General features: G+C 38.4%; 1 long non-coding RNA gene across 4 annotated transcripts, besides 1 other annotated feature; it reads left to right on the top strand.

Moving 5' to 3' along the window:
- The first annotated feature begins 26,825 nt into the window (after positions 1-26,825).
- On the top strand, positions 26,826-60,063 carry LOC105374243 (uncharacterized). 4 transcript variants are annotated; one of them, XR_924757.2, is made up of 7 exons: positions 26,826-27,082; positions 28,715-28,819; positions 32,442-32,605; positions 33,711-33,874; positions 42,930-43,028; positions 52,126-52,295; positions 59,983-60,063. It is a non-coding gene; the product is annotated as an uncharacterized LOC105374243 (long non-coding RNA). The 4 variants fall into 4 exon arrangements; XR_924756.2 differs by lacking the exon at positions 42,930-43,028; XR_924758.2 differs by lacking the exon at positions 42,930-43,028 and having other exon boundaries at positions 26,826-27,086.
- Positions 69,005-69,804: an enhancer, noted in NCBI's record as "OCT4-NANOG hESC enhancer chr3:181857572-181858371 (GRCh37/hg19 assembly coordinates)". NCBI's record gives its function as "activates a minimal SCP1, AML or CMV promoter by ChIP-STARR-seq in naive and primed H9 embryonic stem cells {active_cell/tissue: H9 hESC(naive and primed)}" and the evidence as "EXISTENCE:reporter gene assay evidence [ECO:0000049][PMID:30033119]".

Here is a 72,089-nt window from a genome sequence, read left to right as displayed (position 1 = left end):
AGAGGAGGAGAAAAGCACTCTTCGGTCATGCTTTCTTCACAGCCATTGCTCTGCCATAACACCCAGCCAGCATTGTGCTGGTCAGGAGTTCCCACCACTGCTTCACTGGGCACTTATGCAAATGACTTAAACATTCTCACCTTATGATGTGAGGTGTTAAGTTGGATTATTAAACTAAATTTTCTGAGATCTAAGGCATCAAACAATCATCATTTAATATGAAGGACACCATTAATAGCTCTTTTACAAAATCAACTCCTACTCCTTTAAAAACAACAACAGGCCAGGTGCAGTGGCTCACGTCTGTACCCAGCATTTTGGGAGGCCAAGACAGCCAGATCATTTGAGGTCAGGAGTTCGAGAGCAGTCTGGCCAACATAGTGAAACCCCATCTCTACTAAAAATACAAAAATTAGCTGGATGTGGTGGCACACGCCTGTAGTCCCAGCTACTGGGGAGGCTGAGGCAGGAGAATTGCTTGAACCTGGGAGGGGAGGTTACAGTGAGCCGAGATCACACTACCGCACTCCAGCCTGGGTGACAAAGCGAGACTCTGTCTCAAAAATGACAACAACAACAACAACAACAAAATATGCCTAGTAAAAACAAAATAAGGGCACTTAAGTACTTTAGCAAGAAAAATTAACATTATTCGGATTTAACAATAGAAATAATAAATTCTACTCCCAAAGCCAGTTTTTACCTCAAAAATTTATCAGAAGGATGTTGTTTTATAAACAAGCTGTCTTCTAGTGATGTCAACCACTCTTATCTCTAACATGTATATGAAAATGTGTGTGCATCAATATATACAATATCACGAATCACTGACAGTACTATCTATGGGAGGTGTGAATATAGGATATCAGAGCCACCTATTGCTGTGTAGGCTGCTGGTCCACCATCATAGCCCCAGAGATCCCATGACGGGGCCTTACATTTTTATTTCAGTTTGTGTTGAGCCTAGGTCTTTCCTAGGGCCATGAGAGACGTGGAGGGTTCCAAGGCTGAGGGAGCGCCTCGTGACCCACCATGTGTGCCTGCCTGCACAGAGCAAAGTCCCTGACATGAACAGGCTTCTCTGGTAATGCCTGCCCAGCCCCTCCTAGCTCAGCTTATTTCCAGTATGGAATTTCTCCCCTCTTATTAGCATCCTCCCAAACTTGCCACTCTGCTCCATCTCCTGGCATCCATGTGTGTGTCCTATGGAGGCCACAAGCAGGGAAAGCGTAGCACTGGCCATGAGCCTTAGTTTGTTCCATTACAGGAAAGCCTCCTTCTTTTTCTGAGGAGTGAAAGGGAGTAAAAGAGTGAAGAGGAGTAATGGGTGGAGTGGAAAGTGTGAGGACTTTGCAGCCTGCAGAACTGGGTGTGGATTCTGCTTCTGTCCACAGCTTCTGTGTATCTTTAGGTATGTCCCTTAATGTCTGCTTTCTCATCTTAGAAAGAAGGATGTGAACCAGAGATAACGTCTGTAAAGTGCCTGGCACATGATGAGAGTTCGGGGGATGGCAGCTAGCACTGGCAGCTAAAGACACAGCTTCTTCCAGTATGAGGCCATGAGTACTATTATTTCTCTTTCTACAACTCTGACCACTCATTTGCCATAGATTAAGTAATAGCAGTTCTCAGTTAGGTACTTAGCATTTTATTTTCCTCTGGCTTCTTTCCCTTAATAGACTGGATCTGAGGATACTTTGAATGCCATGCAATTGTCTAGAAGAGATGCACATGGGGTGTGCCAGGTAATATTTATTTAATAAATGAATCAACCTCTAGAAGGCAATCCCACAGCACATGTACCTATGAATGCAGAAGTGTATATGTGTATGTGGGCATGCACATAGACTTAGATCTGTACTACTGTGCACACACACATCTGTGCTCAACAAACACATTGTTATGAAAAGCAATATAAGCATATTCATGACTCGGTTGGCGGGAGCTACAAGTCCTATGGATTTCAAATGGTTCTTTGCGCAACTTTAAATTAATTCTTTAAATGCGTGAATGAATGAAGACTGAATTGGTATGATTGTGCTAGAGAGCCTCTGAAATTGAATATTAAAGCTTCTACGAAACAGTGCCAAAGAACAGCTACATATATCCGTGAACAAATTTCCAACAATAAGTGGGCTTTTGAAGTTTTTAGGAAAACATTGTTTCCAGTGCTTACTTCAAACATAAAAGTGAAGATGTGCCAGATTCTGAAGTACTCTTCCTACTTCCATTCATGGAAATTCAATTCTGTCAAGATAATACTATTCTAATTGCTCACCAAAAATAATGGCCACATCATATTTATTATTAGTCCTTTTGAATTCTAAAGAATCCATTCTGAAACGTTAGGTTCATATTACTTTTCCCAGCATAGACCTGATCAGCATTTTTCTTCTTCAGTTTTAGAATGTTTTCTCTGGGTGTGACAAGTGTGTACACGTGAAGTATGCCTCCAACCAACCCCATATGTCCAGAAGCTTTAATACAAGAAGTGTAACATGAAAAGGCATGAATATAGAACTATGTGGTTAAAAAACAAAAACAAAACACTAGCTTTGCACCAAAACCTGGCTTTACATTTACAAACTGTGTAACCTTGGGAAAGCTACTTAACATCTGTCTTTGTTTCTTGTTGGTAAGCTGTGGGGGGAAGAAATTCACCTCACATGGGGTCTCTGAGCATTTTAAATGAGATGACTAACAGAAAATGTCTGGTGCGTAGTTGGAACAGAAGAACAACTAGTTACGAAAATGGATAATTAAGGACCCCAAAACAAGTGTATTAGGAAAGAGCCTTTCTTTCTTTGGAGGAATCTAAAACCATCTGCCATAGGTGTTGTGTCAAGGGTAACAGCTGCAGTGACCATTAACCTCCACAGTGTCCCTGTGTCCTGTAAGTCACCCAGGGATGAAAAGTCTGTTGGTGTCATCCATGACCACCTATCACTATGTAGAAACATGGTCTGCTCACGAGGAGCCCCCACTAAACATGGCATTTGCCAGGTTTCGACAAGCCAGAATTCCTGCATCAGTGGTGCCCTTGGTAGGGACTACAGACACAGCTACACTCTTACTGTCACAATAATAATTGTCATGGCACATCGGTTGCCTTCCATTATCTGGGTTTATCTAGGGCTCTTCCTGGGACAGAACAAGTCTTCACTAAAGATTTGTTGATGGAAAGAGAAAATGAAAGAATGAATAGATGTATCACAGTCTTGGTCTTCTCTTTGTGTAATTCTCCATGCTTAGTACTTCACCTATCCCTCCTGCTTTATTCAAATTATCAGTCCAGCATTTACTCATCTCTTGACAATAGTCACCTCCTCCGGGAAGCCTTCCCTACAATATCACACCCCCATCCCCAGCCCACAGAGTTCACTGTTTGCCTTTCCTTCAGAGCTCAGAGTATGGTGTTTGGATAATGCTTTTGCACTTGAGCTATCCCATGTTTTTATTTATTATGTCCCCATTAACCTTCCTGTAGGGCAGGAATTATCTTCAACATCTTGAAAAAGGTTTTTTAATGAGTTTTTTTCATATATTTTAATGGTTTTTTTCATATATTTTTAATGAGTTTTTTCATATATGTAGGCAGGGACCTATAATACAACAGGTTTTGTTTCTACAAAGTGAAATTAGACAATGGTTGTACCCTCAGAATGCTTTGTTTATACAAAGTGAAATTAGACAGTGGTCCTACCCTCAGAATGCTTACTTGGCAGGGAAGACAAGCTGTAAAGTAGAGAGTGAAGAGTGCTGAATGACTGATGTAAATAAAGGGGCGATAGGAGAAAGTGGAGGATGATTATATCTCCCAGATGGCTTCTTCAGGGCATATTGCTGGGGGAGGCACCATTTGAGTCAGGCCTAGAAATATGGTAGAGAAAAGTACTGCTGGCAGAAAACAAACACAAAGGCATAGAGGAGGGAGAGGGAGGTGTGTGTGGCAAACATTTACATCACACTTCACAGTTTTCATAGGGCCTTTGCACTCTCTCTCTCTCATTTATTTTGCACAACAGTCGGTTGAAGAGAACAAGGAGGATATTGAATGTTCCCAACACAAAGTAATGATCAATGTTTTAGATGATGTATATGCTAAGAACCCTGATCTGATCACTACACATTATATGCATGGAAACATCACTATGATACATACACCACTATGTATCACATTACGCATTAATATGTATAATTATTATGTGTCAATTTAAAAAATAAAATGTAAATTATAAAAAGAGGACAAGCCAGAGGTTTCCTGGCTGCTTCCATGGCGGTGTGGAGAGGTGAAGGGACTCACCAAGACTAGTGACTATTCCAGGACAGGATGTGACTGCTGGTAGAACTAAAGTCTGACTCCAAGTCCACTGGTAAAAACTCCCTCTTTGGATAGAGAAATGGCCCCATGGAAATCGGGCAGGGATTGCTTATTGATGACAAGTGGCTTGGATGGGGGGAAATGGTGAACTCCTTGCTTCTGAGAGGGCAACATTCCATGACAATCTGTGGGTACCTGGAAGGATCTTAAGAGCACTGGGTACCAAGAGTGAATTTGAAGTCACCAACTGCCTCTGATCCAACTCTTAATGATAGAGCACTGTGTAAGGTCAGTGACACCACAGGGCGGGATGGCCCACCAATAAGAAGGGTTAGCATCTGGGAGCCTGGCTCTGCTAGGCACTGTGCTCTGTATGTTGCAGGTGTCATCTCATTTGAGCCTCACAACAGATCTGTGAGGTGTAGACGCTCAGCAGCTACTTCCTGGGCCACTCAGCTGGTGAGGGCAGGATTCAGATGCAACCCTAACTGACTGCCCTTTAGCCTGTGGACCAGGGGATTTTAACTATTTGAGTGCCACAGACCCCTTTGGCTATCTGACAAAGCCCATGGATCCCTTCTCAGAAAAATGCTTTTAAATGTATAAAATAAAATATATAGGCTGAAAAAAGCCCAAATGTATTAAAATTTAATGACCAAATATTAAAAAGCAAATTTTTGTTATTATAATAGATGTGCTTCTTTGCTGATAAATAAAATAATAACAGCTGGTGGTAGGTCATGATTTGGAAGTTGTGATGAATGTAACACTATTTCAGCAATAACTGGAATTGGAAGTGAAAATATCTGTGACTTCTGTTGATGACAGAGTTATAGGTATGTGAATTCTACTGTTTTTTTCCATTCAAAATGGAAGAAAATGCCAAATTTCAGTGAAAAGTTCATGAAAATTAGAATGTCATTTCTATTCAAGTTTAAAAGCTACCTAACTTTCAAATTCTCTTTAGTAACCCTTGGTTAAGGATTCCTGGGCCAGGCTATGCTGTCCTGTGGCCAGGAACTTGGCTAGCAGGGTCTGTGAAGCCCAGTCCTCAGCATAGACCCAGGCTATCTTTATTTGGGAGCCAGCAGGTGGAGGGGGAGGAGTGGATGGCTAGGGCTTAGGAGAATAACTCTGTAGCAGGGAACTTCTCAGGTAGAGCCAGACCTGGGATCAGAGGGCTGAATGGATAAACCCAAGAGAGCAATGGGAGAATGGGGAGGGGGACCTCCCAATGAAGGCTTGATAGATGGTGCAGGGTTATGGAGGTAAGGGTCATGGGTTCCATCCCAGAACACCATTCACCATCAGTACCTGGTGCCCAGAGCAGGAAAGGCTGAGGGGAGGTGAGATGGAGAGGAAGTGGGGAGTGAGCAGCAGGAACATTCTTTTCCTCTACTGGGGAAAACATGAGGGAACAAGGAATGAGTGAGCCCAAATTGGCCAAATCCTGCCATGCTCCCTTCCCAGCCCTACGATTTAGGTAAATCTCATTGCCTTGCTGAGTCATTGTGGCCTCATCTGCTCAGGAAGAACCAAAACATCGAACTCACTGGTGATTTTTTTTTTTTTTTTTTTTTTTTGAGATGGAGTCTCACTCTGTAGCCCAGGCTGGAGTGCAGTGGCGCAATCTCAGCTCACTGCAAGCCCCGCCTCCCAGGTTTACGCCATTCTCCTGCCACAGCCTCCCAAGTAGCTGGAACTACAGATACCCGCCACCACACCTGGCTAAATTTTTTTGTATTTTTAGTAGAGATGGGGTTTCACTGTGTTAGCCAGGATGGTCTCGATCTCCTGATTTCGTGATCCGTCTGTCTCGGCCTCCCAAAGTGCTGGGATTATAGGTGTGAGCCACTGCGCCCGCCCTGAACTCACTGGTGATTTGAACGATTGAGTTACTGATGGACATTTGACAGAGTTCCTGGCATGTAGTTGGCTGCTTAATACCATTTAGGTCGAATTATATGCACTCGTTGTTTTTGTAGGTCAAAAATGGTTGAATGTGGGTAGTTTCATATGGCTCAAATTATAGTTCCTGGCAAACAGGGATTGCTGTTGTGAGCATATTTGACTCCATTTGGTGACTTCAGTTGTAACATGGGATTAAAGGAATCCAATCGCCTATCCTCCCCACTCCTCCTCCTTTGCTGCAGGGAGTGTTATTTGGAACTTCCTTGCCCTCTCCCTCCCCTCTGCCCCATGACCAGAGTGAATTCGGTAAAGGGATGCTCATGGCAGCATTCTCTTTGGCACTCCAGGGAATGAAAACTCACAAACCACAGTGTGGCATGAGAAGGACTCCTGTGACCTGTCCGTGGATGAAGAGGCAGAAGAAGGAAAAAGAAGCACTTTATATTCCTTGAACGAGCACTCCTATTTTTCTGGTATGAATAAAAAGTCCAGAGAGGTGAAACGGAAAAACCCATGGGCTAAACCCAGGCTCTAACCCATACTCTCTACTTAACACTTAACGACTTGCATGATGTTGGGTCCACCACAGCCACCCTGAATTCCAGTCTCCTTGTTTATAAGAGGGGGGTATTAGGCCAGAGCATCACCTAGATCCCATCCACAGGTAACTCTGACAATGGAGGTTTTGGTTTGACGCTCAGCTCTGCTGCCAAGATGCCAAAAGTTCTTTTGGAGCCTCAGTTTAGCCATCAGCTCAGCAGTGTAACAATAACTCAACCAGTATGATGGGCATAGGCAACCCAAACTAGGAGGTGCATTCATTGATCTGAAGCCTGCAGAACTGGACAGCTGTCTGAAGAGCTGCGGGAAAGGGCTCTGAGATGAAGCAAAGTGAGAGAAAATGGTTGGCGTCTGTGGTCAGTGGGGTGAGGTGGAGGAATAACTGTTCAGATTTGTTTTGAAGTGTAGTTTTTCTAGAAGCTCATTTCATATTAAATTATAAAAACCTCATGGAAAAGTGATTACAGGCTCTTTCTGTGGCAATAAAACAGCCCTCAGGGCAAAGAAGCACTAAGGCTTAATACATCTAAAAATATCTTATTTTTCTACGGCTTGATTGAAACTGGTGTAGGTGTGCTGGCATTTGACTTGGGGAGGTCGTACCTTTTCTTCTTCTTCTTATAATACTGTTTGGCAGCTTTTCACTCTATCTTACCACAGATCTTTGCCAAAACTTGAATTTACTTCCGTCAGATTAACTGTCTCCAAAAACAAACTGGCATTTCTTCTAAGGGCTCCGATTAAAAGGATAAGCCTGAGTGACACCCCCTAAATGGCTGGATGTTCTCACACAGCTAGAAAATCAGAACTGGAAAAGTGGCAGAGGCTGTGTTTAGTCACACGGCAGCACAGGCATTTGGACGGTGAGAGGGGTTGCTGTTTCCCTGTGCTCCGTTTAGAAACGACGGGTGAATTATGATTTTTGAAAACACATTCCTCAAAAACCTGTCAGAAGAAATTCCTTGAAATCTCTCAACCACTGTTTTGTTCTAGGTCCCAGCCTTTCTGCTTTTTGTTTGTTTTAAATATCACCTTCGATAATTTCACTGATCAAATTATGTTGGCTTCCCCAACGCTCCAAGGAAACAGAGGGCCTCTCCCAGTTGCACAGCTGAATGCATATGGAATTTGAATGAGCCAACTATGTATAGGCCAAAGAACTTCCTCTCTTTAACATTCCAGTAGATGGAGAGGAGAGTCCAAGAAAGGCGGAAAGTGAGAAAAGATGAGAGACACATTTGTCCAGTTCTTCCCTCGCTCTTATATCATTTAATCCCTCAAGAATAAGAGTTAGGGTCAAAATTATTTTCCAAACAAGTATTTTTCTTTGTGTTTGTTCATTTATTGATTTTCTTTTAAATGTCCCTATGTTGAAGAAGAAAATAAGGAGGGAATAGGGAAGAAAGAAGCAAGGTTGCTAATTTACTTAACAGGTTACAAATATGAATGCCTAACAGATACAAAACATTTAATGAGATAACACTTGAGGAGTCGAAATGTGGGTCCTGAATATTCTCTAGCTGTGAATTTCCCCTTCTCCCTCCTTCTCACAACAGTCTTTCTCACTCAGTGTAACAATACCTTGAATGCAGGGGCTCTGCGGCAAAGCTGGGGAAGAATTATGCTAAATTCTCTAATCCTGTATTGAAACCATCTAATAATGGAAGGCGAAACAACTATGATTGCTTTTTTTAAAAAACTTTTATTACTTGACCTGAGAAGATGTATGATCAATAAATGATATTTTTAATTCATCTGAGAAAAAAAATTTGCTATATAAATATATAAGCCGATCGCTATATTTACTTAAAGTCTTTCATTGCCAAAATCCAAATTTCTGTGAGTTAGACACGGATTGGGCTTATCTAAGCATTGTTACATTATATTTTTATTTTATATCACTTGTCACTTTCGTTACTAGAAATGAAATCATCGTCACTTCTCTGGATAAGTTATCTGGATGAGTCAGAAATCAACCAGCCTCAAGTCCATCAAGTTACCATGCCTCCTTCCGTTCTCTCTGTACTGGTGAAAAGTGGAGTTAGCCCGTGGATCACTGGCTACTCCTCTGGTGCCCTCAGATGTGATATAAATATCCTACCAAGAATGAGGTTGTTCATAAAGACTTGGTATAAACTGAAGTGAATTTAAAAATATCTCTTAGTTCTCACTGACAGTCACCTCAGTAGAAATTCCTTAGTGCGTTAGATTGACAACCACTGGTGACAAGTGCTATTCCTGGGACTTTATACATATTTTCAGATCCGGTCCTTGAAACCAGTGGTTGCCAAACTTCTTTGATCATACACCCCGACAGTTTCACAATTTGGACCATGTATCCACAAAATATGCATATCCATTGATTTATTATATATATTTTCTACACTACCACTATATTATATACATTATAAAATGTGCACAAAAACAGGGATTTCAAAAGAATCTGATAAATATAAAACAAATTTTATTTTACATAAATTAGAATATTTTGCTTATAATTATTTATATTTCGCCTTCAAAAATACAACTAATAGTATTTTAACAAGAACAATTGAGTATGCTTCATGTTTTATGAAAATCCTGACTAATCAGTTTATAATAGGATCTAGCTCTAAGTTCACTTTGTTTTTATGCTTGCTATTAATGATATCAAAGCTTAAACATATTGTCATTATCCTTAACTTAGTGTGGCTATTTTACTAGGAGACATGCTGGCTTTGCCATTGCCTTGTTCATTTGAATTTGCATTATTATTATGAATTTCTGTATGTGGTTTTACTATAGGGATCTTTTTAAGCCACTCATTCAATTTGTAAGTGATACTTTAGTTACACCAAATAATATAATCCACAATTCCTTTTAGCCGAACACAAGAAAACCATAATGCCTTATAATGTGCTGAAGGCAGCCTAACACATGAGGGTGCCCCGTCAGCCACCTGTGATGCGATCTGCCTTCACTCCCTTACTGTCCTTCCTGGACTGTGTGAAACACACGGTCATCTGACACACGCAACAAGCAATGGCCCCAGGTCAATCACTCCATGGAACATTGAAGTCAGCAGAGTTGTAGATACATAAATATATGTGTACACAAAATTATAATGCATAACACACACGTGTGTGTGTGTGTGTGTGTGGTGTTTCACCCACTAGCTTGAGCATACTTGATTTTGGGGGCCACTTCTCTAGACTACCTTATAAAACATGGATTGTCCTCTTCATTTCACTGACAAGGAAAAAGAAACTAAGTTTCTGAGAGTTACAATTAGTAACTCTCATTTTTGCAGTTGGTCTTTTCTCATAACTACCGCCAGAAAAAAATAAAATAAAGCAAAATAGTTTGATCACCAATGTTTTTGTTTTATTTTTTAATCTCATTCTTTAAAATTGTTGTTATAGGGTGGAAAAACATTTTCATTTAGTGGGATATGGAGACAAAAAACTTACGAACCAATTACTAATAATGATTATTAAAAATCATTGATAAGATCTGTGGGGACTAAATTAACATCAGTCAATAGGACCCCTATATTAAATAGAGTACTCTTCCATTACTCCTGTTATCTGATTGTTCTAACCATTCCCTCTCTTTTTATTTCTTCCCACACACAATTGCTTTGTATCCAGATGATCCTTACCAGCACACCTACCAACTGGGGATAAGCTTTCTTATTGGCACAAACTGAATTTTCATGCCTGGATGTAAAATAACTCCAGTGAAATGGAAGAATGCTTTTAAACATCACTTGAAAATATGACTAAACTCACACATTTCAGTTTGAATGAAGCGTTTTATGTTATGAAAATAACATATACTTGTTCTATACAAAATTTGGAAAATACAGAGAAAAGTGAAGAAAGATCACTCGTAACTCTGTCACCCAACATGATCACTGTTAACATTTTGATATATTACCTTCTATTATTTTTCTTTTACATAGTTGTAATCATGTTGCATATGTAATTTTGTACCTTACTTTTTTGCCTGAACATAAATAAAATAAACATGTTTCATGTTTATAAATTCTTAATATAAATACTTCCTAAGCCTATGTTTCTGTGACTGCACAATAATCCATCAAGTGGATGGTAGCACACTTTTACATATACAAAACTTCTTTTTTTTTTCTGAGATGGAGTCTTGCTCTGTCACCCAGGCTGGAGTGCAGTGGCATGATCATAGTTCAATGCAACTTTGAACTCCTGGGTTCTAGTGATCCTCCTGCCTCAGGCTCTCAAGTAGCTGAGACTACTTGGGACTCCTAAGTACTACTTGGAGTCCTACTTGGGGAGTCTGGAATAGTACTTAGTAGTTGTTGGCATGTGCCACCAGGTCTGGCTAATTTTTTTTTTTTTTTTTTGTAGAGACGAGGTCTCACTATGTTGTCCAGGCTGGTCTTGAACTACTGGCCTCAAGAGATTCTTCTGCCTCAGCCTTGCAAAGTGTGGGATTACAGGTGTGAGTCACCTTGCCAGGCCTACAAAAGTCTTGAGGTTGGAAAGATAAATGCAAGATTATGTAAGCAAGTATAGTCAACTCTAATGGAAATATGAACAGACTGGATAATTGGAAATAAAATTTATTTTCCTTTAGAATGAATTCATTTCTTTTGGTGGCTAATTTATCTTCTGAATTTTGCTTAGACTGGATGAAAGACGTTTTGTATTTCTCAAACACTTACCTTCATATAGGAAAGGGAAAGTGACCCTAGAATATAATACCTGGAAGAGGAAAACCAACTTTTAAAAAATTACAGATAAGTAAATATTACCAATGGTTTGTATTGTATTATTAAATAAAAATTACAATAAATTACATGTACTATATTTTCATAACTCATTTTAAAATTCCGGGTCCTTATTGCTTTTAACAAGATTATTAGTGTTGATTTCTGGTATGAAAGGCTGGCCACTATTTTTTAAATAAGTTTCTGTACTTGTGAAGAATATCTTTAAAAAAAAAAAAGGTGGGGGATGGGTCGGGAGCAGTGGCTCACGCCTGTAATCCCAGCACTTTGGGAGGCCGAGGTGGGCGGATCACCTGAGGTCAGGAGTTCGAGACCAGCCTGACCAACATGGAGAAACCCCCGTCTCTACTAAAAGTACAAAATTAGCCAGGCATGGTGGCGCATGCCTGTAATCCCAGCTACTTGGGAGACTGAGGCTGGAGAATCGCTTGAATCCGGGAAGCGGAGATTGCGGTGATCTGATATTGCCCCATTGCACTCCAGCCTGGGCAACAGGAGAGAAACACCATCTCAAAAGAAAAAAAGAAAAAGGGTTGGGGGTAGCTTTTACATGAAAATTTCCATTCCTTAAATAAGGAAGTAATACATATAATGAAAGAAGAAATATAGAAAAGATCGTGGGACTATTTTTGAATGCATGTTGTTTTATAGATAATGACCATGTAAAAAAATGGAGTGATAATCAGCTATGGAAGAAGTATTGCTGAAATCATTCCTGTTTTCTTATATGTACCATTGTCAATCAAGGTAAGGTAATAATTATTTGAAATCAAATAAACAGACAAAATTTAAGAAGTGTTTCTATATAATTATATATATAATGTGTATATATAGTGAATGAGTTTATACACACACACATATACAAACTATCTTGTGTGTTTAATATATATGAACCAAATGGATTACCTATATATGTGAAGATAGAAATATTTTTAAAAACTCTAAAAGTTTAGTAAACTGACTATATGGTACTATTTAAATTAAAAAGTTTGGATAATTCTACGGCATTTGTTTTAATTTTCCAGCAAAGAAAGATTACAAATGATCCTGGCTTTTGAATAAAACCAGTCCCTCTTCAAGAACAGAACATTTTAAGATCTAAGATTCTGTGTGGCTGCTAAAGTGTTTAAGCCATTTCAAGCTGTGATCTCTACAGTACCACTGCAAGCAGTTGGGAAAAGTGAAAAATTTTATCAGCCTGGTGTTAATTTGATGCTTTTCTTTCCTTTTTCTGTCCCCCCCCTTTTTTTTGCCTCTTTCCTTACTTCTTCCCTTTCTTTCTCTCTCCTTTCCTTCCTTTACTTTTATTTTTAATTGAATGCATGAAATTTCTTGAATGTTCCAGGGTCCTGTAATCAGAGTATTGACAATCTAAATTGTTCATCACTTTGTCTTCTGCAAATTTCTGAAAGCGTGCTTAACAGAGATTCCAAGACAAGCCATTTGAATACTCCTCACTGAATTGGTAACAAAACAATCACTTCCTGGTAAAAATAACTTCTGAATTTCCAAAATGAGCAGTGGCTTTGCTCCAGAATTAAAGAGAAATGAATCAGTTCTCAGGTGCTTTGGTGTCTGACAAATGTGTTATATGTAATCTTGGGTTAACTTTACTGAGCCTCAGTGTCCCCATTTGTAAAGTGGAAATGCTAGTAATACTTCCCTCAGAGGATTGATGCAAAGATAAAATGAAACAGCATTTGGATAGCCCTTGGCAGAGTTCCTGGCATATAATAAGTGCTCAAGAAATAATAGCTGATGATCTTAGAATATATTATTAATTAATTAAATAAAATTAATATACCATTTCCTTGTACGTGCAGTACAAACAGTACTAACTCATACTACATGGAGTGATTGCTCAAATGCTCAGTTATGTCACTAGGTAGCCAACAGACCATTATAGAACTCAGGGCAAATACAGTGTTATTTAATTCACAGATGGCATTATTGATTTTAGTCATTATACATAAATTGCAGAAATAGGAAGACAAGCAATTATACCTGAAAAACTAGAACTTACAATAAAGACTTACTGTATTTTGAAACTTTCTTTGAAAATTTGAAGTTTTATGAAACACATTTTATTTGTTAAATATGCTCAAGAATTAAAAAAGAAACACTAAAAAAGAATCAATGAGCTATGAAAAACAAACCCACACAAACATTCACAAAACACTTTACCAAATACTCAGGGCCCTTGCATGAAAGCATTTCAGATGTTTAATATGCTTTGAAGGCATTTTACTACCTAACAGAATTTCACTTAAGTCCTTTTAAAAAAGTAAGTGTAGGCCAGGTAAAAAAGTAAGTGTTGGCCAGGTGCAGGTGCAGTGGCTCATGTCTGTAATCCCAGCACTTTGGGAGGCCAAGGCGGGTGGATCACCTTTACCTGAGATCAGGAGTTCGAGACCAGCCTGGCCAACATGGTGAAAACCTGTCTCTACTAAAAATACAAAAAGAAAAAAAAATAGCTGTCCATGGTCGCGTGTGACTGTAATTTCAGCTACTTGGGAGGCTGAGGCAGGAGAATCATTTGAACCCAGGAGGCAGAGGTCGCAGTGAGCTGAGCTCGCGCCACTGCACTTCAGCCTGGGCAGCAAGAGCGAAAACTCCATCTCAAAAAAAAAAAAAAAAAAAAGTAAGTGTAACACCTGGTATATATAACCACTTTTGAAAATCAGTTAAAAGAGCCTCATGCAAATAGATAACAGATAGTGGAATGGTTCTGTAGTATAACTAAAGGTATAATGAGTAAAAAAAAAAAGCTGGTGAAACTATAAGGGTATTTCACCTATCTTTCTAACTGACATAGGGGAAAAAAAAAAAAAAAAGGCCTTCCATTGTACAACTCCAAAGGGTTATACCATGAAATGCCAAGTTTATCTGACAACTTTGGGTGGCGTGGAATCTGTCAACAAAATTCACTAAAATACGAGTCAGGGACAGTTGGAAAACGAAGGAAGAATTGGTGCTTCATAAATGAAAGTCTAGATTAATGTGATTATAGTTTCTTTAGAGCCATTCAAAAACATAAACAATCTTATTGAAAAAGAAAATCTATTAGTCTGCATTTCATAAGGAGGAACTATTCCCTCAGCCTACATAATTTTCCTACCTTTTGTTTTATGGCAGAGCTTCATGTTTTAATATAGTAAATAAAGATGTGATTGGGGGTGAGGGAAGGTCAAGGCACACAGCTCTCTCTTTCCTTAAAGATCTTTTGGGGTTTCCAACCAATTCAGTGAAGGGCGAAATGAATTAATTAGTTGAAAGTGATATTTCAGATAAAACAATTAGCACTTTAATCCAATTTTGTAGGGGTGAGGACTTCACCAAGTCTCCTGCCTTTTGTTGAAATGAATTCCATTTCAAAGTTAATTTTAAAAATTAAAAGCACAACCTTGAACTTCAACAGAAATATTTAACTATTTGCAGCATGTGCATTTTTAATCTACCCCTGCTGAGTGAATAAGAGAGGTTATACAGATTTCCCCTTCCAGTTTATTAAGGAGAAGTAAAGGAAACAAACAAATAAACAAAGGTGGTGGTGGCAGGGGGATAGCCCACCTTCCTGCAGTGCTTAAAGGCATTTGGGAAAACCTCCTTGGCATTCTATAAGAAACACATAGATTAGAATATGCAGGATCAAAATGAGAAATTATGGTAAATGGTTAATCTAAGAGGAAAACAGCAGTCACTTTTTGTATGCCATATTGGGCATAAACATTCTAACTTTATGTTAAACATTTTTGAAATTATATGCAGAATAAACAATTCTATACATTGAATCAAAGAGCATGAATAAAAACGTAGTTATTTATGCAATGATTCTGAAGTTCTGGGAGGTTTTTAATCCTAATCCATTAAAAAGTAGATACAAAATTAGTCCTCTAAGAAGTTCTTTTTTTTTTTTAAAGAGGAGAAATGAAACCTTTTTTTTTTTTTAAGTTCATTATTTCTTAGGGTAAAAATCACTGCATCTTTGGCGTCTGGGAAAGCTGGGCACCACTGAAATTTTAACATATATAGTGTAATTTAGCAGAGCCCTTAAAAAGTGTTGAAAGAAGTTTAATGGAGGGCGTCCATTGGGTGTTATTGATCTGTCAAAGAAAATGAGTGCTGCGCACATAAACCAAACTGCACAGCAAGTAACAACTACAAGTTTAAAACTGAGTCTCCCAGCGTTAAACCTAATGAGCACCTGCTAAGAGAGAGCTGCGGGAAGACTGAGACATTTAGATAGGAGAGGGGCAAATGTGTTCTGGTTTAAGTCTGATTGGTACTCGTATCTTAGGCAGCCATCTTCAACCTTGCTTCCACTTGGGAATAAATCTGTTGCACCTAAACCTAAGTAATACTCCTCCACCTCCTCCCACACAATAATAAGAAATGAGTAAAAGGCAGAACAACTTTCCAGTGAATTGAAACTTTCTTACTTCAGAGATATTTCTAACACTGCTGGCCCTAGACAGTCCTGATGAACAACTTAGGTAAGAGCACTTTTTTCAGCCACATCACTAATTGGCTTACTCTTACTTTTCACTTTAATTTAAAACCAAAGGGGAGAAAAATGATTTCCAAGGCACCTGCAATCTGACATGTATGAGCAGAACTGAAAGTATTTTTTTCAAAATTGGATTAATTAGCATTATCAGAAAAACAAAGGGAACAAAGCCACCAGTAAGTAGTGCATTAATCATATTGCTAGTAATTAGTGCCACAATAGAAATACAAGAAAAAACAAAGAAGTTGGAAATAGTTCTGAAACTAGTCATATTTTGTAGGTATCACTCGCTAAGAAATAGACATACTTGGATGTGCAGAGAAGACAAGAGTAAAATAGAATCTCAAAAATCACAGAAAGTTAAAAGACTCAACTGCATAAATCCTGAACCCCAGAGAAATGGAGAAATTGATATATTTTTAATGTCTAAAACCCACAGTTAAAAAACAGACAGGGAGGGAGGGGACAGGGGGAGGATAGTAAAGAATTAGAGGAACAGAATGTATTTCCATTTTTAAAAGAGAGAGTTTATACTATTGTAACAAAGCTAATGCCAGGTCTAGCCAAACCTCAGATGTGCAGGATTGTTTTGAAACACAGAAATGGTGGCTAGGCGCGGTGCCTCCTGCCTGCAATCACAGCACTTTGGGAGGCTGAGATGGGAGGACTGCTTGAGGTCAGGAGTTCAAGATCAGCCTGGTTAACATAACGAGACCCCATCTCTAAATAAACAAACAAACAAACAAACAAACAAACCCTACAGAAATGGCGAGAATTCTCTTTGCTTTAAATATATGATTGGATAATGTCAAGGAATTTAAAACTTTCTTTAGAGTGATAAAAACATTAAATTAATTAAGATCTTTAAAGAAAGGAATAAGACATCGGATTCATTTCTTACCCCTTAATTTTCAGGGACTATTCTAAGAATTGTTTTATAAAAGTATTTTAGATGACAATGCTGATTTGTGTTGATTCATTCTACAACTAAGATTGAGCCCAGTGAGGTCCAAAAGAATATGAAGAGGAAAACTAAAATTTTTCTTCTAGTTCCGAAAAACCCATATCAAGTCATCTATTTTTCTATGCTCCAATTTTTCTTACCCAGCAAAATTAAAATTGACAGAATAAAGATTTAATCTGACTGTTACCTCCTTGAAGATGTCTGTATTAGACCATTCTTGCATTGCTATAAAGAAACACCTGAGACTGGGTAATTTATAAGAAAGGAGGTTTAATTGACTCACAGTTCTGCAGGCTGTACAGGAAGCACAGTGCCAGCATCTGCTTCTGGGGAGGCCTCAGGAAGCTTTTCCTCACTGCAGAAGGTGGGTGAAACAGAAGCAGGCACTTCACATGGTGAGAAAGGAACAAGGAGGGAGAAGGGTGCTACACCCTTTTAAATGACCAGATCTTAGGAGAACTCACTCACTATGGCAAAGACAGTACCAAGCCACGAGGAGTCTGCCTCCACGACCCAAACACCTCCCACCAGGCCCCATACCCAACATTAGAGATTACAATTCGACATGAGATTTGGGTGGGGACAAATGTCCAAACTATATCAATGTCCTCATGGGGGCATATGAGATGAAGAATTTTGTTTCTTTTGTTAAAATAAATAAACAAAAGAGTTGTGCATTTGGAGGTGGTAGCAGATAATGCTGACTAGAAGTTGATTTTCACCTGGGCCCACAGAATGGTACAGATAGAAGGAAGGGACATCTTAGAAATGAATTGAAAGGGAGGTATTCTACTGGAGCTTCCCCTTCCACAGTTCTTTCAGATCTATTACTCTTTTTCAAGTTTCATGAAATATCTTCTTCTGTCTTTGAACCTTTCCTTTTTTATTTTTATTTTTATTTTTTTTAGAGTCAGAGTCTTGCTCTGTCACCCAGGCTGGGGTTCAGTGGAACCATCATAGCTCACTGCAGCCTCAAACTCCTAGGCACAAGCAATCCTTCCACTTAGTCCCCCTAGTAGCTGAGATCACAGGCATGAAGCACCATGCCTGGCTTATTTTCTTTATTTTTTTAATAGATGGGGTCTCACTATGCTGCCCAGGTTGGCCTCTAGTGATCTTCCCGCCTTGGCCTCCCAAAGTTCTGGGATTACAGGCATGAGCTACTGCACCTGGACTCATTTTTCAGTACTCCTTTCTCTCACTCTTACTGGGCCTCCCTTCCTTGTTGGATTATCTCCTTTTATTCCTCAGTTATTCTTCTCATATTTCTCTTCATAAGTCTTTCCTTCTTTCACATTTTACTTTCATGCCTTTAGCACCTGAGTCTGGAGGTCAGTCACCCACCTAGCTCCCTATTCCTCTCACTTTGATCAAGTTATTTTTTAACTCAATGTATTTTAATTTCTGTATTTATATCATTATAATAGTAGAACTTTCATTTTATTAGTGTCCTCAACCTTTCAGATAAAAGAAAATATATTATTCAAAATCCATTCTTAATTTGGCTAATTAAGTAGCTAATATATTATTCGAATAGCCTTTGCAACGTTAAGGAGAACAGCTTTAGAAATATATCTTCACAGAAACTCCATGTGTAAAGTATAAATTTGATATCAGATATCTAGCAATACAGAGGAAAGGCTGATAACTCTGACACATGAAAGTAATAAATTTATGTATAGACAAAGAAAAAGTTAAAATATAACAACTTACTAGGAAGAAATTTGTCCTATATATATGCCAGAGAAAGGGCCAATGTAATAAGTATACAAACTGCTTGTCTTAGTTTGCACTGAAATAACAAAATATCATAAACTGGGAGGCTTATAAATAACAGAAATTGAATTTTCACAGTTCTGGAAGTTGGAAGTTCAAGATCCAGTTACCGGTAGATTTGGTATCTAGTGAAGGACTACTTTCTGGTTGTGCGTTCCACATGGTGGAAGGGGCAAATGGAGCTCTTTGGGGTGTCTTTCATAAGGGTGCAAATCCCATTCATGAATGTTCTAATCTTGAGACTTAACCTGCTCCCAAAGGTGCCACTTCCAAATAACATCACTTCGGGGATTAGACTTCAACATATAAATCTGATGAAGACACAACATTCAGTCTATGGTATAACCCTTACAGAATCAATAAGAAAAGACAAATCACTGCACAGAAAATAGACAAAGGGCACAAATAGTTTTTAGAAAATAAAATATAAATGGCTAGTGAATAAGCAGAAAACTAAAAAGAGTGTTCGACTTACTGGAAATTTTAAAAGTGCGAATGAAAGCAACAATGTACCACTTTTATCTACCAGATAAGGACTCCTAAAGTCCAACAATGTCAATCATTGACAAGAACATGGAGAAGTGGGTGCTCATTCATATGCACATTAAACAGGTGTTTACTGAGTTCTACTCTAAAATACTTGTGATGGAATAGCAAATTGTTGCAATCTTTAAGAAGGGCAACTTAGAAATATCTAACAAAATTTTAAATGCACATATTTTTCAGTATCTATGCTTCCAAGAATTTATGTTAACAAAGATGTATCTACAAAATGAATGTATTGCTGCAATGCTTATAACAGCAAAAAATTGAACACAATCTAAATGTTCTCCAGTGGGCGACATTACTTAACTATAACATGGTATTTTTATACATTTCATATGTGTATGATGTACAACATTATACAGGTGATAAAAGAAATGCAATGGACTATATAAACTGATGCAAAAAGCTATCTAAGATATATCAAGTTAAAAGAAAGTAGACAGATACAGAATATAGATACACATTTATGTATGATCCCATTTCATAAAACTAAGAAACATATTTATATTTATTTCTATAAGCATGTTTATACATAAAAATTTCTGAAAGGACACAGAAGAAACTGTTTTCAGTTGTTACCCCTGGAGAATGATAAGAATTAAGGAGAAAAGGGCATTTCACTTTTTCACTTTATATTCTTCTGTTCTATTGAATTTTTGTCTTTGCAAGACTATATACCTTACAATTATAATTTTAAAACTGGTTTCCAAAATACGCCATAAAAATGAGCTTGAAGTCATTATAAAAATTCATTTCAAAATGACATAAGGAAATTTACTGGTATACTTAGTTTTTGAAAAAAGAAATCCATGAATGAAGCCAAAAAACATATTCCCATAATTTTACCCTATATATTATACATAGATATGAATACTATGGATATAACTAAACAAATGTGAATGGATATTCATCTAGTTTGCCTGGGAGAAGACTTTTTGTTTGTATGTCTGAATTTGTGAAATCAGGATCAAAGCTAATAGTAATAATCTTCTCAAATAAGTATAGGAAAAGAATAGTAGATTCCTAGTCTTAGTAAAGCTGAGCAATGTGGACTTCACATCATTCTTTGTAATGTACCTTACAACTTTAACAACAAAGACTATCTTTAAAAATTGCTTTAAATAAGACCCCAAGGTTGTATAATAGTAAACCAAGAGCAGGTGACTACTGCATCCTCAGAACCCTCAGGAAGAGTCAAGTGACTTAGAAATAGCATGGGCCATGGATGCAGGCCTGGGTTCCATTGAGGCGGGGCTTCTAAGGCCAAACACTTCATCTCTCTGAGACTTGTTTTTTAAATACGTAAAACACAGATAATAATACCCACTGCAGGAGCTATATTTAGGAGTCAGAATTTGAAGGCAGCATTACACTGTGTAAAGGATGCTCATTTTGGAGTCAGTTCTGATTTTCAATCTTCACTCCACTACTTCCACTACTTATCAGTTATGTGAACTTGGGTAAGCTAACCTATCTTCTCAATGCTTCAGTTTTCTCATTTGAAAATTATATACATATATACACACACAAATATATATATACACATAAAATATATATCTATACACACATATATATGAGATATATAGGAGATATATATATGCGAGATATATATATATGCGAGATATATATAGAGATATATATATATGCTATGGAAGGTAGTTTCAAAGATTTAAGAGGTAAGTGACACAAAACATTGAGCATATCATGGCACATAGTTAATGCAAAGTAAATGTTTGTCCCTAATTCACATGAAGTATCATAAAAAGAACACTAATGATTACAGCCAGCTGAGATGGAGCTCTCTCTTTAATCTCCTTGGTCTACAAAGAGAGTAAAAGAGAGAAGAAAGAAGGAAGCTGTGACTTATCCATATCTGGATTTATCAGGATCTGTCTAGAGATAGTGTGATTCCTCAAAGCTTCCTTTGCACTTTTGTTTCTAGCTAAGATAGACTAACAAGAACCAGACTTACCTTTCCACCTGAAAGAACTTAAAAACAGATAAAATGTACTTTAAAATCCCAGTTTTTGAGACACTGGCCTTAGGTAATGAGGGGCAGTGATCCTGATGAGATGGAAAACAAATGGTGTAAACCCTATGGCTGTGGTCTGAATGTTTGTGTCCCCCTCAAAATTCATGAGCTAAAACCTGCTCTCTAATGTGGTATTCAGATGTGGGGCTTTTTGGAGGTGATTGGGTCCTGAGGATGGAGCCCTCATGAATGAGATAAGTGCCCTCATAAAAGAGGTTGAAAAAACTTGTTCACCCTTCCACATGTGACAGCAAAGCTAGAAGGGGCCATCTATGAGGAACGTGACCTCACTGGATCCAGATCTGCTGATACCTTGATCTTGGACTTCCCTGTCTCCACAACTGGGAGCAATACATTTGTACTGTTTATAAGTTACCCAGTCTAAGGTATTTTGTTATAGAAGCCTGACCACATTAAGAAACCTACCCATCTTACTGCCTTGAGAGAGTTTCTAGGCTATGATGCAGGGAGAGAGAATATAGGTGGAGTCCATTACATTCCCTGAATGGAGGAAGCAGTGCTTAAAGGCTGGGATGACCAAGGTGGCTAGAATTCACAGGATGAAGTACCAGAGAGGAGAAGGCTGGATATCTCCAGAGGCTCTGCCTCACATATCCAGCAGAATACTGATCAAGACATGCATGTGAGGAGGCTGTCAGAGGCCTGAGAAGGAAACACCAGAAAGGATTAGCGGTAACAGTGTCCAGTACTGTCATGGGTTAGGTGTGCATGTTGGAGTCTGTCCTAGGTTAGTGCCTGTTCCAACAACCAGACTGGAAAACCACATAATTTATAGGGCATTGGGCAGAATACACTCTCCCTGTGATTTTTGACTTTCCTTTTGACCATGTGTAACTGAATAAGAAACTTTTCCATGTAAATCTGCTCGTTATACATTAATCGTCTATTGATAAATAAATACTATGCCCTCATGTTTTCTACAGGTAAATACAGATTGGGAAATTGGGCCAACCAGTCTCCATTTCTTTCTCTCACTTCCTCCCATCCTTCCTTCCTTCCTTCTCCCTTCCTTCTTCTTTCTTTTTTTCTCTTTATGAAGCCAAATAGGGTGTAAAACTAAAAAAGACCAACAGACCAGACTTGGAAATGTAAAAATCACCAAATGTCATTGCAAAGAAAAGAGATCAGGAGCTGCCCTTTCTTTAAAAGTGCTGCTCACTTGACCAAGACCCTTCCTTCTTCCAATTCCAGGCAAGAAAATCGGGCCACAAAAAGAAGGACTGCAAATAGAGGAAATTTGTATTCAGATAAACTAGTTCATGAAAAAACAATACACACAAAAAAACAGAACCTTATTTGGGGAGGCTTCCTTCAGTCCTTGCTCATCTCTTATCCTACCTCCCACTCTCTGAAGATTTTTTTTTTTTAAAGGAAAGTTCTTTGGGTATATACCCAGTAATGGGATTGCTGGGTCAAATGGTATTTCTAGTTTTAGATCCTTGAGGAATCACCACACTGTCTTCCACAATGGTTGAACTAATTTACACTCCCACCAACAGTATAAAAGCATTCCTACTTGCCCACATGCTCTCCAGCATCTGTTGTTTCCTGACTTCTTAATGATCACCATTCTAACTGGTGTGAGATGGTATCTCATTGTGGTTTTGATTTGCATTTCTCTAATGACTGGCGATGATGAGCTTTTTTCATATGTTTGTTGGCTGCATAAATGTCTTCTTTTGAGAAGTGTGGCACATATACACCATGGTATACTATGCAGCCATAAAAAAGGATGAGTTCATGTCCTTTGCAAGGACATGGATGAAGCTGGAAATCATAATTCTCAGCAAACTAATACAAGAACAGAAAACTAAACACCGCATGTTCTCACTCATAAGTGGGAGTTGAACAATGAGAACACATGGACACAGGGAGGGGAACATCACACACAAGGACCTGTTGTGAGGTAGGGAGCTAGGGGAGGGATAGCATTAGGAGATACACCTAATGTAGATGACCGATTGATGGGTGCAGCAAACCACTATGGCACGTGTATACCCATGTAACAAACCTGCACGTTCTGCACATGTACCCCAGAACTTTAATAAAAGAAATAAAAATAAATGAATGAATAAATAAATAAAGTTCTGCCTGGACATGAATGAGGGGCTTCACTGCTTGTTTCAGGTCTTGGAACCTGCAGGAAACTCTCACGCTTGAACTCACTGAAGCTCCAATTAAAAATAAAGTGTGGGTGAATCATTTTGCTGCTATGAGTTGCCCACTAAGAGCTGGGAAAAGCTGTCTCAAAGCTGTCCTTCCACTCCACAAAGTCTTTACAAGGCCTCGGAAAGATTTCATTTATTTTAAGACCCAAAGGCCTTGCAGGTAAGCCAATGAGCCAAATCTCGACAACTGTAATATTCCTAAAAATGGGTGTATTCTACCTTGCAAAATGAAGTTGAATGCTCAATATTTTTTAATACAACAAAAATAAGTACTTAGTGGATATTTTTCTAAAAGTATAGCTAAGATCTTACTTATTGAATGTGTAGATTTAATTGGAACATTGGAAGCAACCTCAGTCTCACAAAACATCCAGGCTGTTGCTCTAGCCACAAGAAAAATTTTGCAATAGTTGTTGCAAGTGAGTCCCCTCTTCTAATCTCATGCAAATCCAGTTTCTTTTGTGTTGGAAAAGTGTTTCATGTAGAATGAAAGAGAACTGCATTCTAACTTTTCAGGGAAGCACTTTGGACTATAGCATGTTCAAAAGACAAAAGTTTCACCATTAACAATAACAATCCAAAGACGTAGTGGGCAGTATGGTGTGGTTCAAAGAACCCTCACTGGCTTGTGTGAGCTGGGTTTCAGCTCTGATTCTGAAGCATATAACCTTCAGGAAGTTGTGCCCCTCTCCAAACCTCAGTATTTTCACCCATAAAATGAAATTATTGAGTCCAAGATCATTATTGAGTCCAAGATCAACACTGTAATAAATAAAGAAATGTTTATGTCAATATGCTTCAAAAAGACATTTTATCCTGCCATTTATACTCCTTTACCAGGATGGGGCAGAACCGGGGGTGGGCTGGGAGTCGCGGGTGGAGCACTAACAAAATTTTGGACACAAGCGTGTCTTAATTTAGAATGTGGCTGATTTTACTTTTGCAATGTGTCGTTGATCTCTTAGACCCAAATAGGAGAAAGCATTTACTAAAGCAACACAGCATTTGGAAGAATTAATGCATAACCTCAAAATGGGAGTTGGCGCACTTCTTACCAGTAGAAGCAGCCTCCTTATAATAGCATAAGTAAAATAGGTGGTTCCAAACCTATGCTTCCTTAAGCAGCTTTCTGAAGAACAAGTCTTTCTGGAGATTGTAGAGTCAGTTATTGAATTTCTGTAGCATAAGCTAGAGTATCATTGGACCCATTTAAAACCCAGGTTAATTTTACAGTTTCTCTTCAGATTAAAACATTTTTAGTGTGTTCACCTTTTGTACCTTAACACTGTATTACTTATTGATGTTACCACCTTGTCTTATCTTATCTCACTCCATCTTACCTTTCCTTACCTTATCTCATCCTCTGAAGTCATTACGCTAATATTAAGACACCTTGATAACAAAAGGCTTTTGTTCTCAACAGGACCTTTCTAAGTCCTTTTTTCGCCTCTCCCCTGACATAAAGCATGTACCTTGGTTTTCTTTTCTTTATTAGTTAAGCATTTAGATGGAAGAAAAAAATAAAAAAAGAAACCAAGTAAATATTTTAATGAACACAGACAGATACACATGCACACATGCATTCAACCCCAAACTGACTAGAAGAGCATGCCACTGTAATAATGTGGAAGGCCAGGAGAACTCATGCCTTTTGTTTAAGCAGGTGCTTGGGAACAAGGAGACATCACCCGGATTCAGGGCATCGTGTGAAGATCTGGCTTCACTCATCACTTATTGTTGAGCAATGGGAGCAAAAATGTAGCAAATAATGCAAAGAAAATCCTTCTAAGGGATCTGAGCCCGGAAACTAATCCAGGCAAGTATGACTCGTGTCTCTGTAGTTTATAAGGGCAGATTTCTTTGGTATTTAATTAGTGAATGAGTGGAATCTGTGCATTGAATTTAAGAAGAAAACAGTTTACTTTTTCGTCTCTGAGAAGTCTTGAGCAGTCCAGGAAAGATAGCTAATTGCTCATGGCAATTGCTCACAGCAATCACAACAGCCTCTATGGCATTTCTTGAGTACTACCATGCATCACAATGCACCCAAACTGAGCATGGCATCTGGATAAGAGTCTTCTACTTGCAAATAAGAGTGAGAATTAAAAATAGATTAGGAAAGCATAGTCATCCCAAGTCCTCTGTGGGGGTTATCCATCTAACAGGTGGGCGGCAGGAATAAAAGGGAAGGAGCTGTGGCTTAGCTTCAAGATTTATTTTAACTGGCATAGGGTGCACTTCCACTACAATAGTGATCATATTAAAAATCTAGATGAGTCTACTTGTGAGTACTCAGTCCTTGTGGCCACACTGGGGAGGAAGGAAGGAAGGAAGGAAGGAAGGAAGGAAGGAAGGAAGGAAGGAAGGAAGGAAGTCAGGAGTTTGAGACCAGCCTGGCCAACATGGTGAAACCCCATCTATACTAAAAATACAAAATTAGCTGGGCATGGTGGCAGGGGCCTGTAATCCCAGGTACTCGGGAGGCTGAGGCCAGAAAATTGATTGAACCCAGGAGGCAGAGGTTGCAGTGAGGTGAGATTGCACCATTGCACACTAGCCTGGGCAACAAGAGTGAAACTCCATCTCAAAACAAAAACAAAAATGAAAAACAAACAAACAAACAAACAAACTTTACTTAGTGTAGTGGTTAAAAGCACGGGTCCTAGAGCCAGCCCACCTGGGTTTAAATCCAGACTGCAACATACTAGCAGTGTGACCTTGAGCAACTTGACCTCTCTGTGCCTCATTTCCCGTTCTATAAAAATAGAGTTTTTCTGAGAATTCGAGGAGGTGCTATGAGGAAATTTGTGGTATGATACCTGGCATATGAGAAAAGCTTGTTATGTTTTAACTATTTTTATGCATAGTATCCTACTTTGCAGGTTCTCTATAGTCAATCTTGGAGAAATAATCATGAGCACTTACTTTTTCTCAAATGCTACTTTCTTGGTAACTAGTTAAGGGATATTTCTTTTCCTTTCTCATTATTACTTGCCATGGTTGGTTCTTTCTCAGGTTGCAAAGACATCATAATAGTTTAGATAGTAGAATAATAATAGTTTCCTGAATTTATACACTAGTTTCTCTGGCTTTGTAGATCAGGTGAAGCACCTCTGAATGACAGCCAGCAGCATGTGGTGACTGTGGCTAGGTTATTATTATCTATGGTTCATGTGAGAGGACTATGACTCACAGAGGGCTTGTGTGATGGCATGCCCATGGCTGTAGAGGACATTGGGGGTGCTCTGATTCTCAGGCCCCGGCTTGCTCACCACCCAACTCATACCCGCCTCATCGGCTGTTCACACGTGCACTTCCTGAACTACCACATTCTACAGTGATAATAATGACTGAGTTCTGTCTTATTCGGTAAAGCTCTTGGGTACAGTGGTGATCATGTTACACACATATCAAGTGGTGTGGGAAAAAAGCATCCAGAAGGCAATTTCAAGCATGCAAAATGGGATCACTGACATGGAAAATCAGTGACATCTGATTCCCATTGTGCCAGCCTTCTGTAAATATGTAAGTAAGTGGAATTTTGTCAAAAGGTTCTTAGCTATTATGAATTACCATTGCATTTTAAAGATCAAAATTTCTAAGAGAGTTTTAGGAAAGCCTTGCACATTCATAGTTGTGTTTTTTAGCTCATACTGCTTCTTGAAACCCAAGCATTTTGAAACTTTTGGGATGCTCCTGGGTATGTAGCTTAAAATTGTTAATAAAATTTATAGTATTTGAATGCAAGTAATACATGGTAAAATCTAGAATTATAAGATGTTAGTCTTGCAAGATATATTGAAAGTAATATAGTTTGGTGACCACTCTACTCACCCATTTTATATATGAGGAAACTGAGGATGAGAGATTATTTACTCGTTTATATTGATTATTAGTTTTTATAATAACTATTATTCTCTAATTAGGTTGCCAGATTCCAAATCCACTAATCTTTCCACTTCACCATCCTAAGTTTATGAAACCAAGTAAATTCGGCTGGGCGCGGTGGTTCATGGCTGTAATCCCAGCACTTTAGGAGGCCGAGGTGGGCGGATCACGAGGTCATGAGATCCAGACCATCCTGGCTAACACGGTGAAACCCCGTCTCTACTAAAAATACAAAAAATTAGCCGGGCATGGTGGCGGGCACCTGTAGTCCCAGCTACTCGGGAGGCTGAGGCAGGAGAATGGCGTGAACCCGGGAGGTGGAGTTTGCAGTGAGCAGAGATCGCGCCACTGCACTCCAGCCTGAGCGACAGAACGAGATTCCGTCTCAAAAAAAAAAAAAAAAAAAAAAAAAACAAGTAAATTCAAAATTCAATGTATGTGATGGTGCTAACACAGCATCACTTAGGAAAGCTATAATTTTTTTTTTTTTTTTTTTTTTTTGCTTATGGCTCAGGTTTGGGTCCATATGCAATTTTTTAAAATTCTGCATGCTCTGAAACCTAAATTTCAGAGACAGGAATTTTTTTTGTTTGTTTGTTTCTACCAGTGTGAACCTCCTTAGACCTCGGGAATTGTCCTTCCCTCTACATTTATACCAGTTAGATCCTTTCTTTCCGCTACACCTGTTGGAAAAATGTTACTAACCTCTACCAACTTACATGCCTTTTTTCCCCCTTTCAGCTAGGCTTTTTCTCAGAGAAGTTTTTTCATTCATCCACCTGTTTTGTCAGGTGATTTCTTTAGAAACTATTTTTTTTAAAAGCATGTCCTTTGCTTCTAAGAAAAATTTGATTTTTAAAGATAATAAGTATAGGCAAATAAGGAGCCGTCAAAGGGAAATGGTGGTCACATGTCACACATTCTTGTGTGACCACATTGATGAAACCTGCTCCAGCTCTGCTCACCCGACTCACACTGAAGCGTTAGTGTGGATCATGTTTTAATATTTACTTGTGTGCGTGTGTTTTGCAACATTTTCACTCTCCCGACACAGGTTAAAAGAAACAATTATTTGTTTATTTTTTTTTCCAGTTTGAACATTACTTGATTTTTTGAACCACATTTTTCATTTGAGTGCCATGTTCACTCTGATAACAGATCATTCTCCTGTTTTCATATCTCACTGCCAAAAGGGACTCGCCCGTTATCTCTGATTGAGGCAATTCGAACTTTAAGTAAGCCTGTCTTTATCAACTACTGTTTTAACAGCTGATTAATTAGTGCTGCAGAGATCTAGGGGAGGCCTTTATCTGAAGAGCAGTTCAACCATTAGCAAAGGAAACTTCCTTGTGCACCAGCGGCTCAGATAACAAGGTAAGATAATAGTTCACAATCCTTTGGCTAATGCAAACAGGAGCACTCCCTCTTATCCCAACACAGGGGCCAGAGAGAAATGCTCAGCCAAATTCTCAAAATACCATGATCTTCAGTGGTAAAAACTCTGGTCATTTTGTAAGTGCTTTTTAGAATAGCACCTTGCGATTACATAGGACAGCAGGCATTTGGAAGCTCAAATAATATTCAATAGCTATTGGCTATTTGCAGGAAGAAATCAAGCCCTAGTAAGATTCAGCAATGAGAATGGTTGGGTTTATATCTTATCAATTAAGAGTGACTATGTGAGCTAACTGAAGCAGTTAGCCATGTACTCTTGGACAAGCCATTTACTAACTCATTTGCCCTCTCTGTAAAATGGAGCTAATCAGAGTACCTACCTCCTGACATTATTGTGAGAATTAAGTGAGCCAATGCTTCCAATGTTCTTAGAATTACGTCTGACACATGGAAAATGCTCGACAGATGTTAGTGTCATTACTAAGTTAGGGAAGATGCAAGTAATTTAGGTTCTTCAAATTCTAATAGAATTAGCCAGAGGTTAATTAAATATAAACAGAAAGGATCTGGGTCTGTGGTTGGGCACAGACTGTTATAACTATCACTCCCCACCAGCGCTATCATGACTTCTACCAGCAGCAACTATCTAATCATTGTAATAAGAATTCACAATATTCTTAGCATTTCACATATATGAATATGTTTAATCTTCACAACGTATGAGGAAGATCCTATTTTTATTTCCATCTTACAGCTGATGGAATTGAAGCCCAGAGAGCTGAAATGACCTGCCCAAGGTCACAGAACATAAAATGCTGAAAGAGATTTGACCCCCAGCAGTCTGGTCAGGAACCACAGACTGCCCGCTCTTAAGCACTCACTACTGCAATCACATTATTAATATTACTGCATGCTGAGTGTTTGCTGTGTCAAGCACTTCCCCATGCTCAGAGGTGAAGCAACTTACCTGAAACCTGAGACTAATACATACATCAGCCAAAATTCAAAGCCAGATTTTCCCCAACTCTTTTTTTTTATGCTTTGATGCCTCTTCAGTGTGGAGGTTTAGGGATGTTTAGGGTTAAGGAGAGAAAAGTGACCAGGGACCCAGGAATGAATCATTTGACTTTCTACCCCTTGGGATTCCTTCAGAGGGTCTGGCCCTCATTCTGGATCATCATTTTCCTTGTTGGGAAGGAAGGGCTGGGAGCCTGCAGGGTTGGATTTTCTGCAGGTAGGAGTTGTAGCTCACTCTACATTCTCCTAAAAATGTATTAAATGTAGAAGCATGTATGTGCGGAAATCTAATTTGTTGACCTAATCGTTTTTATTGTACTGAGTGGTATTCGCTTTTTATTTTCAGTGAATGATGCAAACTTGTCTGGCTTTAAAACATTAGTTTACAAAAGGCTGAGTAAGCCCTCTCAGTTACCCAGAAAGAACTAAAGTGGGTTTATTAAGACCATCTAGGACAGAGGCTGTCCCACCAGGTGTTGGCCTACTGACCTGTCTTTCCCATTACTTTGAAAATTTCCTGAAAGAAGGAGGGGCCTTGCTTCATTCACGATTGCACTCCAGCTTCTGCCATAAGCCTTGCACACAGAGGGAAGCATATAGCATAGTAGGAGACCAGTACAGGGGAAGGCAATTTTGTTAATCAGTACAGAGTATTCATGAGAGTTGATTTTTTAAAATTATTATTATTCCTAAGAGATAGGATGTGATTTAACACTTTTAACAGCCTCAGGCAACTCAGAATATTTCAAGGCTGAAGTAGGGAAAAGCCCAAGGCACCCTTATGAGAGCAGAATAAGCCAAACAAATGTTTATAAATGGAGTTTCATCACATTTAAGGAGAGGCAGTACATCATTTGTGCTTAAGATGTTTTTTTTCCAGGTCGGGGGGCGGGGAGGGATAGCATTAGGAGATATACCTAATGCTAGATGACGAGTTGGTGGGTGCAGCGCATCAACATGGCACATGTATACATATGTAACTAACCTGCACATTGTGCACATGTACCTTAAAACTTAAAGTATAATAATAATAAATAAATAAATAAATTAATTAATTGATTAAAAAAAGATTTTTTTTTTTTCCTTTTATATGACATTGAATGGTCTATAGAAGTCTATCAATGCTTTTTGGTTAACAGTGCTTTGCAGAATATAAAAAGTGTAATTAATTTTGAGTGTAAAACATGAAGTCATTTCTCAAGAGTGTAAACTATAAACTTCAGCATCTTAATTCTTCTAGACCTACCCGGGAAATCCTAAACCACTTTTCCTGCTAAATTTCTTAAAGAACCACCTCTGCTCACCTGGTGGTAGATGCATCAAAGGAACTAATTGACCCCCTCAGGACACATCTCCAAACTTCAATCCCTCAACTGTGAAGGAAATGTCACATCAATTATGGAAGAAAGGTGGCAGGGATGGGAATTAGGACTAGGCTACAGGATTTGAGGAACTTGCTCAGCTATGGCATAGACATTTATGGAGCACCCAATGTGGACGAGGCACTGGGGGGGTACAGAGATGAGTGTCTTGTGCCCTCTCCTTCAAGGAATATCCAGTTACAGAAAAAATAAGAAGGAAGGAGAGGGTGGGAACTCCCATCAAAGATGTGCAGGTGAAGTGCTAAGGGAGTGTTGGAAACATGAAGAAGGTGATCTGCCCGGGTGCTATTGCACTATCATTAACACTTTGTTGTAGGTGCAGCAAACCACCATGGCACATTTTTCACCTCGGTAATAAACCTGCACATCCTGCACATGTATCCCAGAACTTTAAATTAAATTAAAACAAAACAAAACAAAAAAATCACTTTCTTTCCGTGGCTTTTCCTAAGAGTAGAAACAGAAAACGTAACACCAGACGAAAATATTTTCTTAGAAACACCAAGGATAAATAATATATTAGTGGAAGGGTATGTATGCATGTACAAAAGATGTTTATATTAGCATAATTTATAAATACCAAAGAAAGAAAACCCCAGAAACATGTCGAAGAGGATTTATTTGATGAGCTACTATGCGGCTGTTTAAAAATCACAAAGAATAATATTTGACAATGGGGAAAAATCATGGTATTTTTGCTAAGGCTCAAACCATGCCTGAAAATAATTATTTGTATAGGTATGTTTGTATATAGTATATGTTTGAAAGCTCCTATACCAAAGGGTCAAATCAGCAATGGTTATCACTGAGTGATAGAATTATGATTGATGCTTGTTCACTGTGAATCTCTGTTTTACAAGTTTCTGGACTAGCATGTATGACTTTTATGGTAGTATGAAAAGACATAAATGTTGGTAAAAGTCCTTCACAAAAATTGCATCTTCAGGGCCCACAAATTTTGGTCAGTCATTACAAGCTTTCTACCAGATTAATTTCATTTATTCTTGAGAGGACTTTTTCCCTTTGGATTGTTCTGCCCTCTTAGCTATGATAGTGATTGAAACCAGACCAGGAAAGCCCTGTTCTGTTGGTTCTGCCTCTATGTAACTTGAGCTTTTTACAAGCGAATGTTTCTTATTTCATTTCTCATGGGAATTTTGTCTCTTCATTCTTGTTAAAATGTTTGCATGTTTATGTTATAGTTGGCTACCTTGTTGCCCCAGGGCACCTGTCTTGGGGATAACCAAGAATGTGGATGGTGATGGCCATGGTGCAAGACTCAGCTTCAGTGGGGGCTGCTCCCAGGATGTCGGGCTCACGGACCCCTCTCATTGATGCCAGTCTCAGGTGGCTCTATCCCTGGAAGGTACAGCAGTGATGATCTACTTCACTTCTATGACCTTCCCCTGCTTCTACCCATGCCACTAGCCTTTGCCCTGCCTTACCACCATCGTCACTATTTCTCCGGCCAAAGCTTCAACCATAGGAGTCCTGAGAACTGGCGTGAAGTAGGGTCTTAGTTGTTCTATCCTTTTAAGCCAACTTTAAATATGACCTGTACAGAACGGGGCCCCACACCCAGAAGGGCCTCATGCTTGGCTTATTGCTCTGCAGTTGGCATCTTAAAATTCTTAATTAATGCAAGGGATACTGCATTGTCAATTTACACTGGGCCTTGCACACTATGTAGCTAGTCCTGATGGTTTGGTCTCCAGCTGGAGATCCAGAGGGGAAAGAGCATGATATTTGAAGTCAGGCAGTCTTATATTTGATACCTAGCTCTGCCATGTAGCTGTGTGATCCTGTGCAAGTCACTTGACCTCACTGGGCCTCATCTGTGAAATAGGTCTAGAGATGCCTACTTTACAGAGTTGATGTTAGGGATGAACATATGTAAAGTTACTAAGATATTTTAGGCACTAAATAGTACTAATTATTAGTATTATTCTTGAATTGTTACAGCTATAAGACACCCCTTTCTCCAAATGTAACCTTGCTCTTTGAGTTTTGTTATTCTCTTGATTTAGGAAATTTTGGTGTTTCTAATGTCAAGCTAGATAAGGTCCAGAACACCATCTACCACAATCTCATGCCGACCCTGAACTGTAAAATCAGGACTGAGCTCTCTGCACTTGTTTTGTCTCCCTTGCATCCTCCCTGTGAAGGCCAAGGTGGTCTTTCTCTTCCCAGGAGTGTCAACTCTGGGGGTCCACATTTCCTTTCCTTTTTTCTCTAGTTGACATAGGAAGTTCCTCCACAGATAGAACTTCTAATAGGTGATTCTAATAATCCAGAATTCCTGAAGTTAGCACTTAGGTCCAATCCTTTTCCTGTCCCGGCTCTAACTTGCTTGCAGGTCATACTTGATCTCAGATCTGCTTTCTGCTCCACCGCCTATAGCTACTGCCCTGATAGCAAGAGTAATTCCTTGCATAGTAGTTCACATTTTAATAGAATTTTATCCTTTTCAGAACATTCAGGTCATTTTTGCATCATTTGATCCTTGAAACTATACTAAGAAGGGGTCAGAGTGATATCACCGTTTTCTCAAATGTGAGAATGAACACTGGCAAGATAAAGTGACTTATTCAAACGTACCCAGAGAGCTGATGAGAAAGTCAAGCCTAGGAAGCATGTAAGTCTCATTCATTCATTCATCAGTTCGTTGAATATCTTATGGGTTTGGTGCCAGGGATACTATAGTAGCAAAAACAGACAACACCCCCACCTTTAGGCATCTTATAGTCTTTTTGAGTGTGATAGATATTAAATAATAATCACAACCATAAATGTAAATTTTCAATTGTGATTAGTACTGGGAAGAAGAGACATCCAGGGCCAGTTTTTGTCTGGTTAGGAGGTCCCTCAAGCTGCTTCCTTAAAAAAAAAAGCAAGATGCAACTCTATGTTCAGAAATTTTATTTATTTGTCTGTTTCTGTGATACTTTAATAAATAAAAGATTTCTCAGAAAGCAAAACAACTTGTTATGTTGGGTAGATATAAACAGCTATAGAGTCTTTTAGCCATTCTCAACATTAATGTTTGGTCAGGGTAATAGACTGCGGTAAAGCAATCTCAGTTATGTGGGTCAACCTGAGTAGTAGAGAACTGAAGAAGACTGGACTGTTTGGATCCTTGTAAGTGATTTACCAACAGAAAACTTTGCTGTTTTAACCCTGCACTCTTAATCTAGAGCATCAGGTAGCATAGCACCTATCTGTTTGGGCATAGAAGGCAGTGGTGGGCCCCACCCACCACCCACCACAGACACCTGATGCTGAGGACCCTCCTTGTTTATCACCATTCTGATCCTATTCTGACATTAATTTATTTATGGAAAAACATTTCTTCAGGCATCATGCCCAACACTGAGTACTAAGAGGAAAACACAAAGGACAAGGTCTCTGGTCCTGAGGAGCTTATTGGAGTGAGACACGAAGAAAACGTATGAATGCAAATATGATTTTAAAGTGTGTACATTTTATGAAGAAAAGAGATAGATACCCAGGGGAAGAATAAAATGGGGGCCAAAGAAAGCCCCTCTGTAGAAGAAGTGATATTTGAGCTGCGATGTAAAGAATAAGATGGAATTCATGCAGGCAAATCGAAAGAGGACAAGTCTTCCAACAGCATGTGGGAAGAAGTATGAAAAAGAGAGAGAGACAGACAAAGACAGTTCAAAGACAAAAGCGCATTTTAGATATTTTTTAAGTTTTTGAGTGTATGCAATCTAATATATGATATCTTTACAATGACCTATGGTACTGCAATAATCAGAAAGTTTCCTACTCTTTGGTTTTTCTGCCATTTATATATCATGTTGCTTAAAAATGTTGAAGGCCACTTTCCCCATCTTTGGCCTATTTTTACTTTTTTCCCCTGCACCAATTTTGTGCTTTGTATTGGTGACACTGACCTTTGAAACAGTACTTCTACTTTCTTTCACTGCCTGTGTGGCAGAGGGGCAACTCGCCATCCTTCCCCTGGTTGTCTGAAAGCCTGTATTCTATGTGTACCAAGTGATGATTTCTTTCTCTTGGCCAAGTGTGAATTACTTTAATGCGGCCCTGAAAGCAGTTTTATAATCTAAAGAATAAACAGATTACTTGTCAAATTCTCTTTGTCTGTTCCATTGTGACCTACTAACATTTACACTGCTTTGTGGAAACATGGCAAAAAGGTTGGTTGCCTACATCAACTATTTCCATTGCAGGAAAATGTGACTATGCTGGCTTTCGGGCAAAGGGTGGCACCCCCACCTCAAGGCCATGACCAACCAATGACAGTGGGACTGAATGCTCAGAAGTTATTCACAATTTTGAATCATTTTAGAAGATGCCCTTGAAAGAATGGAAGCATGGACAAGACTTTTTAAAAATAAAAAACTCCTTTTCTAAAGCCATTGTTTTTGGATTCATTTTTCTCTTATTGTGTTTGGAGAGATGTTGAATATGCATTCTAAGAATCCATGAGTTTTAAATTACAAAAGCCATGGACATGGAGAAATGTTTCTTAGTGATAAAGCAGAGGGTTTTAGAAAATTCTACAATGGCATTGAGAGGCCATATAGCTCACGTCTCAGCTTCCTTCCCTTCTCTATAAACACCTTCAGCCATGGGGACTTTCGATGAAACCCACTACCATTTTTTTGACAGCGTGAAACATTAGGAAATTCTTCCTAACGTGCAACCAGAATCCAGCTTTTTTTTCTATCCATTGGCCACACTTCTGCTCTGCACAAGGCAACACAGACACTTACTCTACTGAAATACTGCTGGGGAAAGAACAGTGAACTCAGTTTCTCTGGGCAACTGGTTTGAATTAGTTATTTCACAAATAACTAATTCAAATTTCTTTATAATTTAAAAAAACCCACATTTCCCACTTTATAAAAAACTTTCAAACATTTTGGTGTGCAAAATATTCCAATGTTGTCTTGTTTTGGGGAAGAGGCTTTCTTCCTAATGGCTTTAAGTAGGAAATTAACATTTTTGTGAATATAGTGGGGTATTTTTTGCATTTCCATGATAATACATTGGAATTTTAGGAAAATATTGTGACAAGAGAGTGTGCTGAAGTGAGTAGCAAGAGTCAACGATCTCTCCTACCTGAAGACTGGATGCCACTGTAGCTTTGCCCTTTCTAAAGCCCTTCTAGCTCAGTTTATCCCCAAAGAACCACTGAGTGCTGGTCCAAATAATTGCCGGGCTTAGCTGCCAGATTCATTCAGAAATTGCTGGTATTGTCCTCTGTAAAATGATATGTTCCTATGATCTCCCACTCTTTTCAGCAAACCAGAATCCTGGATATAATTTGATCTTCATTATGGAGAGGGAGACTGAATTAGATAATAGAAAACCTGAAGAGTTTAAGTAACTGAGGATCAACCTCACCGTTCCCCATCCGGCTTTTCTCCCCAGCTGAGGTGGTTGTTTGAGGCTCAAGTTAATTTGATAAGAACCGGGGAAAGAATATTTTGAGTCCAAGATGTGAGGCTAAGGGCTTTCCCTGTCCAAACTCCCATTCCTGAAATGTCCCCAAATCTTAGGTTTACATCTTACAAAGGGAGATGCCAGGACTGCTTCTTTGTATGAGTAATGCTGCTCTCCCGCCTGCCTCCGGGAGCCTACAGGTAGCAATTTGCCACATCCTTTGCGTTTGACAGAGGGCTAAGAATTAGAGGAGGTGTTTTGCTCTCCTGTCACTTGTCTCCTCACAGTATAATTATCTGAGTTCCTAAGTGCTGCAGTGATATATGAAGAAATCCAAAGAAGAAATACAATATGTCTTCATTGTCTTTTGTCATTAGCCCTCAATTAAATATTTCTTACCTTGGGCTAAGGTAGCATGGGGTGGAACAAGCAATGGGCTGCAAGCCAGAAGAGGTGAGTCTTAATCTCTCTTCCACATGCATTAGCTGTGTGTCTTTAGTCTAATCACTTAACATCTCTGAATCTTGGTGTTTACTTCCATAAAACAAAAAGATAGACTTGATTATTTCTAAAATTCCTCTTGGGGCTGAATTTAAAAAAAAATTCTTGTGACTATAACTTGCATTTAAAATCATGATGGAAAAAATACTCTAAACACCAAGTGAAACTGGTTAAAAGCAGTAAGTCAGCTAATCAGATGATTATCTATTGAGGCTTCCTCTATAATCTCTAATTTTGCAAAAGATAATTTCCAACCCATGCATTTCATAGTCTTTATAATAAAGTTCTAAGAGCATTACTAACTTTATGTATATATTTATTATATCTGAATATGCCTACAAAGTAGTGAGGGTAGTTTCTAAAAGCCATACTGAAGAAAGTTTCATTGTGTGTCACACATAGTGTCTTCCTTTCTACAGAAAAATCATATTTTAAGGATGGCTAGAGACAAATTTATTCTTCATATCTCTTCTCTTCCCATCATTTACAAGTAATGCAAGTAAAAAACAAAACAACAACAAAAGCAAAATGTTCTACAGTTAAATTCAGGTCCTAGGTAATAATATAATCCAATATTTAAATGGTGATTTAAAATTCTTTAAAGTCTTTTAATACAAAATGTTTTATTAGCTCCTTTCATTACCCTTGTTAGGTGTAGAGGAGGGTAATGTTATCCCCATTTTGTAAGCCAAGAAAGTAAAGTTGGGTGGTGAAAACACAAAAGTAAAGGGAAAGGAGACAAGCTCCCCGAATGCTGGGAGGTGTTGTGCTGAAGTCGGAGAGCCAACAGACCGGATTGCCTTTGGAACAGACGTTCCCGTTTAGGAAATGTTGTATTAGCTTTGCTTTTCCTGAAATGAAAAGTCATCAAACAAATCTTAAAGGCAAGCTCCTTGGGTCTCAGGTGACTGTCTTTCTCATCATGTCAGACATACTGTCTCTCTGTATAAGGGAGTTTTGAAGAGGATTTTTTATAATCCTGACTGTGCCTAAAAACCATAGCCTGTGGTATACACATAAGGAAATGTCATTCAAAGCTCTGAATGAGCTTCTAGAAATTCCATGAAGCCAGCTTGGCAGATTTTCTAGGCTGCTGACAGTGACTAAAATCACCGCGTGCTTCCTAAGAGAAAATTTTGTTGTATAAGATATGGCCGTAATACACTCAAAAGTGCAACAACTTTTTTTTTTTTTTTTTTTTTTGAGAATTAGGTGGTCTCTTTTCTTTGAATTTTGGACTGACAAATGAATGACATAGTGCCATGTGAGCATGGGTTGGTTCAGAATCTCTTTCCTTGCTCATGAGAGCCCTGGACTTGAGCAGCAAGGTCAGAGTGGCAGTCACATTGTGAGAGCTCGTAAGTGTAATCCACCAGCTTGAAGAGACATCTCGTAGCATTCAGTGACCCCTGCACACCTCCCGCAGGCCACCTTACACTTTCTAGCTTGAGGCCTTTGCAGAATCCATACAAGCTGTGAAATGATTTCTTCCCATAAAACCCTGGAACAAAGAAGTGCACTCTCTGCTTTCTGGTAAGCCTTGCTGAGCTATCTAGAATTGTGGTTTAGCTCCACAGCCATGGGCCTTTGGCAAACAATATCATTCATTTCTTTCAAATGATGATAATAGCAAGCAAGGCTACTATCATTATTACTTTCTTTTCACTCTTTTTTTCTCTACGAATGTTTCAAGGTTTTGGAGGGAGAAAAAAAAAGTCAAGGTTTGCGGGTCAGTAGTAACAACTTTGGACAAAACTTCTTCAATAGAGCCTCATAGTATTTGGTTTAGTAAGTCTATTTGAAAGCAATAACTTGCAGAAGCAAGCAACATCTCAAAAAACCTGTTGGCTGTTCAACTTTGCCATCTGATTTCTTAAGGAAAATATCAACTTGTTCTGGATTTTAGCACCCTCTATTTCAGGGTGTCTTAGTAAAGTAAAATATTTCAGAAGAGGTAGGTTCTAGGAGAATCCAGTCTTAAAGATTATTTTAGTGAAAGAAAATATAACTCATAGGGCAGAGCTGGATGAATGGAGTTTAGACTTCACCATGAAACCACTCAGTTTCAGAAACTCTCAAGTATCTTTGGTTGGGGAAAATTTGGGTTGATTCAGTTTCTTGAGATACATCAAATTGGTTGAGACTTGTAGTGGTAATATGAATCATAGTCCCTTAAAGTTAAGAGAGGCCTTAGATGTCTTCTAGTTCAATTTTCCATAGATACAAGAATCTTCTCTGCACAGTCTCTGCTTGAACATCTCCAGTGACGGAGAGCTCACTGCTTCACTACACAGCTCAATCTGAGGTTGAATAGCTTTAACTTTTAGTAACTTCTTCCTTGAACTAGAATTTTGTTTCCTTTATCTCCCATCAAGGTCTGATCTTTGGAATATGGTGAATAAACTAGTTTCTTCTTTCACTTGGCATTGTATTTGGAGATAAATGTCATAATAACTGTGTATTTACTTTCCAAGCTAAATATTCCTCTTAAAAAGGTTTTTACCAGAATAGGGCTATAAGAACTTCAATTTAAAAACAAACATTTGGGCAACTGGAAAGATATTCACTGTTTTTCATCAGGACTTAATATGTTAAAAGTGTTATGTCTCCTTACAGTAATCAATAAATTCTATGTAATCCCAATTAATAAATGTATGAATTCTAAATGATATAGGTTCCAAATGATATAGGTGTTTATTCCTAGAACTGTCAAAAGTCATCCAACACACTATCGGCCTACTGTGTATCAGGGGCTATTCCAGGTATTGTATATAGCTACAGAAATCTCCTGTGTAACAGCACATACATTCATATGACAAACAAAATCACTCCCTCATGGAGTTTACCTTCTAGTGGAAGAAGACAAAAGTATTATCATTTAAGAAGGATTTAAGCGACATGAAAAAAATACAATAGGGCAGTAGGGTCAAGAATGACTGGGTTGTGGATGTATGGGTGTGGAGGAATGCTGCTCAAGTTAAGGTAGATGGAGAAGCCTCTTGCAGAGGCAATATTTGAGCTAAGACCCTAAAGATGAGAGAGACACAGCCCCACAAACCACAGGGAGATGGGTTCTCCCATAGAAGGACTATCAAAAGCAAATACCTTGAGACAGCTCATTGCATCCAGGAGGACAGAATTGCTATAGTGGAGTGGACATTGGAGAGAATAGTGAGTGAGATGGTCATACAGTCAATAAAGGGTCAGGTCTTGTAAATTCTACACTCCATAGTAAGCAGCTGAATTTCATCTGAGCATTTTGGGCTGGGTAGTGATAGGATCTGATTTGAGAATATCACTCTGTTTACTCTGTAAGGAATCAACTGCAGGGGAATAAGGGGAGGGAGTGGAAATAGAAAAACCAGTTAGGATCCCAGGACTGAGAAAATGAAGGCTCGAGCTACAGTAGTAGTAAGGGAGATAGGGAAGAGCAGTAGGGCTTTGCAATGTGTTTTGGAAGTACCACTGACAGATCTTGCTGATGGATTGAATGTAGAGTATGAAGGGAAGAGAGAAGCCAAAAACAATGTCAATGCTTTTAGTCTTAGCACAGGAGAGAGAGTTGTGCTGCCATGTGCACCTCTGGTTAAGATTGGGGGGCACGGCCAGGCACAGTGGTTAACGCCTGTAATCCCAGCACTTTGGGAGACCGAGATGGGTGGATCACCTGATATCAGGAGTTCAAGACCAGCCTGACCAACATGGTGAAACCTTGTCTCTACTAAAAATAAAAAATTAGCCAGGCGTTTTGGCACATGCCTATAATCCCAGCTACTTGGGAGGCTGAGGCAGGAGAATTGCTTGAACCTCGAGGGCGGAGGTTGCAGTGAGCAGAGATTGCACCATTGCATTCCAGCCTGGGCAACAAGAGTGAAACTCCATCTAAAAAGAAACACAAAAGATTAGGGGGCAGATTATGAAAATTGGGGGCAGGAAACAAGAGTTGTCTTGGACATATTGGGTTTGCAGTTTCTGTCAGACATCCAAGCGGAGATTGTATGTAGACCTTTGGAGAGAGAACTCTGAAGCTTAGAGAGAGAGAGAGATTACAGTTGGAGACATAGAATATTGAAAGGCATGGGACTGGATAAGATCAAGTAGATGAAGGAAAGGAGAAAATAGCAGAGCATGGGAAAAGGGGGAAGGAGGGACGAGGAGAGGAGATGAGAGAAGAGGTGAAAAGAAAAGCAGAGGAAAGATGAGAGGCCTGACCTGCTCTTATATTTAGAGATTAGATGTAAGAGATTAAACATCAGAGAAGACATAGAAAGAATGACCAGTGAGGTTGGAGGAAAGGCAGAAGAATGTGGTGACTCCAAAGCCTCAGAAGAAAATACAAGAAAGAAAGAATAATCTCCCGTGTCAAATGATATTGAGACTCAAATAGGATGAGAACAGAGAACTGACCATGGACGTGTCAAATGAAGGACATCAATGACTTTGATAAAATCTGCTTCAGGGAGTGGTGAAGTGAAAAGTCTGATTGAATGAATGGGTGAAGAGAGAATGGGAGTGAGAAAGTGAGAACAGCAAATACAAACCACTCTTAAGAATTTCTGCTGAAAAGGTAAGCAAAGAAATGGGGCAAAAAGAGGAGTGGAAAATAGAGCTAAGGGTTTCTGCTTTTTTTTTTTTTCAAGTGGGTGATGTTAAGGTGTATTGAGATGCCTAGTGAAAGGATTCATCATTAGTAAGTAACTAATGACGAATGAGAGAGACGAATAATCGCGAGGGCAAATGGGGATGTGGATCAGCGCGGTAGGTGCAGAGAGAGGCTTTACATAGAACAGAGACTCTGCTTTTCCTTCACAGGAAGAAAAGCCAAACATAGGTGACGACTGGTCGTTTTGATGGAGGGTTGGTGTTGCTTTAATTTAAACCCATTGTTTTAAAAATATAGTTGTCACCTGGAAAAATAAACATGCCTAAGCAACCAGGAAAGTGTTATGGAAGAGAACAGGGTGGAGGAGTGTGTGTGGCGGGGGGCCAGGGAGAGTGGGGGAAGTGAGAAAGGGATGGTATGAGATCTGCTAGAAATGAAAATATTCTATGTTATACAAGAACTGAATAGAAAATCTAGAAGTAGGACATAATACATATGATAACTTAGTGTATAATAAGAATAGCCCTTCAAGTCATCAGAGTAAAAATAGGTTAATCAATAAATAATGTTGAGTTTTATTTCTAGCTGTTTGCAGGAATAGGAGATTTGATCTCTGCTTCACTCTTTAAAACAAATTCCAGATGGAGCAAACATTTAAACATAGAAAATACCATAGAAATATTTTTTAAATGGGGAATTTAAAAATATATAGTTTTGGCATGGCAAAGATATGGCATGAAACTCAGAATCATAAAGGAAAGAAATAGACTAAATTCAACTTTATTCAAAAATGAATAAAAATATAAATCAAAAATTAAAACATAATAAAAAACTAAATCAAGTAAATAAAGATGCTATTCTATGAAAAATTCCATAAATAAAATCAAAAGATAAAACTACAAACTAGCAAATAACATTTGTAATGTCTATGACAAAGGGCTAATATTCTTAGTATGCAAAGAACTCTTAGAGATCAATAAGACAAAGAGAAAAAAATAATCTAACAAAACAGGCCAATACATAAACAGGAAGTTCATAGATAATTGTCAATAATCATGGAATAATATTCAACTTCACAAGTAAAATAAGAAATGCAAATTAAAACAATGAGATATTTTTCACCTGACAAATTTAAAATTTTGAAAATATCTAGTTGGTGAAGAAGCGAAGAAACAGGCAATTCAAGAAGGGCAATTTGGAGAAGCTTAACAAGAACAAGATTGAAACAAACATGCACGTGTCCTCTGACCTGGTAACAGCACTTTAGGGACTTTAACTATGAATATTCTTGTAGAAGTATACAATGAATGACCAAGAAGGTTTATAATGGCATTATTTGTAATTTTAAAAATTGGAAATAATTTTTATCAATAGGATATAATTTAATATACTATAATATTCAAAAGAGAATTAAGCCGAACTATAGCACATTCACGCCATAGAATATTATGTAACAATTAATAAGGATGAAGCATAATGTATATGGATAATATGAAAAGATAATATATCTTAAGTCAAAAATGTCAAACTATGAAAACTTGATCCCACGTAAGCTTAAAAATATGCCAACATATGTTATATTTGCATAAAAAACCTGGAGTATACATATTGAATTATTTACATTCATTTTCTCTGAGGGATGCAATTAAGATTTTGGGATGATGATGAGATGCTTCACAGTATTTTTTTTTTTTAACTATGAAAATCTATTATTCCTATAGTAAGAGAATTAATTGATTTAAAAGTTGCATCCAGAAGCAAGCATCATAATTCAGATATTGTCTAAAATCTAAAGAATGCAATTTGTGGCTAATATTTCCTTGATCTAGACACTGTGCTACTCTCTTTCAATGAAGCTGTCTTGTCTTTTCTCAAGTCTTAATCTTCACTGGATGATTCCAGTTTATTTCAATTCCATCTGAATTATAAGATTCAGGACCCTTCAGCCTTCTAGACGCCCACCAGCAGAGACACTTTAGTGTGTCACCCTTATTAAAATGTACTGTTTTAAAAGACAGCTGGATCTGAACACAATATCCCAGATCATATCTAAGTGCAAAGGTAAGGAAATGATCGCCTCCTTTATTTTATTCTTTCCTTTGGTTATTTATTTAAGGTGTACGACATGGCCATTAGTGACAAATGTGAGACCAGCATTCAAGTTTCTGTTCTGATTTTGAGCTCATTCATTCATTCATTTGTTAAGTACTCTTGGAGAGTCTCCTGGATCCCAGGTTCTCTCTGCAGTTCTGGCATACAGTCATGAGTAAAGCAGGCTAAGCTCCTGTGCGACTGACTGTCGATCACTTTGTCATAACTGTGGGTCAAGAGCTGCTCCCCAGATCGTTGCACAAGAACTTGACTGACCTGTACAACATGTCAGTGAGCAAACTTCCCTGATTAATTATGATCAGCAAAGTGCTTCAGTGGGAGCTTAGCAGGAGCTGACATAAGCACTTTCTAACCATAGATTTCAGTGGAATTTCAACTCACATATCTCTGACTCACTGGAAGTTTAAATGCCTATTGAGCTGTTACGACAGAAAGACTTGATATCCAAGATTTTTCTGTCATAGCTATGAGTTGAAAGGGTAAAGACCCTCTCAGTCTATAAATAAATAAATAAAATCACAATTGATTCTTCTTTCCTTTTTAAAATTCAAGCATGTCACATCTTAGCCAGTACCAAATTTGGTCCTCCAACTCTACTAAAATTGATTGGGGCACTATTATATAGTATTGCATTTGATAGTAAGTATGAAGGAAAAACTTCCCTCCTGCCATATGTGTCTAATTTCAGATACACAGACATTTTGAAATATATTTATATATTGGGGAAGAAGGACTAGATTTTTCTGAACAACTCATTTGTAAAACATTGAAATAGGTACCCTACATATGTTGTTCACTTTAATCCCACCCAGATACCAAAGAAGGAGCTGGGGCTTTGGATTTAGAGACAGGGCTTATATCCCAATCCTGACATTTATTAGGTGTCTTGTTAGTGACTGGCCTAAGCCCTCAGTTTATTTGTAAATTAAGGGTAATAGTAACTGCCTACCAGAATTGTGATGAGAATTGCATTTGCTGTAGTATGAGACAGGGCCCAATCCTGTACTGGACATACAGTAGCTATATAGAAAACATTAATCCTTCTTTTTTCTCTTCCCCTTCCTTTCAGACACTGCTTATTTCCACATGGGTCAAGAAGTCTGCCTTACAATCTGGGTATAGATTTCCTTTTTCTGCCCAGACCTTGCACAGAGGCCTGGTCAGTCCAACTTATTCTCCCACTGGCCAGCTTTATGATCACTCCTCCTCTTTCTTCAATAGATGCTCCTAATTTTTAAATCTATAAAGCTTATTACATATGTCATAATGGGAGCTGGATTCAAGTGGGGTCTCTTGTAGTCATTTCTAGTGACTTACACAGTCACTATTAAGAAGGTACATATAAATGCCCACAGTATGTTATTACGTGAGTAAAAGCAAGTTGCCAGATAATATGTCAATATAATTTCATATTGAGTTGTAAAATACCTATCTAATCTATTTGTTTGCACATGAATGGAAAAAATTTTGGAATGATAAACATAACCAACAGGGTTTACTTTTAATGAGTGGGATGGGGAGGTAGACAGTAAATGCTTTTTTTTTTTTTTTTTTTTTAGAGACAGGGTCTCACTCTTTTGCCCAGGCTGGAGTGCAATGGCACAATCACTGCTCACTGCAGCCTCAACCTCCCAGTGATCCTCCTGCCTCAGCCTCCCGAGTAGCAGGGACTACAGGTATGCCCCACTATGCCCTGCTGATTTTTATATTTTTTGTAAAGACAGGGTTTTGCCATGTTGCTCAGGCTAGTCTTGAACTCCAGGGCTCACCCACTTCGGCCTCCCAAAGTGCTGGGATTACAGGTGTGAGCTACCACACCTGGTGGGACTTTTATTTTTTTACCTAACTATACTGGTGTGTTATTTTACTTTTTCCATAAAAATTATTTATACAACAAAAAAAAATTTTAAATATAATGAAGAAAAATGTGTATTCAATGTTAAAGGACCTGGGATTAGATATTTGAAATGTTTTCTACATAGGTAGCAGAATGACTGAGTCTCTCATTAACATTTTTTAATGATAAAATAATCTTGCCATTTGACTATGCACAAACAAGACATCTTATTTTATATTATTTGATGTATCACATTCTGAACTCATAAATCAGTTAAATTTGAGATGACCATTAACATTACAGAGCTAAGTCACCTGCCAAGTGAAACCTACTCTTGACTTTAAAAGACAACACTTCACAAACTAGAAAGCACACAAGAGTCGGGCAACATAAAGTACTTCTTGGCATCGAATTCAAAATAAAAGCAAAGCATTTTTATTCACATTCAACTAATTTTTACAAAACATGTACATGTACCTCATGGTGCTGTGCATTTTTACATATGTTTCTTATTTGGATCTCAAAACAACCTGGTGAAATAGACTATGCTAGCTTTCTTCACAGATGAGCAAGCTAAGTTTTAGTAGAGAGACTAACAGTGACTTGCCCAGGATCACTCAGCTAATGATCCCAGAGCCAGGACATAAACCCTACTTTTTTGGCTCAAAGATCTGTGCTTTCTACTTGACAACATATTGCTGATGAAGATATTCTGGTTAACTCATGAATTCCCAAGAACATACACAGGGAACCAAAAGGATTCCTGAAATCAACTAGCACACTTTTCTTTTTGGGCTGTAGTAAAGATCTTTTGTCTATTCCCGTTGTACCCATTCTTACCAAATGACGATATTTGCAGTCATCTGCAGCAACCCTATAGAAGTCCAAAACACAAGATCACTCAGTTATTATCAAAAGCTTTTTCCCATGTCATGATAGCCAGTAAAAAACTGGTTAACAACAACTTAAAAAATATATATCTACTGTGTCTTCTTCAGTAAACTCCTTGGCTTAAATTAGAATTTCACTGTGCTTCTTTGTAGCTAAACAAAGCCTGCATTTTGTTGTAAGTAATAGAACTTATTTATACTTGATGTCCTTTGAAAAGTGGTGGCATTTCAGCAACTCAAGCAGAAAGTTTTCTTTAATTCTTGCAGACAAAATGACACGTAATTATCAGGTAACAGCATTGTTAATATTTAAATATTGGCATAAACCTTTCTATTCATTTCCAAAACTGTTTGAGATCCACCAGGGGGAGATGAATTCGTATTTGTGTCTTGATCCAACTTCTCAATGTTTGGAGGGCACCTATAGTAACCAAAAGGATCACCCAGGTACTGGAACCTGCATGACCAGTTCAGTTTTTGTAGCTCTGTGGCGAGTTTGCAGTAATGTATGGGTTTTCTCATCGCCAAGATTTCGGCCAGCATTTCTTGCTTGTCGTTCTTCATAACTGTCTTTGCAGGTGGGGTGAGTCATTGCCGTACTTGTCACTGAGGCTTCCAGGGGTGAAACTCTGGATATGTTCTCTGTCATCCCAGACAATCCTATTGGGTGAATCTAAATTATGTTGTATTTGTTTTTTATTAGTTTGAGGATACCTAAGTATGTCAACCCTAGGTCAAGATATAAACTTTTCATAAAGCCTAGCCTATAGAAAAGCTTTAACTTTGGGAAAATGGTTGATGAAATTTACATGTGATCTCCAAGTCAACCCCCACCTACCACCCCCAACATACATACTTTCCACCACTGGTCCCAGGTTTATACTCTTGACCAGGCCCGCTATGTGATACAGAGCAAATCACTCCATTTCTCTAGGTCTCTGTGTTTTCTTATAAGATAAGGGTGCAGGTCTATCAGACGCATGCCTCCTTCCAGTGCCCTTCTTGTGCCGATGGAAGACATTACTAGTTGAACATCAAACTCTTTCCTGATAAGCTTGGAAATGGCTATAGCAGCCTCAATCCAACACCCTCAAAGTACACATGTAGAGGATACATCATTAAAATAACTGTGGAGGACATTTTTTCCTTCTCAACATCTCTCTTTTCAAGAGGATATTTAGGTTTTCATATTCCAAATTTATAGAGAATAAAGGAAGCACCACCGATGACTGGCACTCTTAGTCTCCCTAATGGCCTAACCTTATGCTGGTTATTGTCATAGGGCCTTCAAAGAGAGTCAAACACTCAGATGATTTAATGGATTTGATGATATATTTTTTAGATTGATCTGGAAATCTTGGATTTAAAAGCTGGTTGGACTGAGGGAGGCGGTTTCCTTGCTATTTTATTGCAGAGGAGAGATGACATTTGGGGAATATTTTGTTTAGTTTGTTAAGCAACACTGTAGCACTTACCAAGTGCCATGCTTTCTTCTAAGCACCTGAAAATATCAACTCATTTAATCATCACAATAACTCAATGATGTAAGTACTATTAATTTCCTCATCTTACAGATGATGAAACCAATGTTCAGAGCGGTTAAGCCACTTATCCATAGTCACCCAGCTGGTAAAGGGTGGAGCTAAAATGTAAACCCATCATTCCACCCTTGTTTGAAGTTCTCAGCACTACACTCCTCTCTCTTCATGTTGTGAAAACTCGGTGAGACCTGATCCATCTGGGGGGCATTCTTATAAAGAAAAGAGGTTGCCCTCAACCAACACCCACCTATACCAATAATAATAATAATAATAATAATAATAATAATCTCATGATAATTAAATTAAACAACACTTGCAAAGGCTCTGGCCCACTGAGTAGGTGCCTAATCTAAGCTCCTGCCTTCTGTCCTGCCTTTCCCTATAAGGAAGATTGCAAATATGTGAATCCAGCAGAAAATCAAGGAGACATGTTCTCTGAATGTAAAAGATATTCTTAATAGTGCATTTTAAAATGACTTTTTTCTTAAAAGTACCAGTGTAGAAATCAAATAAATGAATACAACTAATGATTTGGAGAAAGCAGAAAATGAAGAGAAATATTACTAATTGTTTAGGAAAATTTAGTGGTGTATTTTGCATATACACTTTATGGTAATATGCTAAAAAGACACTTGTTCACTGAACTTTACTGTATAAGGGAGGAGCCTCCTACTCCTACCCATCCTCTCACGGTTTCCTAGTCATAGAAACACTGAGATTTCCTTTCATTTGACCTGATAGGATATTTATCAAGCATCTTCTCACTTGAAAATACTGTTCTATTCATTCCTACCTTGGAAGACAGCACCACGGTTCTAAAAGTTCAAAGCATCTCCCGTCAACTAAAAAAGTTTCTCCCAAATTCATCCAAGCTGTGCTTTTCACTCAAATGCTGTTGATGGTATTTATCAGTTCATTCCATGGATGGTCCCATCCATTGATTGAGATTACTTTGTAAGTGACCCTACTGAGCACAGGACATCTTAACAATGCCTATTTCAACCTGAAAGAGTCAAAGAAGAATTTACAGAGACTTAAAGAAGGAGCAGGATTTTGAATGAGGGGAGAGATCTGAATTGTAAAGGCATGAGGGTATCCTGGGCTAGAGAGGGTGAAGTAGGGAGTGAAAGGAGAGAAACAAGGTTAGATTGCCAGGGAGAGAAAGTTTAATTTTTATTCCATATGTATAATGGTATGTTAGTTAATTATCATTTGGTTGCAAGTGACAGAAAACATAATTCAAACTGGTTGAAATGGAAAAAAAAAAAAGAAAGAAAAGAAAAAGAAAGCAGGGGCTGGGGGAGACACTGGCTCACAGAACAGAAAAGCCCATACAGCAACTTGATTTGATGCTCACATGGTGACTTAGGGTTTTCCTCTTAGCAATGTGATTCTGCCCTTTCTTCTGACATTGTTTGAGAGAAGTCATTTTGGGGGCAGAATTAAGGCTGGGTTGGAGATAGAAAATTAGAGGCTCAGCTAAACAAAAAGGCACTATTGCTACATTTTAGGAGAGAAATGAAGATAGACTGGACTCTGGCAAAAGTAGTAATATGGAGAGGACATATAGAAGGGCTACCGATTGAACATCAGGGGCACAGGGAGGGACAAGTCTAAGATGAGTGATAAATTCCAGCCTTGGGTAACTGGGTAAAAATTGGGCCTTTCATCAAGAAAATATATAAGAAGTTTGGTAGGGGAAATGTACATATTTGAATTTGAATTATCACTGGAACACTCAGTTGCAGATTTCTAGTAGGCTATTGGATATATGCTTCTTGAGCTCACAAAACCATTCTGGGCTGGAGATATGGATGTGGGATTTGTCAGAACACATGGGCCAGCAAAAAATATAGAAATATTTAAAGGTTTTGGAAGAGAAGGAGGAAGAACTGCAAAGGAAATAAAAAGGAGGGTAGTCAAGAGAGGTACAAGAAGAATTGAGAGATAGTTACCACAAAAACAAGGAATGGAGAGAAGGAAGGTATAAAATTCTAGGTAAAATTGATGAAATTAACAGATGTAAAATGTCCAGAGGATGTAACAAACTAGGAGGTCACTATCAAATCAGGTCAGTAGTAGAATCCGTGGCATCAAGAATTGATTATTAAGAAGAAACACGAGCACCAATTACATCAAGAGAGTCAACATGTTTATTTCTCACCTGTGAAGTGAAAGACACTATACCAAGCACATTGAAGAAATAATAATAAAACATGCTACATTTCCCTGAGTACCAAGAACACAAATTTATTTTATGTTTTATTTGAATTCAATCTGGCATTATAACTTAATTTGAAACATGAGCTGAATTTATTCAGAGGGGTTAAGCTTTCTAAAAAGGGAAGGTGGTTTATATATCAGAGTGTGTAATCAAGATCAGAGGATTTTGTTTAAAAAAAAATCAATCATGTATGATTGTGCTCATCAAAATTATTCCTCATTATCTCTGTTTAAGCCCTAATAAGTATTGCAACTTTACCCTGTTTCTAGAGTATTCTTGCCACTGGAGCAACTTCTAACTTTTCCCTCTCAGTGGCTTTTTATAGAAGTAGGCTTTCCCTCAATAGCAGTTGCCGTTTAATGACTCCAGCCCCAGTGCTGTTGAAAGCACCTCTTCAGTTTCTCCCTCTATTCTCTCTTCCTTTGAATCAAACATGTTAATGGCATCTACCTGAAAGATGGTCACTTCACCCTGCTTGTCTGTCTTTTAGCTCCTGAACTCCCTGTGTTTCATCTTAATCTCTCTGGTAATGCAATATGACTTTTAAATTTACTGCAGTCCTTCCCAGGGTCTCCAGGAGGAAGTGAACAGTCTACCAGTGACAGTGGTAGTAGAGTCTGTAATCCCCATGGCCTTGTAGGCACTGGCTTAAGTTGTAAAGTTTGTACTATAAATGTTCGAGCAGATTTGGGACGCACCCCTCATTCCAGGGATTCTTCATATCCACGGACATCCTTTTACCAGATTTTTGTGGGTGACAGATCTTCTTCCTTAAACTCACAAACCTTCATATATTCCCAGTAGGAACATCCACACCAAATCAAAACATCCTGTGGCTTGCATTAATTCAACAAAATTGAAAGAGGGCCCACTCACCTCTTTCTTTTTGTTTCACAATGCTGGCTTGTGAAATCTCCCTTTCTATATTTTCCTTGCTTTTGCCACTATTAGCTTTCTTGTTTGTTTGTTTGTTTGTTTGTTCCTAGTGATGGAACAAATATAATGCCTTGAAAGGCAATCAGAAATAATTTCTGAGGTATCTGCTGTTTTGCATCCTCCCAGCCTCCGTGCCCCTCCACTGGTGTGGACCATCAATGGCCAGTTGTTTCTCTGTGGGGTGTATGTGTGACTGGAACCCCCTGTAATTACCCTTTCCACAGCCTCTGCCCCCAAGCAGTGTGGCTTCTTGGGTTACTGAAGGCCTCACAACAAACCTGACTTTGTTCTTTTAGCTATCTTCTCTCAATGCCATCTCATTAAAGTACTTTGCCAGTGAAAACAGCCCTGACAAATGTCTTTCCACTTGTAACCTGGCCTGAAACTGCCTAACTTTTCTTGATGAATGGGCTAAATATTCCAAAATAATTTACTAGGGAAACTTGACAATCACCAGCTCATGTTGTCATCTATATTTTTAAAAATTTGTGTTATGCACTGACCACCAACCGTCTAAATTATTGTTTTGTTCCAATAATGAGACAAGTATGATTTATTTCTTGTCCTTTAGTATTAATATAAACTATGATAGGATATTAAGACCCATACATTAAGAGAAATAATGGGTGACCAAAAAGTATAGGGGCAACGGGGACCCCACATGTTGAGTCTTTTGTGGAAATTTGGGGGAACTAAAGCTTTTTCAAAAAATTCTTATTAAAAGGGGGTAAAACGTTCTGTGTCTAGAAGGGAAACTGTTAATAAAAGGTTTGTTAATGTAACAATAATTATACTATTTATGATTTCAGACACACTAAATAATGTCACTGGAGACAAGACGTAGCCCCATTTTCCATCTTGTAGTCCCAGTCTCAACCTCTGGTTTATTCTCCTGAGAATCAATAATGATACAGAAGCAGAGCTGGGGAGTGGAACTGAAATTTCTCAATTTGGGACACAATCTTGCTCTCAGTTATTGGTAAGCAGTGGAGGTTTTTGTTGAACTCCTGATTTTTGCATCTGGTTGTTGTATCACATTCCTGCCTCCTTGTAAGAGAAATGCCTCCTCAAAAGGAGAAAAGAATAAAAAATAAATAAATAGGTGGCTGGCAAGATAGCTGAATAGGAAGAGTGCCAGTCTGTAGTTCCCAGCAAGATCAAGGCAGAAGGTAGGTGATTTCTGCATTTGCAATTGAGGTACCCAGCTCATCTCACTGGGACTAGTTAGACAGTGGGTGCAGCCCATGGAGGGCAAGCTGAAGCAAGGTGGGGCATCGCCTCATCTGGGAAGTGCGAGGGGTTGGGGAACTCCCTCCCCTAGCCAAGGGAAGCCATGGGGGACTGTGCTGTGAGGAATGGTGCTCTCCAGCCCAGATACTACACTTTTCCCACTGTCTTTGCAACCTGCAGACCAGGAGATTCCCTCTGGTGCCTACACCACCAGGGCCTTGGGTTTCAAGTGCAAAACTAAGCGGCCATATTGGCAGACACTGAACTAGCTGCAGGAGTATTTTTTCATACCCCAGTGGCACCTGGAATGCCAGCAAGACAGAACTATTCACTGCCCTGGAAAGGGGGCTGAAGCCAGGGAGCCAAGTGGTCTAGCTCAGTGGACCCCACCCCCATGGAACCCAGCAAGCTAAGATCCACTTGCTTGAAATTCTCGCTGCCAGCACAGCAGTCTAAAGTCAACTGGGGATGCTAGAGCTTCGTTGGGGGAGGGGCATCCACCATTGCTGAGGCTTGAGTAGGTGGTTTTCCCCTCACAGTGTAAACAAAGCCACTGGGAAGTTAGAACTGGGTGGAGCACACTGCAGCTTGGCAAAGCCGCTGTAGCCAGACTGCCTCTCTAGATTCTTCCTCTCTGGGCAGGATATCTCTGAAAGAAAGGCAGCAGCTCCAGTAGGGGCTTATAGATAAAACCCCCATCTCCCTGGGACAGAGCACCTGGGGGAAGGGGTGGCTGTGGGCGCAGCTTCAGCAGACTTAAATGTTCCCGCCTACTGTCTCTGAAGAGAGCAGCGGATCTCCCAGCACAGTGCTCGAGCACTACCAAGGGACAGACTGCCTCCTCAAGTGGGTTCCTGACCCCCATGCCTCCTGACTGGGAGACAGCTCCCAGCAGGGGTCAACAGATACCTCATACAGGAGAGCTCCAGCTGGCATCTGGTGGGTGCCCCTCTGGAACAAAGCTTCCAGAGGAAGAATCAGGCAGCAATATTTGCTGTTCTGCAGCCTCCACTGGTGATACCCGGGCAAACAGGGTCTGGAGTGGAGCTCCAGCAAACTCCAGCAGACCTGCAGTAGAGGAGCCTGACTGTTAAAAGGAAAATTAACAAACAGAAAGGAATGGCATCAACATCAACAAAAACAACGTCCACACAGAAACCCCATCTGAAGGTCACCAACATCAAAGACCAAAGGTAGATAAATCTACGAAGATGAGGAAAAACCAGTGCAAAAAGACTGAAAATTCCAAAATCCAGAACACCTCTTCTCCTCCAAAGGATCACAACTCCTTGCCAACGAGAGAACAAAACTGGATGGAGAATGAGTTTGACGAATATACAGCAGTAGGCTTCAGAAGGTGGGTAATAACAAACTCCTCCAAGCTAAAGGAGCGTGTTCTAAACCAATGCAAGCAAGCTAAGAACCTCGAAAAAAGGTTAGAGAAATTGCTAACTAGAATAACCAGTTTAGAGAAGAACATAAATGACCTGATGGATCTCAAAAATACAGCATGAGAACTTTGTGAAGCATACACAGTATCAATAACTGAATCGATCAAGTGCAAGAAAGGATATCAGAGATTGAAGATCAACTTAATGAAATAAAGTGTGAAGACAAGATTAGAGGAAAAAGAATGAAAAGGAACAAACAAAGCCCCCAAGAAATATGGGACTACGTGAAAACACCAAACCTATGTTTGATTGGTGTACTTCAAATTGATGGGGAGAATGGAACCAAGTTGGAAAACAATCTTCAGAATATAATCCAGGAGAACTTCCCCAACCTAGCAAGAGAGGCCAACATTCAAATTCACGAAATACAGAGAACACCACAAAGATACTCCTCGAGAAGAGCAACCCCAAGACACATAATTGTCAGATTCACCAAGGTTGAAATGAAGGGAAAAATATTAAGGGCAGCCAGAGAGAAAGTTCGGGTTACCCATAAAGGGAAGCCCATCAGACTGACAGCAGATCTCTCTGCAGAAACCCTACAAGCCAGAAGAGAGTGGGGGCCAATATTCAACATTCTTAAAGAAAAGAATTTTCATCCCAGAATTTCATGTGCAGCCAAACGAAGCTTCATAAGCAAAGGAGAAATAAAATCATTTACAGGGAAGCAAATGCTGAGAGATTTTGTCACTACCAGGCCTGCCTTACAAAAGCTCCTGAAGGAAGCACTAAATATGGAAAGCAAAAACCAGTACCAGCCACTGCAAAAATATACCAAGTTGTAAAGACCTTCGACACTATAAAGAAACTGCATCAACTAATGGGCAAAATAATCAGCTAGCATCGTAATGACAGAATCAAATTCACACTTAACAATATTAACCTTAAATGTAAACAGGTTAAATACCCCAATTAAAAGATACAGACTGGCAAGTTGGATAAAAAGTCAAGACCCATCAGTGTGCTGTATTCAGGAGACCTATCTCACATACAAAGACACACATAGGTTCAAATTAAAGGGATGGAGGAATATTCACCAAGCAAATGGAAAGAAAAAAAAACAAAAACAAAAACAGGAGTTGCAATCCTAATCTCTGATATAAGAGACTTTAAAGCAACAAAGATCAAAAAAGACAAAGAAGCGCATTACATAATGGTAAAGGGATCAATGGAACAAGAAGAGCTAACTCTCCTAAATATATATGCACCCAATATAGGAGCACCCAGATTCATAAAGCAAGTTCTTAGAGAACTACAAAGAGACTTAGACTACCACACAGTAATAGTGGGAGACTTTAACACCCCACTGTTAATATTAGACAGCTCAACGAGACAGAAAATTAACAAGGATATTCAGGACTTGAACTCAGCTCCGGACCAAGCAGACCTAATAGACATCTACGGAACTCTCCACCCCAAATCAACAGAATATACATTCTTCTCAGCACTACATCACAGTTATTCTAAAATTGGCCACATAATTGGAAGTAAAACACTCCTCAGCAAATGCAAAAGGACTGAAATCATAACAAACAGTCTCTCAGACCACAGTGCAATCAAATTAGAACTCAGGATTAAGAAACTCACTCAAAACTGCACACCTACATGGAATCTGAACAACCTGCTCCTGAATGCCTACTGGGTAAATAACGAAATTAAGGCAGAAATAAAGAAGTTCTTTGAAACCAATGAGAACAAAGACACAATGTACCAGAATCTCTGGGACACAACTAAAGCAGTGTTTAGAAGGAAATATATAACACTAAATGCCCACAAGAGAAAGCAGGAAAGATCTAAAATTGACACCCTAACATCATAATTAAAAGAACTAGAGAAGCAAGAGCAAACAAATTCAAAAGCTAGCAGAAGACAAGAAATAATAAGATCAGAGAAGAACTGAAAGAGATAGAGACAAAAAAAACCCTTCAAAAAAATCAGTGAATCCAGGAGCTGGTTTTTTTAAAAGATCAACAGAATTGATAGACTGCTAGCAAGACTAATAAAGAAGAAAAGAGAGAAAAATCAAATAGACAAAATAAAAAATGATAAAGGGGATATCACCACTATCCCACAGAAATACAAACTACTATCAGAGAATAAATACCTCTCTGCAAACAAACTAGAAAATCTAGAAGAAATGGATAAATTCCTGGACACATACACCCTCCCAAGACTAAACCAGGAAGAAGTTGAATCCCTCAATAGACCATAACAAGTTCTGAAATTGAGGCAGCAATTAATAGCCTACCAATCAAAAAAAGCCCAGGACCAGACAAATTCACAGCTGAATTCTACCAGAGGTACAAAGAGAAGCTGGTACCATTCCTTCTGAAACTATTCCAAACAGTAGAAAGAGAGGGACTCCTCCCTAACTCATTTTATGAGGCCAGCATCATCCTCATAACAAAACCTGGCAGAGACACAACAACAAAAGAAAACTTCAGGCCAATATCCCTGATGAACAACGATGCGAAAATCCTCAATAAAATACTGGCAAACCAAATCCAGCAGCACATCAAAAAGCTTATCCAGCACGATCAAGTCAGCTTCATCCCTGGGATGCAAGGCTGGTTCAACATACGCAAATCAATAAACGTAATCCATCACATAACAAAACCAATGACAAAAACCACATGATTATCTCAATAGATGAAGAAAACGCCTTTGACATAATTCAACACTCCTTCATGCTTAAAACTCTCTATAAACTAGGTATTGATGGAATGTATCTCAAAATAATGAGCTATTTATGACAAACCCACAGCCAATATCATACTGAATGGGCAAAAGCTGGAAGAATTCCCTTTGAAAACCAGCACAAAACAAGGATGCCCTTTCTCACCACTCCTATTCAACACAGTATTGGAAGTTCTGGCCAGGACAATCAGGCAAGAGAAAGAAATAAACGATATTCAAATAGGAAAACAGGAAGTCAAATTGTTTCTGTTTGCAGATGACATAATTGTATATTTAGAAAGCCCCATCGTCTCAGCCCAGAATCTCCTTTAGCTGATAAGCAACTTCAGCAAAGTCTCAGGATACAAAATCAATGTGTAAAAATCACAAGCATTCCTATACACCAATAATAGACAAGCAGAGAGCAAATCATGAGTGAACTCCAATTCACAATTGCTACAAAGAGAATAAAATACCAAGGAATATAACTTACAAGGGATGTGAAGGACCTCTTCAAAGAGAACTACAAACCACCGCTTAAGGAAATAGGAGAGGACACAAACAAATGAAAAAGCATTCCATGCTCTTGGATAGGAAGAATCAATATCGTGAAAATGGCCATACTGCCCAAAGTAATTTATAGATTCAATGCTATTCCCATCAAGCTACCATTGACTTTCTTCACAGAATTAGAAAAAAACTACTTTAAATTTCATTTGGAATCAAAAAAGAGCCTGTATAGCCTAGACAATCCTGGGCAAGAAGAACAAAGCTGGAGGCATCACACTACCTGACTTCAAACTATACTGCAAGGCTACAGTAACCAAAACAGCATGGTACTGGTACCAAAACAGATATATAGACCAATGGAACAGAACAGAGGCCTCAGAAATAATGCTGCACATCTACAACCATCTGATCTTCGACAAATCTGACAAAAGCAATGCAAATGCAAAATGAACAGAAAATGAATGAATCCAGGAGCTGGTTTTGTGAAAATATTAACAAAATAGGTAGACTGCTAGCCAGGCTAATAAAGAAGAAAAGAGAGAAGAATCAAATAGACACAATGAAAAATGATAAAGGGGATGTTACCACTGATCCCACAGAAATACATACTACCATCAGAGAATACTATAAACACCTCTATGCAAATAAACTAGAAAATTTAGAAGAAATGGATAAATTCCTGGACACATACACCCTCCCAAGACTCAACCAGGAAGAAGAAAGGATTCCCTATTTAATAAATGGTGTTGGGAAAACTGGCTAGCCATATGCAGAAAACTGAAACTGGATCCCTTCCTTACACCTTATACAAAAATTAACTTCAGATGGATTAATGACTTAAACATAAGACCTAAAACCATAAAAACCCTAGAAGAAAACCTAGGCAATACCATTCAGGACACAGGCATGGGCAAAGCCTTCGTGATTAAAACACCAAAAGCAACGACAACGAAATCCAAAATTGACAAATGGGATCTAATTAAATTAAAGAGCTTTTGCACAGCAAAAGAAACTATCATCAGAGTGAACAGCCAACCTACAGAATGGAAGAAAATTTTTGCAATCTATCCATCTAATAAAGGGCTAATATCCAGAACCTACAAGGAAGTTAAACAAATTTACAAGAAAAAAAAAACGGCCCCATCAAAAAGTGGGCAAGGGATATGAACAGACACTTCTCAAAAGAAGATATTTATGTGGCCAACAAACATATGAAAAAAAGCTCATCAATGCTGGTCATTAGAGAAATGCAAATCAAAACCACAGTGAGATACCATCTCAGGCCAGTTAGAATGGTGATCATTAAAAAGTCAGGAAACAACAGATGCTGGAGAGGATATGGACAAATAGGAATGCTTTTACACTGTTGGTGGGAGTGTAAATTAGTTCAACCATTATGGAAGACAGTGTGGTGATTCCTCAAGGATCTAGAACCAGAAATATCATTTGACCCAGCAATAATCTCATTACTGAGTATATACCCAAAGGATTATAAATCATTCTACTATAAAGACACATGCACACATATGTTTGTTGCAGCACTATTCACAATAGCAAAGACTTGGAACCAACCCAAATACCCATCAATGACAGATTGCATAAAGAAAATGTGGCACGTATATATACCACAGAATACTATGCAGCCATAAAAAAGGATGAGTCCATGTCCTTTACAGGGACATGGATGAAGCTGGAAACCTTCATTCTCAGCAAACTAACACAGGGACAGAAAACCAAACACCACATGTTCTCACTCATAAGTGGGAGTCGAACAAGGAGAACACATGAACACAGGGAGGGGAACATCACACACTGGGGCCTGTCAGGGGTAGAGGTGGGGGAGGGAGAGCATTAGGAGAAATACCTAATGTAGATGACGGGTTGATGGATGCAGCAAACCACCAAGGCACATGCATACCTATGTTACAAACCTGCATGTTCTGCACATGTATCCCAGAACTTAAAGTATTATAAATAAATAAATAAATAATTTTTTTTACAGTTTTTAAGAAGAAAAGAAAGAGGAGTTTAAAAAAAAGAAGGTTTCTTTTCCCAGATACAAACAACTGTATCTATTAATTTATTTATTTAACTTTTATTTACTGAAGTTTCCTGGGAGGCTATACAGAGCAGTGGCTAAAAATGAAGGCTTAGGTTTACAGTTTGTTGGTTCACACTTCAGCTCCACGACTTTGTCATCCTATGGCTTTAGACAGCAAAGCTAAACATGTTCCTTAGTCCCCTGTGTCTCAGCTGCCCATCTGGAAAATGGTGCTGAGGATTAATTGAGACAGTCCACATCAAGTGGTTAAGATAATGCTTGGCATATAGTAAGCACTCATTGAATGTTAGGGTTATTATTTCTATATATGAGACATAGGGTCCTGAAAAACTACAATAGCATATATCTCCCCTAAAACATCCTATATGTACACCTATAATGTAGGTGAAAATTTCCCATAAACTCCTGAAAGGGGCTGATGTAAAAGAGCTTAAAATTTGAGGAAAGTAATTGAAATAGGCTAATATGAGCTCTTTATAAATATCTACCTAAACTGCTTGGGCTTATGACTAACTAGACAGCCTATTTCGTGGTCGTGCTACTGTTTACATAGATCCAGTGTCATTCTTTTCAAAGGATTAGAATCCGGCATTAGTACTTCTACCCACCTGAATGATTAAGGATGCACAGATGAGTTCCTCTGATTTGAATCATGAATGATAGTGAAGCATTTTTCTATACTTTTGTCTTTTAACACTTACAGTATCACTATAACATATTTATCTCCTATTTTACAGATACAGAAGTTGACACATAAAAAGTGAAGGGTAATTCAAACCAACATTATCATATCTGCTAAAACTTCTAAGTGTCCAATTCTTGATTGTGAAAATCATGTATTTGCACCAGTCCATAGACTCACCAAAATGGCCCCTCCACTGATAAACAAAAAAATAAATAAAAAGTGCAGGTAGGCGGTGTCATTGTATTCTCACATGCATACACCTGAGTGAAGCTCAGAGAGATAAATTACTGGTTATGTACTCAGCAGGATTCACACCAAGACAGGCTGATGTGAAATCTCTGCTCTGCTCTTTCCATATATTAAGATCCTCTTCCTTTTTGGTGACTTCTGCTGTCCTGATTTTTTGGGTAACATGCTTGTGCTAGAGGTGGCTATGATAAAAAGGTCAGTCTTAGCCAACTAAGCTTAAGCATTAACAAATGAGAGTTTTATGCATCTACTAGAAGATTTAGTTGGGCTGTAAAGATTTATTTGAGCAATGCTTTTGTTATACTTTTCTTCATAAGTGGAGACAAGTTTGTCCCAAGATACATCTCTTAATGCATAAATTCATATATGTATTACTAAGACTTTTCCCACAAACTCAAGGGATTAAGTTGTACCCATAAATATATACATTTTGGATAATGTTAAAATTTTACCTACATTTAAAACTAATAGTTAATCATAAATTCAACAGAGAAGGGGTGGGTTACAAGATATTTGGAGAGGTGGGAGGTATCTTAGAGCTTAGAGCTTACCACAGTAAGTCTTTGCAAGCTCTTCCTCAAAGTCAGCCTGTGCCACAGCTAAGACCAGGCATTTTGGACTCAGACAAGCTTGATTGGAACAAAGGCTGTTGAAGCTACTTAATCTTTCTGAACCTCAGTTCCTTCATCTGTAAAATGAAAATAATAATGCCTGGATGGTTGTAATGCTTAAATGAGATCACTTGCCTGGCACATGGCAGTCACTTGTCACATGTTGTTTACCTGTGGTTTCATCCACTCCACCCATCTCATTCTTTTCAAGAGACTGACTTTAGAATGCACTGTCTTCCCAATCATTAAGTAAACTTTCCGCAGAGAAAAAAAAATGTCAGGATTATTTTTTTCTTTGATCTCTCCTTTCTAGGTTATCTTTAGCCAACCTTTGCTTCTTTGGCATGGCACACGTGTCTCACCTCTCCATGTCCGGAAGTAGTCACAGCCATCTAGAACTCTGAATGATATTCCCCTGACAAGGATGGCTTACTGCTGCCCACTCAAGTTGTCAACAACCAGATGCTGAACACTTAGCTATTTAAAATTGGCACCCCCCAACCCAACTCCATGAGAAAAAGCACACCTGGTGGGCTTCCTCCACAGTCTGGAGAGGCTTCTCCAGATCATTCCAAGTGGTTTGGATTTGGTGGAGCTACAGGGAGGGGTGCAGTGAGATGTGAGGGTACTTATTGCTCCAGCTTTTAAAAGGCCACAGAGCAGAATGGTAACAAAAAAATCAAAATCACAAACACTAATGAGGCTTCCTAGTTGGTGCCAGCTCTATTCCTGTCACCACCCTTCACAGCCCCAGAAGAGAGTAGAGGATTATAGTTTGGTGGAATCCTTGGGGCACATTCAAAGAGTTTGAGATTTTGTTTGAAAGTCTGTTTGCAGACAGTAAAAATGGATTAAATTGCCTCTCCAACACAAAGAAATGCCAGGTCTCTGTAGAGGTAAGACACCAGAGACTTAAAGTGATACTAGAAGCAAAATAATGAAAAGACTCCAAAATACTGGACCGTCTTTACAGCTAACGCTATATACCTTGTGTTTAAGAGTATATCAATTAATTGTGATAGAAGGAACCAAAGAAATAAGGCATTCAATAATATGTCATTTCTTGTTGAAATGAAATACATTAAGGACCCTGGTATATATTATATATTCTTTTTTAAAAAGCACAACAGGAAGTTATTTCTTGCATTGTATTTCTCACTGCTACTCCCTTCTATAAAACTCAGATTCTGGCTGGGCGCAGTGGCTCACTCCTGTAATCCCAGCACTTTGGGAGGCCAAGGCGGGTGGATCACATGAGCTCAGGAGTTCGAGACCAGCCTGGCCAAGATGGTGAAACCCTATCTCTACTAAAAAAAAAAAAAAAAAAAAAAAATTAGCTGGGCGCGGTGGCAGGTGCCTGTAATCCCAGCTACTTGGGAGGCTGAGGCAGGAGAATTGCTTGAACCCAGGGGGCAGAGGTTACAGGGAGCCGAGATGGAGCCACTGCACTCCAGCCTGGGCAACAGAGCAAGACTCTGTCTGAAAAAAAAAAAAAAAAAAAAAAAAACCAACTCAGATTCTTTGTGTATAACTTCTAGAAGTGATATGGATGGGTCAAGGAGTATTTATACAATGCCACTGGAATCCAAAAAGTAAGAGAAGAATAAAGATGAGACTTTTTAATCTCTTTAACTGTAACTTTTCAAATAATTCTAAAAGGTTAAATTTTTTATTACTTTATGCATGTTGAAAGCATTAAACTGTATATCTCACGGAAAAAGAAAAAAAAACTGTTCATGGCAGCTACAGCAAGATAGTGCTAATAAAAAAAGAACCATGTATTTGGTGAGATATCGCTGGTTATCCATGCTCTAAAATGCTGACATTTTCAACTGATATCACCTAATAAAGATATAGAAGAGAAGATCAACGACATGGATACTATTTTTTTTCCCTCAAATGGCCTAAATTATTATCAGTCTTACACAAATAGATTAGTATTAATAGCTCTTTTCAAGGCTGAATTAATATTTCCAAAACTTAAGAAGTCAACTTATTATAACATTCATTGCATATATAGTTTGTTATATATACTTTTTAAAATTTCTGCCTTTTTCATGTGTTCATATGTCTGTCTGCACCTTTGCCTGAGTGTTTCCTGTTGGTCTTCACTATGACAGGCATTGTTCTGGGCTTAAGGGGACAAGGATCTGGCACAGTTCCTGCCCTCAGGAGGAGTGACATTCCGAACACTGAGTGGCGGGCTGTGTGTGGGCTATAGGTGCAGGTGCTACATTCCATCAGCTACAGAGAGAGCATATGCTTTGAAAAATGAGGAAAACTTAATGAAAAAGTACACACTTAAATTGAGCTCTGAAGGAATGTCTGAAATTATTTTGAGAATACTGTTCTTCTTAGTGTAAGAGAATACCATGTTCATCTTTGATAAATTAATAGACTTTATTTTTTAGAGTAGTTTTAGGTTTACAGAAAATTGAGCAGATAGTAGAAAGTTCGTATACAGCTCTTGCCTCCCCCTCGTCCCCATAGAGTTTCCCTATTAATAACGGCTCACATTAGTGTAAGACATTTGTTACAATTGATGAATCAATCTTGATACATTGTTATTAATTAAAGCCCATAGTCTATATTAGAGTTTCTCTGTGTTGTACGGTTTTATGAGTTTTGACAAATGCACAGTGTCATGTGCCCATCATTACAGTATAATACAGAACAGCTTCAATGCCCTGAAACTTCTGTTGCTCCACTATTCATCCCTCCATCTCTTTCCCTGGACTTCTGGCAACCACTGATCTTTTTACTTTCTTCATAGTTTTGCTTTTTCCAGAATGTTATATAGTTGGAATCTCACAGTACATAGCCTTTTCCGACTGACTTCTTTCACTTAGCAATATTCAGTGAAGGTTCCTCCATGTCTTTTCATGACTGGATAGCCATATTCACTTTTACAAATAGGAAAAAATAAAATAAAAAACTATCACCCATAATCGCAGAGATAAGCTCTATGAACACTTTGGTCATTTCTTTCCAGGTTTCTTCATAGATAGATAGATATACTGAATTATCCTATTATCGATAGTATTTTGATATCTTTTCTGTTACTCAATAATTTATCATGAATATTGTACTATTAAACATCAGTTTGTAAAACTACTTGTAATGGCTAAAGATTATCCCATTTCTGGTTGTATTACTTATTAAACTAAGTTTTCATTCAGGAGCATGAAGGTTGTTGCAAAATTTTTGCTACTGTATACAATGCTATGATGAATATCCTTCTTGCCAAATATTTATTTCCATATCTTTAGGAAAAATATTCTAGATGTGTAATTGCATTACACAGTGGGTACAATTATCAGGCATTTGATAGAAACGATCAAGCTCTGCCCTGGAAGGTCTCTAACAATCTCCATTCCCTGCACAGGACAAGAAATTGCACACTTCCCTATACCTCATCAAAGCAGGGTAACATCATTTTAAACAATGTTTAAATTAGAAGATATTTGTCATGCACTTATTGGGTGGTTAGGAGGTTAGGAGAGGGAAGAAGGCACTTGATGAGAATAGCATGAACAATGGCATGAAGGTGAGTAGACATGATCATGCTAGAAAATCAAATACCATACTGTGGTTGAAGTACAGAGAGCGTTGAGTGGAAGAAGCATGAGCTGAGGCCAGAACGACAGATTACAGTCAGATCACAAAGGTCCTCAAATGCCCAGCTGGATGAATGCATGTCTTTGGAAAGCAAAAGACAGCCCAAAAGGTTTTTAAGTAGGGTAGTGACCTAAACCAAGCTATGCGAAGATTAGTTTTGCAGCAGCATGAGGGTAAACTGGAGTAGGCTGATAAAGGATTCCAAGACCCTGTTTAGAGACATGAAAATGTTGATGATAGGGATGATAACTTGTTGTTTTAAGGAAGCAACAGTGGGACTGCAGAGGAAGGATGAAATGGGGAATAGGTGCCAAGTGAGGTTCCAGAATTTCTTTGGCCCCTTTGCACCTTGTTTTCCAACATCTTTCTCTCTCCCAGAAACTTCTGTATCTCCAGATGATACAAAGTCCCAACTCAGAGATTGTTGCTTTAACATAGGGACTTTGAGGACCAAAAACAAAAAGGAATTTATCTTCCATTGTGGAATTTTAGGCAATATGACAAATCAGAAAAAAAAAATCTTTAGACAGAGGCTTTTAGTAACATTTTAGTAACATTTAGTAGCAATTTTTAAGCCATCTGAGAATGCTTCTGTGCTCCCCCCAGTAAATTGCTCTGGGTTTGAATTTATTTGTATGAGAAGCCACATAAAGGTGTAAAGTCAAAATCATATTTAGTTATGCAGTCAATAAAATAGACTCTATTAAAACAGACTCTGTTAAAAAGAACACAATGGCATGACATTGATGCAATATTTAGTTACCACAGATATGATACCAGTTCCTCCAATGGACTCTTAGAACTGTTCACAGAATTTGTGACTAGATCAGAGAAGCTAGTTCAAGGGAAAGGGGCAGAGGAAATGACAGGTTTAGAAGGAGCTAGTGGGTCATCCACATTTGAATGTCCATCCACAGTTGAAGTGGTAACTGGAGGCCAAAGATATACGAGTTGCCTGTGTTATGTGGGAATTCCTCTGCACATTCACAATTGTTAAAATTATGAGAATTCCTAAAATTTCCTTAAGACCAAATTTGGGGTTGTGTTAGTTGGCTTAACTGAGAGAAAAAAAAAATTGCACTGTTAGCACTTTGTCTATGGTATCTTTTTTTCAACTTACATATATTTAGTTTTTGGCCCATTATAATTTACTTGCCTTTGGACAAGATTGTTTTTATATTCTCTCACCAATATGTGTGTGCATCTCCACGTGACTCCTTCTCTGTCTTTTTCTGTCTTCTGTTATATAAGATCTTACTGCTGTCTTCACCATGATCACACTTCGACAGTCAAAAAAAAAAAAAAAAGATATATTTCAGGTGTTTGAGATGAAGGAGGTTGCGTGAGTTTAACCTTCCTTGGTATCCTTGTGAGCTTTCTGTATTTAATACTTGTTTTATCTGAAGCCTGTGGAGGTTCTAAACTATTAGAAGACACACTTTCTGAGAACTACCTTTCTAGTAGCCTGAAGATATATCATTGATGTTGGGCAACAAAGTTATTCTCTGTAATCCTCTTGATGTTGTAAATGAAAAAGAAGACGGAGCTAGCACCATCTGAACTTTGGGCAAACCATTTGCTCAAAAGGATCATCAAAGGACCAAACCCTGCCAAAATAATATTAAAAAAAAATCCAGCAGAAAAGGAAAACATTGAGGAGCACGCACAAAAATGAAATTGGTGCAAATTATCTCCATTGTGATTGGAGAGCAATACAAAACAAACTCCCACCACAGCCTCGAGAGGAAAGCCACAGAAGACAGACATTGAAGTGGTAGCCTCACAGTAGCCATCTTTTAACAGCTTTCTTTCTTCAATGCTTTAACCTTAAAAAAAAAAAAAGAAGAAGAAAAGAAAGAAAAAGGAAAAAAAAAAAGAAGAGAAGAAAAAGGAAAAGAAAAAACTACCCATTGTTATGTCCCCTATTCATCCTTCATTCAAAGTCATTCACTATGCATTAATTACCACTTTCTTCAATGCACGGGGAGCTCCCAAACACATCTTGTTTTCAAAGAGGCACACTTCCATGCCTCTGCTATTTATATGCAGAACCCGCTGAAATTTTCATCCCAATACTTTGAGATCCCCCCCTAATTTCTGCATACTGTAATTGTTCATAAGAAAAAAAAAGACAAAAGAATGATTTCATGCTTCCAGGACAGTTGTTTGCATCTCTTTCATTTTTCTTTCCAGCTGTGACTGGCAGCAGAAGGTTCTTTAGCAGGTGTCTTGCCTGCCCTATGGTAATTTTTAACTTTCCTTCACTTTCTTTTATGTCTGTCACATTTATAGAGACATTTTTACCCCTGTTGCCTGGTGCTGTTTTTCTTCCTTTCTTATATCAATCTAATATCTGGATTTTTCCTTAATATGCTATTCTCCTTAGGAGTCATTTAAGAAGAAGGAAAAAGATTGAGTTGAGAGTTCAAAAATCTCATCTAGACATTTTAACTGCACAGTATAGTAATTGGATCTCTGACACTCACTTTACTCTCATTCCTATGGGTCTAATCACTATGAAATTTGTGAAAACTACATCGTTGGTTAATAGGAACTTAGTGCAGTTACTAGCACCACTTCTCAGTATAAAGCTTGATTTTTCCAATACTATTTAAGCATCAAAAGGAGATTGATGGGGTTAATTCTACAAGAAATTTTAAAAATTAAAACTTAATTAGAAAACATATTTGTGAGTCAATTCAGCTATTTATGCAAATTTGTGACATTCCAACTTATTCTTGGCCAAAATAATGTTGTTTTAAGGAAGAAGAAAGAAAGAAAGAAAGATAGGAGAAAAAGAATTAAACAGAGTGTATATACCTATAGGATTGTATACACTTAAAACAACTGAGCTGGTTCAGGCAAGTTATAAAAATAATTAGTACAACAGGGTCATAGAATACTGGACTTGAAAGATTATTCCAGCTATTTTTTTTATAGTTGAGGAAACTGAGGCCCAAAAAGATAATGACTTGTCCAAAGTCACCCAGGACTAATAAAAGATAGATTCTGGTCCTTTGATCCAATCACAACATATTTTTCATGACATACCTGCTGCTTAGAGAAGTTTTGCAGTCTCTTGTGGGCACTTTAGCTACACAGGTATAATGCATGCTATGTCTTGCCCACCCTGGCATCATCCCCTGGTCATGCTCTCTAGTGTCTTGAGGATACCGTCAAGTTTCCACATTGTGGCATACAGTGCCTAAAATAGAGTAGATGCTTTAAAAATGATTGTTGCTATTATTGCTATTGTTACTGTTGCTATTAGTGCCAGTCCCTTTCTAGCACTGTTTTTAGTAAAAACTAGCATTTTCTTTTTTGTATATGTACAGGTTCTATTTTGAAAGTTGTTTGTAACACATATATATTTGGATAACAGATCACATGTATGAAGTTGGTAGTATCTATTTCACCACCATAATCAGGGTCTCTAATAGATGTAGCAAATTGGAAAATATAAATTACAAAAAGGGCTGAGTTGCAAGGGATCTCAGAGATTATTTAAGTTCAACAGGTCTCCCACTGATAGAGCTCCCCCTATACTTACATTAGATTTCTTACATTAAATAGTACAATACATCACAAAATAGATCTAACAATTTGAAAGAAAATGATTCCTATGAACAATAGCCACTGCTTATGAAGTGCTTATTTTGTCAAGCACTACATGACGAGCACTTTATATAATTGTCTCTGATGCTTACAAACAACCTTGCAAGTTAAATATTTACATTTTAGCCTAGGACTAAACAGAGGCTCCAAGGGATGTATTACCAAATGTGTAAGAGTCAGAAAGAGGAAGAGTCAGGGTTCTAACCCAGGTCTGCATAGTTCTAAAGTACTAGTTCATTCCCCCTCCCACCTGACATCCACATTCTTCAACTAGAAGGCAATGGTTCCAACATTCTAAGGAAATGTACTTTATTCCCTTTTCTTCTTTATCTTTTTCTATGAGTTATTTCTTATGTTCTAAGGTATTCATCAAAGGGCATTCCCAACCTCTGAATTGATATACCATGCTTTGAACTTGAACTGTGGCCAGTGCTTGAACTATTTAAAGGAGTCTAAGCTTCAAACTAGAAATGAAATAAACTTCTTAATACAGGTGAAATGTCATTTGATGTATACAGTGGCCTTGAATTAAGTGAGTTTAGTTTAATCACACTAACACTCACTTGGGACCCAGCTCTAGGAGATGTCTATGTTCAGCTCTGGCTCTGTCTGTTTCTGTGCAGCTGTGGCCAAGTTCCAACCTCTCTGAGCCTTGGTTTCCCCATGGATCAGATGTCTTGATTAGTATCTTGCTTGCCTTCCTAATAGAGTGGGACTAGGATAAGGTAAGGCAGTATGATCCTGCATGTAAATATGGTTTGTTAACTGAAATGCATGATACAACCTTCCATAATAAATAATGATTCGTGTATAAAAACTCTATGTTTTATGGGCACTTTTTATTAAACATTTGAAAAACAAATTATGTCTTAGAGTAATAAGCAAACAAATGAATGAAATTTCCCTTGTGGTGAAGGAGAACCAACATACCACCATCTTTTGGTTTCTTCAAAAGGGAAAATCTAAAGGAAATTTTGTCTTATTTTATTTTTAAAAGTAACTTTTAATTACTAAAAATAAGGAGAAGAAAATCACCCAAATTTTATGATTCTATTTGAAATGCAATTTTATTCTTTGGTTTCTAAACATTTAAGACATCATTTTTTTTTAATTATGGGAAAGTAACCAATAAAATATAAAGGGTAAAGCAAACACTGGGACCATAGGTTCCTAGAGCTGGGTAAAGACTTTGAGCAATAACCTAGTCTTGCTCCCTCATTTGACTCCTGATGAAACGGAGACTTGGAGAGAGAAAGTGATTACCCAAGTTCACCCAGCCCATGAACTTGGAGCAGGGACTCAAAGGCAGCTTCTTCTAATTCAAACTCCAGGGCTCTTTTTGCTTCACCACAGGCCTTTGTTCCTACCCATCAAGGACACCTGGAGGGCCTACAGTTTACTTTGTTATGGCTGTAAACTCCTAGTAAAAATGTTTGTCTTCAATTTCACACACCCTTTAGGACATCAAGGCTGCCCCAGAAGCCCTCAGGCAGCTCAAGCCAGACTAAAGACAAGACGACACCAGTGTGCGTGTGTTTGTGTATGTGTGTATGAGCGGGAGAGTTGAGGGAGGGCCAGGAGAGGCAGCACATGAAGGGATTTCTAAGAAAAACTGAAAGCAAAAGATTTCTCTATCCACTGCTGAGGGCTTTTTTTTTTTTTTTTTAACACCATCTCCAACTATAACTACATCTTCTTATCAAAGCAATAAAATGATTAATGCTTATGATAAAAAACAGAAATAGCGCCCCCATCAGTGCACACTGATTTTCTCAGAGGATTGCTTTTCGTTACAATGTTCCCAAACCCACAATTTGAACATCTGATTATGATTGCTGCTCAGGCATGGCACTATTTATCATTTACATGACTACATAGAACATATCGCTTTTACTGTCCCTAGGCTATTATTTAGGTATCATTTAAATTTTTTGTTTATTTTTGTGGGTACATCGTAGGTGTGTACATTTGTGAGGTACATGAGATGTTTTGATAAAGACATAGAATGTGAAATAAGCACATCATGAAGAATGGGGTACCTATCCCCTCAAACATTCCCTCCTTTGAGTTAGAAACAATCCAATTACACTCTTAATTACACTCTTTAAGTTATTTTAAAATGTACAATTAAGGGCTGGGCGCAATGGCTCATGCCTGTAATCCCAACATTTTGGGAGGCCTAGGCAGGCAGATCACCTGAGGTCGGGAGTTCGAAACCAGCCTGACCAAAATGGAGAAACTCCGTCTCTACTAAAAATACAAAATTAGCTGGGTGTGGTGGCGCATGCCTGTAATCCCAGGTACTCAGGAGGCTGAAGCAGGAGAATTGCTTGAATCTGGGAGGCGGAGGCTGCTGTGAGCTGAGATTGTGCCATTGCACTCCAGCCTGGGCAACAAGAGCGAAACTCCATCTCAAAATACATAAATAAAAATAAATAAATAAATAAATAAAATGTACAATTAAGTTATTGCCTGTAGTCACCCTTTTGTGCTATCAACAGTAAAGAATCATTTTAATGGCTATTTCTGAGTGTGTTGAAATCTCAAAAAGCAAACAAACAAACAAAAAACTGTTTTCAGGAAAACTTTGAGGGAGTCAGGAGGACATACAAATGCAAAAATTATAATTGGTCACAATATGTTACCAAAAAGTGAACATAAAAATTTTACCGAAAGTATTAAATATTGGTGTATATTGGTTTTTAACAAACACATTACTTTTACTCATAAGTGACTTTCTCTGCATTCATAACATCAAAATTAAATAAGATATAAGCCTCCTTTCCAACATTCATGATTTTTACTTGAGCATTTTTTTTTACTTCATACTTTTTAAGTCAGCACTTGCAAATCTTATATAAAAAGGTTGCATGGTGTACCATTGCCAGGAAACTTGTTTTCCTTGAATACAGCAAGTCTATATCATTACCTAGAACTCTCTTCTGTGACAGATACTTATACAGACATTAATTGGTGATTTATGATGGCCGTTTTGGGTTACCAGACAGGGAAAGAGGAGTCCTCTGTTAACTGTTATTTACTTTCTAAAATGTTTTCTTGTTTCCTGTTCACAAGAGAACTTTTTATTCATCAAAGATTATTAAGCTCTCAAGGGAAGTATAACCAACCATTAATGTCAGTCTTCTGTAAAAATATTAGTTTCTAACATTGTGTTTTTCAGGTAACTCAGTAATGCTTAATAAGGCAATTTTCCCTGGTGCACTTAAATTTACAAAGTGCTAATAAAATGCAGTTTTCTTATGTTTTATGAAACCTTAGAGCAAAAATGGCTCCCACAGAGACAATGGGTCAGCCTGAACTCACACTGAATGGCAGCCAGGATGCATTTAAGTGTGAATGTTGTAGAAAAGCAACAACCTCCCTCCTTTTCCTTCCTCTACCTCAATACCCAGGTGTGCCACTCTTCCTGCCACTACTTTTAGCATTCTCACAAATACTGTATGAAAACCATTACCTGCTATTATAAGTTGGATATAAGAATTTAGCAATAAAATAAATAAAAATTGTATAGCAAGTATTGATAATTATCTTAAGAACTCTCAAAAAAGGTGCAATGCTATTGGTGATGTTCTAATCCTTTAATTAGATGGTTGGTTCACATGTTTTATAGGTCTTAAAACGTTTGTTATCTATGTCCCTTTGTATGTTTAGAAGATTTAAAAATGGAAAGTGGCAAATATAACAAACACTCGAAAAATTATGTATGGACATATTTTCATGACCAACAGTTATTTAAAATATTGTTAAATTTTTTTTTTTTTTTTTTTTTTCTGAGACAGAGTCTCGCTCTGTCGCCCAGGCTGGAGTGCAGTGGCGTGATCTTGGCTCACTGCAAGCTCCGCCTCCTGAGTTCATGCCATTCTCCTGCCTCAGCCTCCTGAGTAGCTGGGACTACAGGTGCCCGCCACCAAGCCCGGCTAAATTTTTTGTATTTTTAGTAGAAACGGGGTTTCACCATGTCAGCCAGGATGGTCTCCATCTCCTGACCTCGTGATCTGCCCGCCTCAGCCTCCCAAAGTGTTGGGATTACAGGTGTGAGCCACTT

Source organism: Homo sapiens, chromosome 3 (assembly GCF_000001405.40).
Source record: "Homo sapiens chromosome 3, GRCh38.p14 Primary Assembly".
Taxonomy (NCBI): domain Eukaryota; kingdom Metazoa; phylum Chordata; class Mammalia; order Primates; family Hominidae; genus Homo; species Homo sapiens.
The sequence above is the reverse complement of the archived record's forward strand: the minus strand, read 5'-3'. Positions and strand labels throughout refer to the sequence as shown.